Source organism: Dendropsophus ebraccatus, chromosome 13 (assembly GCF_027789765.1).
Source record: "Dendropsophus ebraccatus isolate aDenEbr1 chromosome 13, aDenEbr1.pat, whole genome shotgun sequence".
Taxonomy (NCBI): Eukaryota; Metazoa; Chordata; class Amphibia; order Anura; family Hylidae; genus Dendropsophus; species Dendropsophus ebraccatus.
The window spans coordinates 11,905,128-11,959,845 of record NC_091466.1 but is presented as its reverse complement, the minus strand read 5'-3'; the positions used below and the strand labels follow the sequence as shown (position 1 = coordinate 11,959,845).

At 46.7% G+C, this 54,718-nt stretch overlaps 3 protein-coding genes across 13 annotated transcripts in view; 2 read left to right on the top strand and 1 right to left on the bottom strand.

The window, feature by feature from the left end:
* Positions 1 to 16,095: 16,095 nt before the first annotated feature.
* On the top strand, positions 16,096 to 30,643 carry CIART (circadian associated repressor of transcription). 11 transcript variants are annotated; one of them, XM_069949250.1, is made up of 9 exons: positions 17,164 to 17,177; positions 17,329 to 17,348; positions 17,478 to 17,610; positions 19,351 to 19,456; positions 25,084 to 25,632; positions 25,936 to 26,011; positions 28,151 to 28,229; positions 29,380 to 29,518; positions 29,626 to 30,643. In XM_069949250.1, the coding sequence occupies exons 5-9, from the start codon at positions 25,099 to 25,101 to the stop codon at positions 30,154 to 30,156; spliced, it is 1,359 nt and encodes a 452-aa protein (XP_069805351.1). In that variant the 5' UTR covers positions 17,164 to 17,177; positions 17,329 to 17,348; positions 17,478 to 17,610; positions 19,351 to 19,456; positions 25,084 to 25,098; the 3' UTR covers positions 30,157 to 30,643. The 11 variants fall into 11 exon arrangements, with proteins under 11 accessions (XP_069805346.1, XP_069805354.1, XP_069805357.1 ...); XM_069949256.1 differs by lacking the exons at positions 17,164 to 17,177; positions 17,329 to 17,348 and adding an exon at positions 16,788 to 16,837; XM_069949249.1 differs by lacking the exons at positions 17,164 to 17,177; positions 17,329 to 17,348 and adding an exon at positions 16,912 to 16,927.
* A 4,236-nt stretch (positions 30,644 to 34,879) lies between these two features.
* On the bottom strand, positions 34,880 to 45,159 carry RAB25 (RAB25, member RAS oncogene family). Its single transcript, XM_069949469.1, has 5 exons — positions 44,953 to 45,159; positions 39,078 to 39,273; positions 37,462 to 37,658; positions 35,775 to 35,855; positions 34,880 to 35,606 (listed from the first exon to the last, which is right to left on the bottom strand). The coding sequence occupies exons 1-5, from the start codon at positions 44,990 to 44,992 to the stop codon at positions 35,470 to 35,472; spliced, it is 651 nt and encodes a 216-aa protein (XP_069805570.1). The 5' UTR covers positions 44,993 to 45,159; the 3' UTR covers positions 34,880 to 35,469.
* A 9,266-nt stretch (positions 45,160 to 54,425) lies between these two features.
* The window catches only part of LOC138770419 (olfactory receptor 5AP2-like), a 963-nt gene continuing 670 nt past the window's right edge, over positions 54,426 to 54,718 (top strand). The window contains exon 1 of the mRNA XM_069949522.1: positions 54,426 to 54,718. This exon is cut by the window's right edge and continues 670 nt beyond it. Coding sequence (XP_069805623.1) covers positions 54,426 to 54,718 — 293 coding nt within the window.

The window sequence follows — 54,718 nt, the reverse complement described above, 5'->3', positions numbered from 1 at the left end:
CCCAGTGGTTATATGGTTATAGGTCACATATGGGTTAATAATTGGGTGACGGAGCCGATCAGACTACTGACAATATTCCTGTATACTAGACCGAGGCCTGTCACTGGAGTCACAGATCCCTCACAAGGGGTGAGCCTGCTTGCTGATGGTTTCTGGGTAATGATACATGAGAAATAAATGAATATATACAGTATAAATGAAGTGAGCGTATACATCGTGAGGCCTCAGAAACACTGCGGCATGGGGTAACCCCAGCAGATGCCCCTCAGGGCCGGGTACAATGTATATTCAGTGAGAGAAGTGACGAGGCGACCACACTATACTATTCAGGTGATGAGTTTAAAAGAGCAAACTACATAGAGGTCAATGCCCTAAAATTAGATGAGACACAGCGCAGCCTGGTGACCAGAGCCGAGACTGCAGGGAGATACCAGAGGCTGCCCGTTATTATACCAAGAGCATGTATACAGGAGGGGACCGCACCCCAAGTGTCATTACCCTGTACCTCAAGTGTCACTATCCTGTACCCCAAGTGTCATTATCCTGTACCCCAAGTGTCCTGTACCCCAAGTGTCACTATCCTGTACCCCAAGTGTCACTATCCTGTACCCCAAGTGTCATTATCCTGTACCCCAAGTGTCACTATCCTGCACCCCAAGTGTCATTACCCTGTACCCCAAGTGTCACTATCCTGTACCCCAAGTGTCACTATCCTGTACCCCAAGTGTCCCTACCCTGTACCCCAAGTGTCATTACCCTGTACCCCAAGTGTCATTGTCCTGTACCCCAAGTGTCATTGTCCTGTACCCCAAGTGTCATTGTCCTGTACCCCAAGTGTCACTATCCTGTACCTCAAGTGTCATTATCCTGTACCCCAAGTGTCACTATCCTGTACCCCAAGTGTCATTATCCTGTACCTCAAGTGTCATCATCCTGTACCCCAAGTGTCATCATCCTGCACCCCAAGTGTCACTATCCTGTACCCCAAGTGTCACTATCCTGTACCCCAAGTGTCACTATCCTGCACCCCAAGTGTCACTATCCTGCACCCCAAGTGTCATTACCCTGTACCCCAAGTGTCACTATCCTGTACCCCAAGTGTCACTATCCTGTACCCCAAGTGTCATTATCCTGTACCCCAAGTGTCATTGTCCTGTACCCCAAGTGTCATTGTCCTGTACCCCAAGTGTCATTATACTGTACCCCAAGTGTCACTATCCTGTACCTCAAGTGTCATTATCCTGTACCCCAAGTGTCACTATCCTGTACCCCTAGTATCATTATCCTGTACCTCAAGTGTCATCATCCTGTACCCCAAGTGTCATCATCCTGCACCCCAAGTGTCCTGTACCCCAAGTGTCATCCTGTACCCCAAGTGTCATCCTGTACCCCAAGTGTCATCCTGTACCCCAAGTGTCATCCTGTACCCCAAGTGTCACTATCCTGTACCCCAAGTGTCATCCTGTACCCCAAGTGTCATCATCCTGCACCCCAAGTGTCACTATCCTGTACCCCAAGTGTCAGTGTCATCGCCCTGTAGGGACATACATACATATGCTGCTCCTCTTTCCTATATGCCGTTGGAGGTTTTGCTCCCATGAGAACAGACAGCAGTGTGGTTGATGTTTTATTGTTATGTCACATAACACGAACTTGTGTTTTACATTCATTCACATATGTCTACGGGCTCCTGCTCACCGCTATATCATAGTTCTGTATTGTATGGTACCATAACAGAGCTGTATACAGAGCCATGAGGTCATACACCACAGGATGCCAGGCACGTGAGTATTTTCCCTTAGAAGTGTGACAGATCCTGAGGTACAGAACACTACTGCAAAGCCACCTAGTGGCAGTAAGAGGTAATGCAGCAGTGCCACCTAGTGGTAGTAAGAGGTAATGCAGCAGTGCCACCTAGTGGCAGTAAGAGGTAATGCAGCAGTGCCACCTAGTGGTAGTAAGAGGTAATGCAGCAGTGCCACCTAGTGGTAGTAAGAGGTAATGCAGCAGTGCCACCTAGTGGCAGTAAGAGGTAATGCAGCAGTGCCACCTAGTGGCAGTAAGAGGTGATGCAGCAGTGCCACCTAGTGGTAGTAAGAGGTAATGCAGCAGTGCCACCTAGTGGCAGTAAGAAGTAATGCAGCAGTGCCACCTAGTGGCAGTAAGAAGTATGCAGCAGTGCCACCTAGTGACTGTAGTAATGTAAGTTCACTACTGATACAATCAACTCTTACGCCAGGTCCATTGACTTTTAATGCAATGTATATTTTGAATTAATCATGGCCAGTGACACAATCTAATATCTATCATATTTCCAGGCTGGCAGACTATAAAGCAGTATACAGAATATAAAAGCAAAGGTCAGCACAAAATAATAGTAATAATGAGTGGAAAAAATCTGCCCCATGCTGGGGTACATCATATGGCACGGCCGTCCATGGATTCTGATGTTAATGGACTCAGGAGGGCAGTGCAGGTGCTAAGGGTGAAGGTAACACCTGCACTGCCCTGTAGGAATCATTGATCACAGTCCTTACAGTTACCTTATCTACTCCCCGGAATACCACATAAAATGCCAGGGCGGTGGTATTTGGTAGTGCCCCTGGTGTTATAGTGGTGCAGATGTAACCGAATCACCAAAAGAAAGAAGAACAAAGTCAGTATGTGGAGAGTTCCTGAGGTGGTGAGGTTACTGGAGGGATGGTATATGAAGGTGGTGAGGGTACTGGAGGGATGGTATATGAAGGTGGTGAGGGTACTGGAGGGATGGTATATGAAGGTGGTGAGGGTACTGGAGGGGTGATATGTGAAGGTGGTGAGGGTACTGGAGGGATGGTATGTGAAGGTGGTGAGGGTACTGGAGGGATGGTATGTGAAGGTGGTGAGGGAACTGGAGGGATGGTATATGAAGGTGGTGAGGGTACTGGAGGGATGGTATGTGAAGGTGGTGAGGATACTGGAGGGATGGTATGTGAAGGTGGTGAGGGTACTGGAGGGATGGTATGTGAAGGTGGTGAGGATACTGGAGGGATGGTATGTGAAGGTGGTGAGGGTACTGGAGGGGTGATAAGTGAAGGTGGTGAGGGTACTGTAGGGATGGTATGTGAAGGTGGTGAGGGTACTGGAGGGATGGTATATGAAGGTGGTGAGGGTACTGGAGGGATGGTATATGAAGGTGGTGAGGGTACTGGAGGGGTGATATGTGAAGGTGGTGAGGGTACTGGAGGGATGGTATGTGAAGGTGGTGAGGGTACTGGAGGGATGGTATGTGAAGGTGGTGAGGGTACTGGAGGGGGATGGTATGTGAAGGTGGTGAGGATACTGGAGGGATGGTATGTGAAGGTGGTGAGGGTACTGGAGGGGGATGGTATGTGAAGGTGGTGAGGGTACTGGAGGGGGATGGTATATGAAGGTGGTGAGGGTACTGGAGGGATGGTATGTGAAGGTGGTGAGAGTACTGGAGGGATGGTATGTGAAGGTGGTGAGGGTACTGGAGGGATAGGATGTGAAGGTGGTGAGGGTACTGGAGGGATGGTATGTGAAGGTGGTGAGGGTACTGGAGGGATGGTATGTGAAGGTGGTGAGGGTACTGGAGGGATGGTATATGAAGGTGGTGAGGGTACTGGAGGGGTGATATGTGAAGGTGGTGAGGGTACTGGAGGGATGGTATGTGAAGGTGGTGAGGGTACTGGAGGGATGGTATGTGAAGGTGGTGAGGGTACTGTAGGGATATGTGAGGGTGGTGAGGGTACTGGAGGGATGGTATGTGAAGGTGGTGAGGGTACTGGAGGGGGATGGTATCTGAAGGTGGTGAGGGTACTGGAGGGATGGTATGTGAAGGTGGTGAGGGTACTGGAGGGGTGATATGTGAAGGTGGTGAGGGTACTGGAGGGATGGTATGTGAAGGTGGTGAGGGTACTGGAGGGATGGTATGTGAAGGTGGTGAGGGTACTGGAGGGATGGTATATGAAGGTGGTGAGGGTACTGGAGGGATGGTATGTGAAGGTGGTGAGGATACTGGAGGGGTGATAAGTGAAGGTGGTGAGGGTACTGGAGGGGGATGGTATGTGAAGGTGTTGAGGGTACTGGAGGGGTGATAAGTGAAGGTGGTGAGGGTACTGGAGGGGGATGGTATGTGAAGGTGGTGAGGGTACTGGAGGGGGATGGTATATGAAGGTGGTGAGGGTACTGGAGGGATGATATGTGAAGGTGGTGAGGGTACTGGAGGGATGGTATGTGCAGGTGGTGAGGGTACTGGAGGGATGGTATGTGAAGGTGGTGAGAGTACTGGAGGGATGGTATGTGAAGGTGGTGAGGGTACTGGAGGGATAGTATGTGAAGGTGGTGAGGGTACTGGAGGGATGGTATGTGAAGGTGGTGAGGGTACTGGAGGGATGGTATGTGAAGGTGGTGAGGGTACTGGAGGGGGATGGTATGTGAAGGTGGTGAGGGTACTGGAGGGGTGGTATGTGAAGGTGGTGAGGGTACTGGAGGGATGGTATGTGAAGGTGGTGAGGGTACTGGAGGGATATGTGAGGGTGGTGAGGGTACTGGAGGGATATGTGAAGGTGGTGAGGGTACTGGAGGGATGGTATGTGAAGGTGGTGAGGGTACTGGAGGGGTGGTATGTGAAGTTGGTGAGGATACTGGAGGGATGATATGTGAAGGTGGTGAGGGTACTGGAGGGATGGTATGTGAAAGTGGTGAGGGTACTGGAGGGATGGTATGTGAAGGTGGTGAGGGTACTGGAGGGATGGTATGTGAAGGTGGTGAGGGTACTGGAGGGGGATGGTATGTGAAGGTGGTGAGGGTACTGGAGGGATGATATGTGAAGGTGGTGAGGGTACTGGAGGGATGGTATCTGAAGGTGGTGAGGGTACTGGAGGGATGGTATGTGAAGGTGGTGAGGGTACTGGAGGGATATGTGAGGGTGGTGAGGGTACTGGAGGGATATGTGAAGGTGGTGAGGGTACTGGAGGGATGGTATGTGAAGGTGGTGAGGGTACTGGAGGGATGGTATGTGAAGGTGGTGAGGGTACTGGAGGGATGGTATGTGAAAGTGGTGAGGGTACTGGAGGGATGGTATGTGAAGGTGGTGAGGGTACTGGAGGGATGATATGTGAAGGTGGTGAGGGTACTGGAGGGGGATGGTATGTGAAGGTGGTGAGGGTACTGGAGGGATGATATGTGAAGGTGGTGAGGGTACTGGAGGGATGGTATCTGAAGGTGGTGAGGGTACTGGAGGGATGGTATGTGAAGGTGGTGAGGGTACTGGAGGGATGGTATGTGAAGGTGGTGAGGGTACTGGAGGGGGATGGTATGTGAAGGTGGTGAGGGTACTGGAGGGGGATGGTATGTGAAGGTGGTGAGGGTACTGGAGGGATGGTATGTGAAGGTGGTGAGGGTACTGGAGGGATGGTATGTGAAGGTGGTGAGGGTACTGGAGGGGGATGGTATGTGAAGGTGGTGAGGGTACTGGAGGGATGATATGTGAAGGTGGTGAGGGTACTGGAGGGATGGTATGTGAAGGTGGTGAGGGTACTGGAGGGATATGTGAGGGTGGTGAGGGTACTGGAGGGATATGTGAAGGTGGCGAGGGTACTGGAGGGATGGTATGTGAAGGTGGTGAGGGTACTGGAGGGATGGTATGTGAAGGTGGTGAGGGTACTGGAGGGGTGGTATGTGAAGGTGGTGAGGGTACTGAAGGGGGATGGTATGTGAAGGTGGTGAGGGTACTGGAGGGATGGTATGTGAAGGTGGTGAGGGTACTGGAGGGGTGATATGTGAAGGTGGTGAGGGTACTAGAGGGGGATGGTATGTGAAGGTGGTGAGGGTATTGGAGGGGTGATATGTGAAGGTGGTGAGGGTACTGGAGGGGTAATATGTGAAGGTGGTGAGGGTACTGGAGGGGTAATATGTGAAGGTGGTGAGGGTACTGTAGGGATGGTATGTGAAGGTGGTGAGGGTACTGGAGGGATATGTGAGGGTGGTGAGGGTACTGGAGGGATGGTATGTGAAGGTGGTGAGGGTACTGGAGGGATGGTATGTGAAGGTGGTGAGGGTACTGGAGGGGTGGTATGTGAAGGTGGTGAGGGTACTGGAGGGGGATGGTATGTGAAGGTGGTGAGGGTACTGGAGGGATGGTATGTGAAGGTGGTGAGGGTACTGGAGGGATGGTATGTGAAGGTGGTGAGGGTACTGGAGGGGTGGTATGTGAAGGTGGTGAGGGTACTGGAGGGGGATGGTATGTGAAGGTGGTGAGGGTACTGGAGGGGTAATATGTGAAGGTGGTGAGGGTACTGGAGGGGTAATATGTGAAGGTGGTGAGGGTACTGTAGGGATGGTATGTGAAGGTGGTGAGGGTACTGTAGGGGTGGTATGTGAAGGTGGTGAGGGTACTGGAGGGATGGTATGTGAGGGTGGTGAGGGTACTGGAGGGATGGTATGTGAAGGTGGTGAGGGTACTGGAGGGGGATGGTATGTGAAGGTGGTGAGGATACTGGAGGGGTGGTATGTGAAGGTGGTGAGGGTACTGGAGGGGGATGGTATGTGAAGGTGGTGAGGGTACTGGAGGGGTGGTATGTGAAGGTGGTGAGGGTACTGGAGGGATGGTATGTGCAGGTGGTGAGGGTACTGGAGGGGTGGTATGTGAAGGTGGTAAGGGTACTGGAGGGATGGTATGTGCAGGTGGTGAGGGTACTGGAGGGATATGTGAGGGTGGTGAGGGTACTGGAGGGGGATGGTATGTGAAGGTGGTGAGGGTACTGGAGGGGTGGTATGTGAAGGTGGTGAGGGTACTGGAGGGATGGTATGTGCAGGTGGTGAGGGTACTGGAGGGGTGATATGTGAAGGTGGTGAGGGTACTGAAGGGATGGTATGTGAAGGTGGTGAGGGTACTGGAGGGGTGGTATGTGCAGGTGGTGAGGGTACTGGAGGGGTGGTATGTGAAGGTGGTGAGGGTACTGGAGGGGTGGTATGTGAAGGTGGTGAGGGTACTGGAGGGATGGTATGTGAAGGTGGTGAGGGTACTGGAGGGATGGTATGTGAAGGTGGTGAGGGTACTGGAGGGATGGTATGTGAAGGTGGTGAGGGTACTGGAGGGGTGGTATGTGAAGGTGGTGAGGGTACTGGAGGGATGGTATGTGAAGTTGGTGAGGATACTGGAGGGATGGTATGTGAAGGTGGTGAGGGTACTGGAGGGATGGTATGTGCAGGTGGTGAGGGTACTGGAGGGGTGATATGTGAAGGTGGTGAGGGTACTGGAGGGATGGTATGTGCAGGTGGTGAGGGTACTGGAGGGATATGTAAAGGCGGTGAGGGTACTGGAGGGATATGATTTGCACTGGTTGCTCCTCATGTTAGAGGGTCCGACCATGCCTGGAGGTCCACCAAGGTTTGTAAAGCTAAGAGGAATAGACACTAAGATGGCACCAGGGTGGGAAGGAGACAAGATGGCGGGGGCAGTGTGATGGGCAATGTTCTGCTGGAGCCCTTGAGTCCTGGCATCCTCTGAATGTTACTGTGACACTGACCACCTACCTAACCCCCTTTCATGGCGGCGGGACCACCTAATAGCAGCGGGTAAAGCCCCGGGGCCCACACTGCAGGCGTACATCAGGAAAAAGAACAAGATGGCGGCCTCCAGATTCCCCAGATCTCAATGCGATGGATCATCTGTGGGATCAGCCGGAGGAACCGGTCCCATCTATGGCGGCTGCACCTTACACCACCACCAGGACCCATAATGGCCATGTACACGGTGCTTGTTGGTTTTAATGTTTTGCTGATCACCATGACAGATGTGCGGCCACTTATCTCATGGCGGCTCTGCCTTCCCCGGCCTCCATACAGCAGACCATTACGTCTTGCACCCCCCCCCCCCTTTTATCTCCCTCCGTGGACACACACGGACAAGGAATCTCCGTACGCCTTGTGCTTTATGTAACGTCCATGTAGCTTCTCACGGTCCTGAGCTATCGGCAGTCACATCAGCGCTGAGCTATCGGGTTCTGCGTGTGTGTGTACGAGCCATGGGACTATTACACACACTCTCACACACTATTACATAACCCGGCAGGGATCTGCATACCGCCCCGCCATTGGACGGGCCTCAGCCCTGGAGGGCGGGGTGAGGTGGCGCAGCGGCGGCTGGGATTGGGCGGAGGGGCAGGAGGGGGCGGCGGCTCCCTCTCATTCATCTCTTTCTCCTGTGTTTGGACATGTGTTTGCCGGAGGGATTATTTCCTTGGTTAGTCATTGCTCCTTCCAGAACCTACCATGTAATATACCAGGAGCTATGTTACACACACACATGAGGCGGTGGCGGCAGCGCTGTAATAGCCGCCCGATTATCCATCAGACATAACGCCATTAAAGGGGGTCTCAGTGCCCTTAAAGGAATTTTACTGTATGTCATGGCTTTTATGAGGGCATTTCCACCTTTAAGGCTTGGATACAAGACGGTGTATCAAAGTGTATCGTGCATGATGAGTCTGTGTATCAAAGCCTACTGTTTGATACTGAGCTAGTGTATCTAAGCCTATATGTTATACTAAGCTTATGCATCTAAGCCTTCTATGTGATACTGAGTTGGTGTATCTAAGCCTTTCTTGTTATATACATCTTAGCCTTCCATGTGATACTGAGCTGGTGTATCTAAGCCTATCGTGTTATATACATCTTAGCCTTCCATGTGATACTGAGCTGGTGTATCTAAGCCTATCGTGTTATATACATTTTAGCCTTCCATGTGATACTGAGCTGGTGTATCTAAGCCTATTGTGTTATATGCATCTTAGCCTTCAATTTGATACTGAGCTGTTGTATCCAAACCTATCATGTTATATACATACATCTTAGCCTTTCATGTGATACTGAGCTGGTGTATCTAAGCCTTTTGTGTTATATATATCTTAGCCTTCTATGTGATACTGAGCTGGTGTATCTAAGCCTTTTGTGTTATATATATCTTAGCCTTCTATGTGATACTGAGCTGGTGTATCTAAGCCTATTGTGTTATATACATCTTAGCCTTCCATGTGATACTGAGCTGGTGTATCTAAGCCTATTGTGTTATATGCATCTTAGCCTTCAATTTGATACTGAGCTGGTGTATCCAAACCTATCATGTTATATACATACATCTTAGCCTTTCATGTGATACTGAGCTGGTGTATCTAAGCCTTTTGTGTTATATACATCTTAGCCTTCCATGTGATACTGAGCTGGTGTATCTAAGCCTATCGTGTTATATACATCTTAGCCTTCCATGTGATACTGAGCTGGTGTATCTAAGCCTATCGTGTTATATACATCTTAGCCTTCCATGTGATACTGAGCTGGTGTATCTAAGCCTATCGTGTTATATACATTTTAGCCTTCCATGTGATACTGAGCTGGTGTATCTAAGCCTATTGTGTTATATAGATCTTAGCCTTCCATGTGATACTGAGCTGGTGTATCTAAGCCTATTGTGTTATATGCATCTTAGCCTTCAATTTGATACTGAGCTGTTGTATCCAAACCTATCATGTTATATACATACATCTTAGCCTTTCATGTGATACTGAGCTGTTGTATCTAAGCCTTTTGTGTTATATATATCTTAGCCTTCTATGTGATACTGAGCTGGTGTATCTAAGCCTTTTGTGTTATATATATCTTAGCCTTCTATGTGATACTGAGCTGGTGTATCTAAGCCTATTATGTTATACTGAGCCTATGCATCTCCAGCTGTTGTAAGACTGTCCAGGCATGATGGGAGTTGTAGTTTTGCCACAGCTGGTGGGCTGAAAACACTGGCGGGTCCCACCAATGATCACTTATCCAGGTGATAAATACAGGGGGTACCCCACCTTTAAGGCTCTGTTATGTGGGGAGTACAGGCTGAGATGGCCCTGTGTAATAGGGATAGTGCTGTTGAACGATGGGCTCCCATTACAGGGGTGAGGGGCAGCTGACAGCCAACGACAACAGTAAAGCATAGTTGCCAACAGTCCCAGTTTAACCGGGACTGTCCCGATTCTGAGGAGACAGCCCCGGCAAAACCATGTCCCGGGAAGCCCCCCCCCCCCGCTGCGAGAAGCCCCACCCCCATCCAGCACGAGTGATGCCACTCATGCAGAGCAGGGAGAGGAGTCCCTGGGGGACTAGAAGAACCATACTGGTGAGGTAAGTATAGCTTTTTTTTGTTTTAAATACAGATGAAGGGACAAGAGGATGCTGAAGGGGGTACAGGTATAAAGGGACAGGAGGAGGATGAAGGGGGAAGTAATATGATGATGGAGGGGCAGGAGGATGAAGGGGGAAGTAATATGATGATGGAGGGGCAGGAGGATGAAGGGGGAAGTAGTATGATGATGGAGGGGCAGGAGGATGAAGGGGTGGTATGATGATGGAGGGGCAGGAGGATGAGAGGGGTGGTATGATGATGATAGAAGGGCAGGAGGATGGAAGAAGTAGTAGTATGATGATGGAGGGGCAGGAGGATGAAGGGGGTAGTACTATTATGATATGGGGTGCAGCTGCATTATATGAGTCTCAGCCTGCTCTGAGTGGTGTGTGTAATATACTGGGGATCTGTAAATAGGGGGGGGGGGGGGGGAATCTACTGGGGACCTGACACTTGGGTGTGTAATATACTGGGGACCTGACACTGGGGTGTGTAATATACTAAGAACCTAATACTGGGGTGTGTAATATACTGGGGACCTGACACTGGGGTGTGTGTAATATACTAAGAACCTAATACTGGGGTGTGTAATATACTGGGGACCTAATACTGGGGTGTGTAATATACTGGGGACCTAATACTGGGGTGTGTAATATACTGGGGACCTAATACTGGGGCGTGTAATATACTGGGGATCTAATACTGGGGCGTGTAATGCTCCTTTTGTGTTGCTCTGACTGGAAATTCTAACCCACACCCATGAGGCCACGCCCCTTTTTAACGCTAAAGTGTCCCTGGAAAAAAATGTCAAATGTTGGCAACTATGGTAAAGTGCCCCATCATTCATAGCTTACACATCCCCTATGCAATGTACAGGAAATGCGATCAGCTGATCATCAGCTGATCGTACGATTAACAATGTCGGAGTAACGTTTTCTTTTCCATAACGATCAGCGTTTAGACGGTACGATATATATCATACGGAAATTCGTTTGCCGATCGTTTTGCGATTGCTTTAAGCCTATATCACACATTGGTTAAATCGGCGAATGATTGTTCACACGGAACGATCTGCGATTTTTTTGCGAACGATCAGCGACGATTTGAGAACTTGTTGAAAGATCGAAATGAACGATTTCTCGCTCGTCGTTTGATCGTTCGCTGCGTTTACACGTACGATTATCGTTCGAATTCGATGAAAATCGGTGAACGACTGTTTACACGAAACGATCTGCAATTTTTTTGCGAACGACGATTTTAGAACATGTTGTAAGATCAAAATAAACGATTTCTCGCTCGTCGCTTGATCGTTCGCTGTGTTTACACAAACGATTATCGTTCGAATTCGACCGTTAACGTGCAAATTCACACGATAATCGTTCCGTGTAAACGCAGCATAAGCCTTCTGTGTCATATTGTGACGCCTGGCAGGTGTATCTAAGCCTACAAAACAAGTCTGTGGAGTCTCGGTTGCGAGTCTCAAAACACGGGATAGCCAGATATCTCTATCCTGTTGCCACGGGGTGACTCCATGATGGGGAGAGCACCACACCACCCCGATAAATAGCCCCTTAAGTCCCACTCGGTTGCGAGTATTGGAACATAAATAGGGAAATACCAGGGTGGCCCCTTTCTGTCAACGTCCAACTCAAGGTGCGAGCACCTCGATCATGACAAGGGCTTGCCAAGGCAGGCATCCATCCACAGACAGCAGTTTCGGGGTATTTGCCCCTCGTCAGTGTGGAGCAGGATTCTGGCTGGTTGGGGCAATGACAAATCAACCAACAAAACACAGTAAAAAAAATTCCAATGAAGTACTTAATCAAGAGTCTCCACTGATGCCCCCAAAATCTAAGCCTACTGTGTCACACTGTGATGCCTGACAGGTGTAGCTAAGCCTACTGTATTATATTGTGATGCCTGGCAGGTGTATCTAAGGGTCCATTTACACAGAAAGATTATCTGACAGGTTATCTGCCAAAGATTTGAAGCCAAAGCCAGAAACAGACTATAAACAGAGATTAGGTCATAAAGGGAAACCTCAGATTCCTCCTCTTTTCAAATGCATTCCTGGCTTTGGCTTCAAATCTTTTTGGAGATAATCTTTTTGTGTAAATGGACCCTAAACCTACTGTGCCATACTGCAATTCCTGGCTGGTGTATCTAAGCCTACTGTGTTATGCTAAGCAGGTGTATCTAAGCTTATCATGTGTGATAATGTGCTCCTGAGCCTGTGTATCTAATCCTACTGTGTGATGCCTGTTTATCTAAACCTACAGAGTACAAACACCGTATATGCAGCAGATACGCAGCAAATACGCAGCAGATACGCAGCAGATCTGCAGCAGATTTGATGCTGTGTTCAGTTATTTAGAGCTAATCTGCTGCGTATCTGCTGCGTATCGCAGCAGTAAATACGCTGCGTATACAGTGTGAACCCCTGTACCCTTAGGGTAGCTTCACACGTACCGTATCGCTGCGTTTTTAACGCTGCGTTTTTGGTGCAATTTTTACATGCCAGTTTTTATTTTCACATGAAAATCATGTGAATATCAAAACGCGCATGTAAAAAACGCAGCGATAAAAACGCAGTGATACGGTACGTGTGAAGGCACCCTAATGCTGCGCTACAAAGTGTATCTAAACCTAATATGTTATACCAGTGTTGTTATTTGATGCTGTGATCTCAAGCTAGTGTATCTAATCATGTGTGATGTGCTGGTGTATCTAATCATATCATGTGTGCTGTGCTGGTGTATCTAATCATACCATGTGTGCTGTGCTGGTGTATCTAATCATACCATGTGATGTTGTGCTGGTGTATCTAATCATACCATGTGTGCTGTGCTGGTGTATCTAATCATACCATGTGTGATACTGTGCTGGTGTATCTAATCATACCATGTGTGATACTGTGCTGGTGTATCTAATCATACCATGTGTGCTGTGCTAATGTATCTAATCGTACCATGTGTGATACTGTGCTGGTGTATCTAATCATACCATGTGTGATACTGTGCTGGTGTATCTAATCATACCATGTGTGCTGTGCTGGTGTATCTAATCATACCATGTGTGATGCTGTGCTGGTGTATCTAATCATACCATGTGTGCTGTGCTGGTGTATCTAATCATACCATGTGTGATGCAGAGCTGGTGTATCTAATTATACCATGTGTGCTGTGCTGGTGTATCTAATCATACCATGTGTGCTGTGCTGGTGTATCTAATCATACCATGTGTGCTGTGCTGGTGTATCTAATCATACTATGTGTGCTGTGCTGGTGTATCTAATCATACCATGTGTGATGCTGTGCTGGTGTATCTAATCATACATGTGTGATGCAGAGCTGGTGTATCTAATCATACCATGTGTGATGTGCTGGTGTATCTAATCATACCATGTGTGATGCTGTGCTGGTGTATCTAATCATACATGTGTGATGCAGAGCTGGTGTATCTAATCATACCATGTGTGATGCAGAGCTGGTGTATCTAATTATACCATGTGTGATGCTGAGCTGGTGTATCTAATCATACCATGTGTGATGCAGAGCTGGTGTATCCAATCATACCATGTGTGCTGTGCTGGTGTATCTAATCATACCATGTGTGCTGTGCTGGTGTATCTAATCATACCATGTGTGCTGTGCTGGTGTATCTAATCATACCATGTGTGATGTTGTGCTGGTGTATCTAATTATACCATGTGTGATGCTGAGCTGGTGTATCTAATCATACCATGTGTGATGCAGAGCTGGTGTATCCAATCATACCATGTGTGCTGTGCTGGTGTATCTAATCATACCATGTGTGCTGTGCTGGTGTATCTAATCATACCATGTGTGCTGTGCTGGTGTATCTAATCATACCATGTGTGATGCTGTGCTGGTGTATCTAATCATACCATGTGTGCTGTGCTGGTGTATCTAATCATACCATGTGTGATGCTGTGCTGGTGTATCTAATCATACCATGTGTGATGCTGTGCTGGTGTATCTAATCATACCATGTGTGATGCAGAGCTGGTGTATCTAATCATACCATGTGTGATACTGTGCTGGTGTATCTAATCATACCATGTGTGATACTGTGCTGGTGTATCTAATCATACCATGTGTGATGCTGTGCTGGTGTATCTAATCATACCATGTGTGCTGTGCTGGTGTATCTAATCATACCATGTGTGATGCAGAGCTGGTGTATCTAATCATACCATGTGTGCTGTGCTGGTGTATCTAATCATATCATGTGTGCTGTGCTGGTGTATCTAATCATACCATGTGTGATGCAGAGCTGGTGTATCTAATTATACCATGTGTGCTGTGCTGGTGTATCTAATCATACCATGTGTGATACTGTGCTGGTGTATCTAATCATACCATGTGTGCTGTGCTGGTGTATCTAATCATACCATGTGTGCTGTGCTGGTGTATCTAATCATACCATGTGTGCTGTGCTGGTGTATCTAATCATACCATGTGTGCTGTGCTGGTGTATCTAATCATACCATGTGTGATGCAGAGCTGGTGTATCTAATCATACCATGTGTGCTGTGCTGGTATATCTAATCATACCATGTGTGCTGTGCTGGTGTATCTAATCATACCATGTGTGCTGTGCTGGTGTATCTAATCATACCATGTGTGATGCAGAGCTGGTGTATCTAATCATACCATGTGTGCTGTGCTGGTGTATCTAATCATACCATGTGTGATGCTGTGCTGGTGTATCTAATCATACCATGTGTGATGCCGAGCTGGTGTATCTAATCATACCATGTGTGATACTGTGCTGGTGTATCTAATCATACCATGTGTGCTGTGCTGGTGTATCTAATCATACCATGTGTGCTGTGCTGGTGTATCTAATCATACCATGTGTGCTGTGCTGGTGTATCTAATCATACCATGTGTGATACTGTGCTGGTGTATCTAATCATACCATGTGTGCTGTGCTGGTGTATCTAATCATACCATGTGTGATACTGTGCTGGTGTATCTAATCATACCATGTGTGATACTGTGCTGGTGTATCTAATCATACCATGTGTGATGCAGAGCTGGTGTATCTAATCATACCATGTGTGATACTGTGCTGGTGTATCTAATCATACCATGTGATGTAGAGCTGGTGTATCTAATCATATGTGTGATGCTGTTTGCAGAGCAGGTGTATCTAAGCCTCTCATGTGTGATACTGTCTGATAGCCTGTGTATCTAAGCCTGTCACGTGTGATACCGCCAGTGTATCTAAGGCTCTGTTCACACCTGACGGTACCGCCATGGACACCAGTGATGCCCTGACGGGCCCGATAATTGTCTGTCAGTGAAGCTTTGCTTGTCCGGGCATGCTGGGCGTTGTAGTCCTTCCCAGGGTGGTCTGCGCTGCTCTCATCCAGACTGTGCGATAATAATCCGGGACATTGATGACGCCTTCGATTATTGATCACTCACCATATTACATCACTCCCCCCCCCCCTCACTCCCAACATGGGCGGGTCCACTAACCCCCCTCCCTCAGCTCCCACATGGACGCCTCCACCCCTCCCCAACACAAACACACATTTCTATCAATGAGCGGCCCCTCACCTTTCGCATACACTGTAGCACGCTGTAAACCCCGCCACTACCAGTCACCACCCACTACTACCTTCTCCTCCAATCGCCTTTCAGGTCTCCTCCCATTTGCCCCGCCCATCACATTGCATCCAGGCAGCACAACTACTGCTCTCAAGTCCACATGTAGGGGCGGGGCGTCGTGCGCTAGGTTTTCGCCAATCACAACCGATCAACACCTCTCTTTACCCGCCTACTTTAACGCTAGCCAATCCGATGGCTTGGATAAGCGTGTTCCGGCAGAGAAGGGAGGGCGCGGCTGGCCAATGGGAGAGCAGACACGGGCGCACAGGGGGATACACGTGATGGCATGCACGTGTATGCATGTAAGTGTTCGCAACATAGAAGCCGGAGAGACAGTCTGGGATCTGCAGAGACATCCGGTGATCGGGAGAGACAGCTGCTGCCTGGGACAGGAGATATAGGCATTCCTGCTGGGAAAGAGATTCTTACTGGGAGGCTGCTGCAAGTGAGAGGAGACAGCCACTGCTTGCTGAGCCTGAGAGACAGCCACTGCTGCAACTGAGAGGAGACAGCCACTGCTGCAACTGAGAGGAGACAGCCATTGTATCCAGACCTCCCCTCAAACCGATTCAGATTCTCTGTACCATTGAAGCCTAGAGACAGCCACTGCTGCTGAGAGGCGGCTACTGACTACAGAAGGTGACTACTCCTGTATATTATCCTATATCTGATAGAGACAGCCACCGCTGCTGAGAGGCGGCTACTGACTGCAGAAGGTGACTACTCCTGTATATTATCCTATATCTGATAGAGACAGCCACCGCTGCTGAGAGGCGGCTACTGACTACAGAAGGTGACTACTCCTGTATATTATCCTATATCTAATAGAGACAGCCACTGCTGCTGAGAGGCGGCTACTGACTACAGAAGGTGACTACTCCTGTATATTATCCTATATCTAATAGAGACAGCCACTGCTGCTGAGAGGCGACTACTGACTGCAGAAGGTGACTACTCCTGTATATTATCCTATATCTGATAGAGACAGCCACCGCTGCTGAGAGGCGGCTACTGACTGCAGAAGGTGACTACTCCTGTATATTATCCTATATCTAATAGACTGCAGCTATACAGACAGCCACCGCTGCTGAGAGGCGACTACTGACTGCAGAAGGTGACTACTCCTGTATATTATCCTATATCTAATAGACTGCAGCTATACAGACAGCCACTGCTGCTGAGAGGTGACTACTGACTACAGAAGGTGACTACTCCTGTATATTATCCTATATCTAATAGACTGCAGCTATACAGACAGCCACTGCTGCTGAGAGGTGACTACTGACTACAGAAGGTGACTACTCCTGTATATTATCCTATATCTAATAGACTGCAGCTATACAGACAGCCACTGCTGCTGAGAGGTGACTACTGACTGCAGAAGGCGACTACTCCTGTATATTATCCTATATCTGATAGAGACAGCCACTGCTGCTGAGAGGTGACTACTGACTGCAGAAGGTGACTACTCCTGTATATTATCCTATATCTAATAGAGACAGCCACTGCTGAGAGGCGGCTACTGACTGCAGAAGGTGACTACTCCTGTATATTATCCTATACCTAATAGAGACAGCCACTGCTGCTGACATAGAAACAAATCTATTCCTAAAGAGACACCCCGCATACCCCGTCTTATATCGAGGGTCACCCTCCCTCCGCAGAGACAGAGAGGGGACCCTTGAGACAGCCAGAGCCTAGAAGGAGACCGCCATACCCGAGACACCACCCAGATCACTGCCAGACAGAACAAAGAGCGCAGCAGCAGACAGGCGGCCGCAGAGCCAGACGAGGGAGGTGAGTGTGCCCGGACCACGCACAGCAGTCAATCGCCCCTTTAATATTCACGAGACCGCTCCCCCATATCCCCCTGCCATCTCTCTATTGTCTCGCTATCACGGCCTTGTTTTAGTGCGGCCTGGGGTCATCCGATTATTATGTGAGCGATCGTCTTCGACCACCCGGTGATCCGTCAAGGTGGTCGGTGGGGCCACAGCGTAAAAATGTTCCCCGGTCTCCATGACGATGTGGCTTCTGTCATGGTGGCACAGCGGTCAGTCACATGTCTGTGCTAATATTTGCTGGCATCGGAACGTCCCTGCTCCCACCGAGGGTTAATGTTTGCTCGCTGTCCGTTGTGTCCATAATTCACTGATGATGGATCCAGTAGTTGAAGGGTTAATATGAAATTTGTGTGTGTGTGTATAATATATATATATATATATATATATATATATATATATATCTCCTGTATAAAGGGGCACCCTAGTGGGCTCCCAGCTAATGTAACTGTTCCTGAAAACCATCAATAAGCAGCTGCTGTTGATTGATCTTATTATAATATTGTTATGATCCTAGGGTGGTCTTGAGATGTTGCTATTTAGGGGGGTTGTGCAGCGCTAAGACCTGTCGGTGCCCTTTGGGTGTGTTCACACATTGCAGTAATGGCGCAGATCCTTACCCTGATCCGGCCGACGGGAAAAGAAGGGTGACAACCAAGACCTGAACTCCCATAGAGTTGTCACCCAGGACTATCTACTAGAACTAGAGTTGTCACCCAGCTTTCCTAGAGGCCTGGATAAACCATTCCACCTACGGTAGATCAGTGGTTCATCCCAAAGTTGTAGATAGATGTGCTATTCAGGAGTTGGGGAAAGATAGGTGACAACCAGGACTGTCTAATAGAGTTGTCACCCAGCTTTCCTAGAGGCCTGGATAACCAGTCCACCTAGATCAGTAATGTATGGGGGATATGTAGGCAAATGTGCTATTAAAACATAGGTGACAACCAGGACTGTCTACTAGAACTTCATAGAGTTGTCACCCAGCTTACCCCCCACTTATAGGTAGATGTACCATTCAGGAGTCAGGGAAAGATTGGTAACAGCTCCCATAGAGTTATCACCCAGCTTTACTTGAAGGGCCCCTGATGTTGACCCCACCCCCTAGTAATAGTCTAACCTGCAGCTCTTCACCTGCTGCAAAACTACAACTCCCAGCATTATCATACTGGAAATTGGAGTTGTATACATGTTAGAGATCACTCTGGTATCAGATGAAAAATCTTCAGCTGCTGCAGAACTTCTTTGTACATGTGTGTGGATGAGCCCCCCCTTTGCCATTTTTTTCTTCCATCTCCCACACCCCTTCACAAAGAGGTTCTGCAGCAGCTGGAGTTAGAGCAGACATTTAGTGACTGTCTCATCTACATACATAGCTAGCAGAGACGATCCCTCATAGACTGCCACTCCAATGAAGAGACCTCCTCATTGTTCTGATGAGACATGCAGTAACTAAGAAAAGAGACCCTCCTGGTACTTTCTTGGGGTTCTCTTTAAAGACATAGAGGGATATTTGAGACAGTCAGTGACTGGGAGGAGACCAGTGCCTGGTGTGTTATCACAAAGAGGTTCTGCAGCAGCTAAAAGTTGCGTTTTAAGGCACAAAGCTTTATGGTCCTAAATTTTAAAGTCACAAAATGATATAATCCCCCTAATCCTAGTCTAAATAATCTGTGGGTGTATACGGCATTTACAGGCGCCTCCTGACAGTAGGATCTTCTGGTGAGATCACCCCGGAGCAGCTTGCGGCCATCCCCACTGGCATCTTGTTTGAAGGGTCCTGGCGGTGGCACCTCCTCAAGGTAAGATCAGTGGGGTCTATGGGACGCCCACCTCTCTGCTGCAGTCATCACAGTCATTTCTCTAGGGTTAATATGCATTGTCCGTGTGTGTGTGTGTATATATATATATATATATATATATATATATATATATATATATATATATATATATATATCTCCTGTATAAAGGGGCACCCAGCTAGTGTAACTGGACCTGGAAACCATTACCAGCAGCTGCTGTTGATGGATCTTATTATATTGTGATCCTAGGGTGGTCTTAAGATGTTTATTTTGGGGGGTTCTGCAACGCTGAGACGCGGCAGTGCCCTTTGGGTGTATTCACACATTGCAGTATCGGCACAGATCCTTACCCTGATCCGGACGTTGGGCAGGGGATGGTAGGGTGTTAGGTGGCCCATAATACCTGCATCACAATCTCGAAATTCTTTGTGGGTATTTGTTTCTGGGAAAGAAGGATAACAACCAAGACCTGAACAGCCATAGAGTTGTCACCCAGCTTTCCTAGAGACCTGTATAACCAGTGATGTATCCTCCCCCTCCCCATGTGTAGGCAGATGTGCTATTCAGGAGTCGGGAAAGATAGTTGACAACCAAGATGGTCTACTACAAGTCACATAGTTGTCACCCAGCTTTCAAAGAGGCCTGGATAACCAGTCCACCTAGATCAGTAATGTATCCCCCCATATGTAGGCAGATGTGCCATTCAGGAGTCAGGGAAAGATAGGTGACAACCAAGATGTTCTACTACAGCTCCCATAGAGTTGTCACCCAGCTTTCCCAGAGGTCTGGATAACCAGTCCACCTTGCTCAGTGATGTATTCCCCCAATATGTAGGCAGATGTGCCATTCAGGAGTCTGGGAAAGATAGGTGATAACCAGGACTGTCTACTAGAACTTCATAGAGTTGTCACACAGCTTTCCTAGAGGTCAGATAACCAATCCCGCCTACAGTAGATCAGTCGTTCATCTCAAAGTTGTAGGCAGATGTGCCATTCAGGAGTCTGATACTAGTTGTCACAAAATGAGATATAATCCCCTAATCCTAGTCTAAATAATCTGGGTGTATACGGCATTTACAGGCGTCTCCTGACAGCTCATGACCCTGGCGGTGGCACCTCTGAAAGGTAAGATCAATGGGATCTATGGGACGCCCACCTCTCTGCTGGAATCATCACATTTGTTCTCTGGAGAGTCGTCCATAATGATTTCACCAGACAGACGACCATACCTGCCAGTGATTTCACCACACACCGGCAGGCGTCCATACCTGCCAGTGATTTCACCACACACCGGCAGGTCGCCATACCTCCAGGAGATTTCACCAGATAGGTGGACGTCTGTACCTCCCGATGATTTCATCACACAGGTGGCCATCCATACCTCCTGGAGATTTGATGAAATCACTGTGGATGACCCCTGTGTGGTGAAATCACTGTGGATGACCCCTGTGTGGTGAAATCACTGTGGATGACCCCTGTGTGGTGAAATCACTGTGGATGACCACACGGGGGGCATCCATAGTGATTTCACCACACGGGGGGCATCCATAGTGATTTCACCACACGGGGGGCATCCATAGTGATTTCACCACACAGGAGCATTCATAGCTCCCAGTGATTTCACTTTGGCCTTTCTGGTATGGTTCAGGACTGACACAGTCCCTCCTCCGGACCCTTACGATTATCTCTGTCCTGTGATGAACATTGTGTAGCAACACCTGCAGACACAGGACACTACATGAGTCCATGCCGCGTCGTCCGCCCTCTTGTTTTCTCACTTATACTTGCACGTGAATGGCCACTGGTCCTGCATTTCTCCCTACGTCAGCCTCAGCGCGTGTAGCGAGAGGCCGGGCGGCCGCCTCTAAGAGGATTTAGGATCAGCCTCTGAATGGCAGTGGTGATTCCTACATTTGTTATAGTGAGCTGTCTGGCAAACACGAGGCGGCTGATCCACTGCCGTAGTACACAGACACCTCTGCCCGCTCCATTTGCCACCTTGTTTTACCACACCGCATTTTAGATGAGTGAGGAATAGACAGGCTGCCATTTTACCTCAGCTGAGGTGTTGCCCTTAGCAACCAGTCAACTTCCAGACTTCATTTCAGGCCTGACCCTTCAAGCAGCATTGATTGGTTGCTATGGGCAACACCTCCATTAGGTTGTGCGAGATGGTAATGGAGATAAAGCAGTGGAGTGTCAGACTTTTTCGGAGGCAGCCATTATATTTTTATGTTATTAGCACCATATCAAGATATATATATATATTATACCTTTTTATTAGGGTTGGAAGGACGTAAGAAGTGTATGATGGCTTTTAGGAGTTCAAAGATGGTTGACATAGGGCCCTTTATTAGGGCTCCGGTTGCCATGGAAACTCATTGGTTTGCGGTTAGGGAGCACCCACCCTAGTAAACCACCTAGGTGCTGTAGTCACTATTCACCGAAGCCTCTACAGGGTTAACGGGCTGGGGTTGGCGTTGTCACTGATCTCGTCCACCATTTGACTCTTGGGCGCCTGCTCCACCCAGCACGGGGAAGGCCCACAACACTTTGTAAACACACGGCTCTGCCGGTGCCTTAATTGCAGCCGTAAAAAGGCGTATTGGCAGGTGTTAAAGGGTTAATTAGCCGCTTTTTCTGCATTGTCCTACATAGATTGGTTCCCTGGCATCCTATGAAATGACACTCTGGAGAAGTGGGAGGGAAGCAAAAAAACGTGCAGGAAGCACATGTAAACCTGGAAAGAACATACTGTACACACGCCTCACCGGTGAGAGCCAAACCCAAGACATCAGTGCCGCCATACAACAGTGCAAACCACTGAGTCACCAAGATGACAGACACTTCGGCAGTGATCGGCAAAGCAGAATGTGCCCTGACCACATGTCCCGGGAAATGGAGGGAAAATTTCACTAGCTTGTAATCCACTGTTAAGCTATGCACCTTAAAGGGGAACTTAAATTATTAGCATCCTCTGTCAGACTAAAGAGGGGCGCAAACTTTCCAAGAAGCTTGACCTGTGGGGGACAGTGTCCGATTTCCATGCTGTGGTGGTGATCTGGCTTGTGGGATATGGGTTTTGGCTACTATCAATGTTTGATTGCAAGGGTTACAACAATCACAAGTAATCCTAGTCAGAGGTCGGGGTTCAATATGACAGTAACACCTGTCTCACAGGCTGTGAGGCCTGGGGAATAGGGCTCATAAGGCATCATAAGGGTTGCTACCACTGAGACCCCAAAACTATGTATGGTAGTGGTGTTTATCATCCGCTGACATAATGGAGGTGGAGTTCCCCTTTAACTTCTTCTTAAAAGTGTCGGTGTGACCACAGTGGCATAATGTAGGCTTGCATCATCGGGCAGTGAATGGCCGCCCTAAACGCTCTGTTGACACCTAGTTAGTTATGAAGATATGTCCTGATTCTTTTGTGCTGTAAACATTGTAATTTGTTGACCGAGTCAGTGGCGGCGTGCGGGAGGGGGGGGGGGGGGGGGTCGTCCGCATTGTGCCCTGATTAGGCTTTCAGTGTTGAATGCCCTTTGAAATTAGCTATTGACATGTAGCCGCCCGGAGTGAGCAACTTCCGTCCTGATTGGAGTCATTTATGATCCCTTTTGTCGCATTGCTATTGAAGATGTCGTTGTGGATTTAAAGGGGAGGTCCGCCTCTCACTGTTACAAATAAACAAGAGAAAAACATGTTTGTCTCTTTCAAAACAGTGCCACATCTGTCTATAGGTTGTGTTTGGTATTGCAGCTAAGCTGGAGCACCACATGCAACCTTTGGGCAGGCTCATCAACCAGAATACATGCATGTTCGGCATATACACGCTCGGCTGGGCTGAGCGTGTATGTATTCCGAACGCCACCTCCGGACAGCTCTATTAAAACCAGAAGCAGCCACGCCAAGCTGACAGCACCGCATACATACTATGGTGGTTTATGCATGTAATCTGCTCATCCACTGACTTCTATGACACCTTCAGCTTCTAAGACCATCACTGGGGCAGTTGCCTAAATAAAGATGGACAATTCCTTTAAGGTAGTTTTTACCTTATTTGTAGACTGGTGGTGGGCGACCACTCCTGGAATCACCCAGATTTAAAGGGTGGTGAAGATGACTTAATATGTTGGGTTAAATTATACCTCTACATCAATACAGGTCACTACAGACATATATTTGCCCTGGGGGCGGAGCCACGACAACATTACTTGCATTTTTTAAGGTGGTTGTCACCATAGATAATAAGTGTTACTGTAGCGCTGGGTGTGTTTCTATTATAAATAGGACATACCGCAGCCTTGGGGGGGGGGGGGGGGGTGTCATTGGTTTGAAGTGGAGTTCCTCTTTATGAACCTGCCATTGCCCCCCCTGGGTACACGCATCCACCACTGTTGTATGTATGTATGTTTATGGCGCAGTCAGCTTGGCGTGGCCGCCTCTGTTTGTCTTGGCTCACACTCAGGGCACAGCATGTGCCTGCTGATAATATATCTGCTTTCCTCTGTGCACATGTTGGTGCAGACCGAGCCAGACTGGTTACAAAACCTGGGCAGGTGTCCCGTGCTCGTCGGAGTAGGATTCCCAGCGTGGAGTGTAGTATAGAGCGTACCCCTCCTCCTCCTTCCCCGCATGCCGTCATACAACAGCTCCACACTGCCCCCTCCTGGTGGGATTCTAACACTCCGACAAGTATTCCACCACTCTCACTTTTAGCGCCGGTAATGTGATTGCTGTTGCATAACGCCGACACGTGTCGGAGCGCCGTACATTGCAGATCTGTGGTGTCAGGATGGATGACAACCGCAGTGACACATGTGGACCGATGCCCTTTAGTTCACGGGTTGCATTATGAATCAGAAGATTACGTAAACATTAGAGATTACGTAAAACGAGCGCTTTAGTAAGAAGAGAAGTTATAGACTTAAAGGGGAGCTCTACGTTGGCTGACCGTTCTTAACTGATGGTCAGAATCGGAACAGCCATTGTTCTCTATGTACGCTTCCCCCCTTCAATAACTTGATCGCCGATTACATGACCCTCCTTCATTTTATGGATGTCTGGTGCCAGCCTCTCTATAAAACCCACGGTACATGTTGACTTATGGCGTGTGTGGTACAACCTGTACGTTTTTGTTTTTTTTCATTGGTCGCGAGGTGTGACTGTAAAACTTTTGTCACTGACTTTATTCGGACGTTGACTTGACAGCATCGGGCATGACATGGCAGGTGCCAACATGTACCCGTAGCTAAAGACTTTGCTTGGGGATTGCATCATGTGACATCTGTGCCAAGTAAAATCAGACCAAGACAGTAGCCATTTGTCCGTCGCAGCGACGAGAGTGGCACCAGGTAAGTCCTGTGCCCGCTGTAGCAATATAGGTGGCACTCTCGTTGTAATTTTTTAGTCAGAGATATATAAACTGTTGATTTGTTTGAGGGTCCATGTTTCTGGGCAGTAATGGACTTACCATAATCCATTGGAGGGAGCAAGCCCCGCACCCATGGCTGTACCTCACCCAGTGACAGGCGTGCCAACACCTGCGCAGATAAACATCAGGTTGTGTCGAAATTTCCTGGTCTAGATAGAGTGCTGAAAGTGTTTTCATTGTGTCCCCTGCAGGCAGTTGATTCATACATGGAGGATACAGAGTCCTCCGACTTCTTGTCTTCTTGCGATTCCCTTTGCTCTGCAAGCAATTCCACCACCACCACCGACCAAGAAGGACGCAAGTATGTGGACTTCGACGTCTTCCTCACTGACCCCATGGAGGAAAGCAGCAACAAGACTGAGGAGGATTTTGAGAACTCCAGCATGATTCCCAACTCGCGGCTGACCAGCGCGGACCACCCGGTCCTGATACGTCTGGAGAACGAGTATCAGGCCCGGAGAACCTTCTGGAACCGACATGCAGGACAACATCTCTTGTACCCGGGAGAGGTTGATGGAAGGACCATGTGTACTGATCAGAACAATCTGACTAATGGGGGGTCCGCCCTGACACCTGACAAGACCCTGAAGCATTTTGTGTTACAAGGCAAGGAAAAGTTGGAAGCCCCCCATGGGCTCAAAAGACATAGGAATCCCGAGACGGAGCTGACCTCAAGTTGGTGGAAAGAGCGGGAGTCGAGCTTACAAGTGACCGAAGGAGATCGCATCTTTGCCCAAAAGGTAATTTACTTTCTCTATCTGACAAAACAATATAGAAGGTGTAATCTACCCATAATGCATTAGGTCATGATCCGTAAGTAACATCATGGTGGGAATTCTGGGAAGGCAACGAATGTTACCATAAGGAATAGGGTGCGAGACAATGACACCTCGGCTACCAGACATCTACTAACTTAGTCTGTGTATGAGGAACCTGGCTCACTAGCTGTATGGCTGCCACCCAGCTTTCCTGGGGTCCTGTAGGCTGCAGAAAAGTATATATCAATCTGAAACTCAACTTTTTTATTTATTCCCTTTTTTCAGTGCCGTGAACTTCAGGGTTTTATAAAACCGCTGACTGATCTGCTGAATGGACTGAAGAGGGGGAGATATGACCGAGGTGAGTAACACTAAAATGTTATGTTATACCGACCTATAGTAGTTATATTCTTGTATATAGGAGCAGTATTATAGTAGTTATATTCTTGTATATAGGAGCAGTATTATAGTAGTTATATTCTTGTATATAGCAGCAGTATTATAGTAGTTATATTCCTGTATATAGAAGGCAGTATTGTAGTAGTTATATTCTTGTATATAGGAGCAGTATTATAGTAGTTATATTCCTGTATATAGGAGCAGTATTATAGTAGTATATTCCTGTATATAGGAGCAGTATTATAGTAGTTATATTCTTGTATATAGGAGCAGTATTATAGTAGGTATATTCTTGTATATAGGAGCAGTATTATAGTAGTTATATCCCTGTATATAGGAGGCAGTATTATAGTAGTTATATTCTTGTATATAGGAGCAGTATTATAGTAGTTATATTCTTGTATATAGGAGCAGTATTATAGTAGTTATATCCCTGTATATAGGAGGCAGTATTATAGTAGTTATATTCTTGTATATAGGAGCAGTATTATAGTAGTTATATTCCTGTATATAGGAGGCAGTATTGTAGTAGTTATATTCTTGTATATAGGAGTAGTATTATAGTAGTTATATTCCTATATATAGGAGCAGTATTATAGTAGTTATATTCCTGTATATAGGGGGCAGTATTATAGTAGTTATATTCTTGTATATATGAGCAGTATTATAGTAGTTATATTCCTGTATATAGAGAGCAGTATTATAGTAGTTATATTCTTGTATATAGGAGCAGTATTATAGTAGTTATAGTCTTTATTGTATCACCTATTGTCATATTGGCTGTGACAGGTCCCATAGATGACTGTTGATTTAGTTGACAGGTACAGAGTATAGGTTTGAGCACCCGGTGTGTATATATATATCTACACATATACTGCATTGCAGGATTAGGAAGGTGTTGAGTGGCGGCCGGTTTGCGGCTGATAATTCTGCAGTACTTTGCATTGTAAGTAGGTTACATAAGAGGAGGCGGCAGCGTTCCTGCACATGGCTTTGCCGGCTGCGTCCTATCATGTTACTCAGCTGCAGCATCGCTCCCTGTACTGAGGCTTTGTTACAGTTACTGTTCTCAGATGCGTAGATGCAATTGTAGCAAACCCTCAGCTGTAAATTATATTGTCAGTGAGGCTTTAGTGAAGACACGGCTCTAGTAGTGTCAGCCAGTGTGTATTATTCCTCGCATGTATAGTGTATGGAGGCAGCCGGGGACACCCAGCCGTGCGGTGATTCACCTCATTGAGGCCCGGTATAGGAGCCATCGATCGGAGTGCTGCTCCGGGGGGTGCTGGGGGTATTTCTGTATAAAGCAATGACTCAGCTGAGAGAGGATCAAAGCCAGAAGAGAGAAAGAGAACAGCAGGCGGATGTACAAAGGAACAGGCGTGCGTGGTTATTTAGAGAGCTCCGCGGGACCCCGAGTGGAGGCATGAAGCTATAGGATATGAATATGTATGGCCTGACACAAGTGTGCAGGGCTTCAGGGGATCCAGAGAGGTCAGTCACAGCAGCACAGAGCATTTCAGCAGGAGGAGATCATGGTAATGTCCAGGCTGTAGTTGACAGGTAGTGTCATGATGGAGGAGCAGGGGTCTTAAGCATTGTTCCCGCTCGTGTTTACGTGTGACCCTCAGTAATGGAAGTCACATGTCTTAGAGGACGCATCTCGTCTTCATCAGAATTCATTACTGCTATAATAGCCAGAACACCCCCAGGGACTCCGCTCTGATATCTGACCCATTTCTTCTTACACGGATCTTGGTAAATGGTCTCGGTTTGCGGTGGATAAAGGTCGCAGTGTTCGCTCTGTACAATCCCAGGGAGAACGGCCAAGCCAAGGCCGTAATGAGAGAGAATAGCTAAACCAGGCCGGATAGTGGTGTTAAAGGAGCCCTCCTCTGGGCAGAGCTGTTACACTGTACAGCCTGAGGGGGGCGCTCTCCTGATCATCCCTGCATCCCGGTGACATGCAGGGCAGGATGTGTCCACCTCCAGTTGCAGCCAGAGCTGCACCCGTAATTCTGCCATGCGTTGTTACTATATGTGTGTTCGGACGTGAGGCTCGACACATCAGCTCAGTAATCCCTACTCTTTATATTCCCAGGACTTAGCAGTTTCCAGCAGAGCGTTGCTATGGATCGGATACAGAGGATCGTTGGCGTTCTTCAGAAGCCAGAGATGGGGTGAGTAGGCTATGTGACGTGAACTTCTCCATAGAGATTTATATATGTGTACATACACACACTATATAGACAGACGTATCGGGCCCTGAACATTACACGTCTCCTCTGCTCCAGTGGTGGCAACTGAACTCCACTCCATCTGACATGAAAGGCTTGTATACATGGACACCCATACCATGAAGTATGGTTCATGTAGTTATGGAGTCAGCAGAGCACTGGTGTCCCTCAGCACTCGGTGACCTCGCTCTGTAACCTTACATGGTCTCCATTTTATGGCTGTGGTTCCTAAACACTTCCACCTCCTCATGGCTCCTTACTGTATACTCAGCATCACCTCTACCCCAATTATATACTCTCCATCACCTCCTCACTACTCCCCACCGTATACTCTCCATCACCTCCTCACTACTCCCCACCGTATACTCTCCATCACCTCCTCACTACTCCCCACCGTATACTCTCCATCACCCCCTCACTACTCTCCACCGTATACTCTCCATCACCTCCTCACTACTCCCCACCGTATACTCTCCATCACCCCCTCACTACTCCCCACCGTATACTCTCCATCACCCCCTCACTACTCCCCACCGTATACTCTCCATCACCTCCTCACTACTCCCCACCGTATACTCTCCATCACCTCCTCACTACTCCCCACTGTATACTCTCCCATCACCTCCTCACTACTCCCCACCGTATACTCTCCATCACCTCCTCACTACTCCCCACCGTATACTCTCCATCACCTCCTCACTACTCCCCACCGTATACTCTCCATCACCTCCTCACTACTCTCCATCACCTCCTCACTACTCCCCACCGTATACTCTCCATCACCTCCTCACTACTCTCCATCACCTCCTCACTACTCCCCACCGTATTCTCTCCATCACCTCCTCACTACTCCCCATCACCTCCTCACTACTCCCCACCATATACTCTCCATCACCTCCTCACTACTCCCCACCGTATACTCTCAATCACCTCCTCACTACTCCCCACCGTATACTCTCCACCAGCTCCTCCCCACTCCCCACCGTATACTCCCCATCACCTCCACCATATACTCACCGTCACCTTCTCACTGCTCATCACTGTATAGTCACCACCACTCCCCATTGTAACGTCCATGTTGTCTCTTTTGCAGAGAGCGGTACCTGGGTACTCTTCTACAGGTGGAGATGATGTTGAAGGTTTGGTTCCCAGAGGTCACCAGCTCCCTGTCCTCTTTTTCATCCTCATCCTCAGACTTTGATATGGAAGAACCCAAGTATAAAATGGCCAAGGTAACGCCCATTATTATCACTCGCTGCTCTTCCTCCTCTTTATCCATTCTTTTCATATGTTTTATCCTGTATTGAGAACTAACGTTATTTTTTTCCCTTCCATGCAGCAACCGGTAGTTACATCTACAGAGAAGAGTAGTTGTAACGCAGGACCAACGTCAAGCAGCCAGTCGGTGACCGATCCCCCTGACCATCCGTCCCAGGCCCCCCTGCACTCTGATTGTGCCTGTTGCAAAGAAAGGGCTCAGGTTTTGGCCCAGTTGCCCAATATGAACATGACGTGGATGCACACGGCCCCCATCTGTAATCCACCCCTCAGCCAAGTCGACCTGCATCATCTCAACAAAGCCCTAGGCCAGGACTTGTTCGGACCCAATGCACCCAGTTGTGGCGTCATCTTCTTTGTGCAGAACAATCAGCCGTCTTCTTATCCTAGTCCGGCAACCAAGGCGGAGAAGCCGACTGCACCTCTTACCCGCAGCCAAGGGAACCCTGGGGAACCGCCAGTCCGCAGCCAAAGCGCTCCGGCTATCAGCCGACCTCGTGCCACCCAAAGTCTGGAGGCCTCCAAGCCCCATTCGCATTCCCTCCACCTACTACCGACCTGCAACCATGGACCTGCAGGAGACAATACCTAAACCCGTCCTGGCGGGGTCTATAAGAACCTGTGTGATCCAGACCACCCGTCTGACCAGTGACCCCCACACTTCGGGACGGAGGGGGAACATTAAGAGTTGGATATGTCGTGTTTCTCTTTTTTTTTTTTTTTTTTTTTATTTTCGAGGCACTTACTCCATCGAGCTATAACCCGGGGCGATACGGTGGAGAGCTGGAGTCCAAAGACAGGCGGGAAAACAAGATGGCTTATTTCAGACAAATAGCAATATTTCAGAACCCTTATGGGGGTCCGGAACTTTCATGGCGTACTGAAGCCCTTTTCTTCAGAAGAGACTGCGCCTCCTTAATTGAAAGACCAAGGCTGGTGGGGGGAGGTCCTACATCTGCTGCGAGGAATGGGACATTGGATTCGGGCTGTATGTCAAAGCTGCGCCCCCTCCCTGGGGCAATGACATGGACCTGGAACATACATATAAAAAAACGAGGGGCGTCATATGCAGCTTATATTGACCCGCTTTTTTGTCTTCACTGGTTTTTACACGTGGGGGGGTCTTAGCCTCGCTTGTGTAGTCACCATATATGTGACCAAATATGTCTGCACTTAATTCTCATCTAATGGGAAGTCTGGCCCTTTAAGGCCTTGAAAATCTGATTACTACTGCAGCCTGAGATATGGGGGAGGGAGGATGGACATGAAGCCGTAGGTACACCCCTCCCCCCACTTCTGCTGTCAGCACAGTGCCAATTTGGGGTTGTCAGCCCTCTCTGACAACCCTGTTCTGATCACTGCCTAGTAACCAATCACTTTCAAGGTTGTCCGCCCTAGCAGCCAGGTGTCAGCTCAGTCATTTATCATCTTTCTAGGATCTGTGAAACTCCTGAAGTTTTGCCGCAGTTACCGAGTAGCCAGCGTTATTGCACAACTATTTTTTTTTTTTTTTGGGTCGCGTTCGCTTTTTAAGCGGTAATCGGGGCAAAGTACCTCTATGCACTAAGAAGGGTCTATGCAGTTTTACAGCTATACACGTAGGAGGCGGACGGAGATAGAAGCCTGGTGTTGGCTCCTATTGACCAGATATAGGAATCTGAAAGGGTCGCAGCAGCGCAGAGTATTAACAGGAGAGGAGGGTGCAGGTTTAAACCTGTCTACTTCTGCGGTGGCGGCAGGATACGAGGAAGCGAACGAAGGTGACAGAGATGGTGGAACGAGCAAGGTTCCACAGCAGCACAGAGTATGTCAGGAGAGGAGCGTGCTAGTCTGCCACCTGTCCGTTTCTGCAGTCACGCTGCCAAGGACAGGCCTGTGGGATAGAGGAGGAGGAGAATGATGGAAAGAGCAGGGTTCCACAGCAGCACAGAGTATGTCAGGAGCAGAGCGTTGAGTGACAGGAGATCACTTTTTATTTTTTGTTTTGTTTGCACATTATTTTGTAAAATTAAAATAAATTTTCTATGTAAATGAATTTGCTGTTGCCGCGTCTTATTATGTGATCGGCCCGGCGCACACGATGGTGGGTAACGCGCGTCTATTCCGTGTCCGTTCAGGGAGTCTGCGCTGAAGGAGGAGTGAGTTACCTGTCATGTTTTCCATACAGAAGATGCGTCGGACCGCCAGGGCGCGCACTAGCCCCATTGTGTGACCATAATCCCGTGCCGGCATGCATCGGAGTTCTCTGGCACGCCGTATGAATGTCCTATACACGAAGGGGAGTCTCTGCTGGCTACCTGCACTGACACATTGTACCAGACTATCAGCTCAGGAGATTGGGCTTTGTACTTGTAAACATGAGTTGCAGTCACTGACAGCAAGCACAGATCTAGAAATGTCCGTATACGGATGGCACTCTCTCAGTCGTGTGTTTTGGATCCAGCCTTGGGAGTAGAGGACTGTTTTTGCGCTGTCACTGTCGCTCCTCACGTTTGCTAGACGGGCGCTCTGTGCTACGTGTTTAGTAAAGGTTACATGCCCATAAACAGGGCGGCCGGTGCCAAGTTTCTGCAGAGCAGCTTGGCACGGCTTGTGGAACAGCCCGCCACTCCACGTGTTGGAAGTCAGAACATACGGTAATGAGTGCGGGTGGAGCGAGGCGTGGCCACCGTGCCTCGCGGCTCTACCTACCTGTCCCATGTGAGCCGCTGTTAACCCCGAGGCTCCCGGATCCAGCACAGTCACAACAATGGCCGCTCACGAGAAGCGTGAACAGGGGGTCCTCTGCCAGGAATAGTCACACCAATGTTTGTAGACTAAATACATCCTAATTCCCATAATCGTGGGATACAATAGCGGGAAGCCCGGGGGTATTAAGAGTCTATGACTTCTTTACCCTGATGGACGGCCCAATGCCTGTTAATCCAGAACGTGTAAGGTCCCATTAAAGGTTTTATCCAGGGATTCAAAAACAGCGCCACCCCTTTCCTCAGGCTGTGTGTGGTATTGCAGTTCAGCTCCATTCACTTTAGCTGCAATACCGCAAACAAACTGAGGACAAGAGTGGCGCTGTTTCTGGACACTTATTCTGCTGCAGACCTTCACGTATGGGCCTTGTTGTTGCTGCGTATCTTACATCATTTTCCTGGCTTTGTGTAGGACAGGACTACTATGAATCCCAGGGTCTAGTCAGCTTATCCTAGCCGCAGGCTGACATATCAGCTAGGCCAGCTGGGCTGGGGTTGTAGCCAGTATAAATATTGGGACCCTCAACCTATTAGCCTATGGTTGGAACCATGACCATTGTGGCCTCCAATTTGCTGGTCTGTGACTATGCTAGCCCCCCCCCCCCGACTTGCTGTGGTTGTAGCCACTATGAATGTTGGTGCCTCCAACCTGCTGGACCATGGTGGAACCTATGATCATTGTGACCCCTTGACTTACTGGGCCGTGGTTGTCGCTGTGATAAGTGTTGGTCCTCCGATCCACTGGCAATGATTTGACCTGTGGCTGTCGTTGCCCCCTGACCTGCTGGGCTCTGGTTGCGGCCACTTTGAATGTTTGAACCCCCCGACCTAAAGGCCCATGGTTGGAGCTATGACTTGTAAGGCTCCGTGGTTTGCTGGGCTGTGGTTGTAGCCACTATGAACACTGGGGTCCCCTGACCTACTGGTTCATAGTTGTGACTTTAACCATTGCATGTCGGGCGTCCACTCTCCTGGCCCATGGTTGAAGCTAAGACCGTTGTGGCCCCCAACTTACTTGACCATAAATGTTGGGATCCCATTGTTCGAACTATGACGGCTATTGTCAGCTAGGTCTATTGTAGCCCCCGGACCTACTGGGCTGTGGTTATGACCTCTAAGGTTTTAATCAGGTGACTACAAGTCCCAGTTGGTCTACAGGTCTAATGCTCCCAACATGAAAGATCCCTAATTTAGGCTCCTACACAATGCAATGCCTAAAGTTACGGTAGTTGTCAGCCCCCCATCCGGCAAGTGGCAGAGATTTGTAATTTACTTCTATTTAAAAATCTCCAGTCTTCCAATACTTATCAGCTGCTGTATGTCCTGCAGGTAGTGGTGTATTCTCTCCAGTCTGACACAGTGCTCTCTGCTGCCATCTCTGTCCAGGGCAGTAGCAAATCCCTATAGAAAACCCTCTCCTGCTCTCCAGATTGGAAAGAATAGACCCCTTCCTGTAGGACATACAGCAGCTGGTAAGTACTGGAAGACTTGAGATTTTTTAATAGAAGTAAATTACAAATCTCTAGCACCAGTTGATTTAAAATACTAAAAAAAGGTGTACTACCCCTTTAAGTTCAAACCCTCCTTATTCCCCAAACCAAGCCCCCAGCTGTTCCTTTCCCATGCATGATGTATATACTGTATGTGAACGGTGCTTCCCCCTTCTCTCCTGTGCTTAACGGAGATGAAGATATATGATGGGTTTGTGGGGACGGTCGCTGCCAGGAGGGTTTTACTTTAATTAAAACCTCATTACAATAATCTTTTTATGGGAACTATAGACTTATATAATAAAACACAATAAAGAGCTGTTGACTGCCCCCTGGTGGCCAATCCTCTCAAATCACATTTATGATCTATGATTTACTGCACAGGGAAAGTTCTGCCCCAGTTCTGTGCGCCATATACAGGATCTCTGCCTGTCAGTGAATATATATATATATATACACCATTCCTTTTCACAGCTGAGGTTTTGCTACAATGGAACTGCAAAGTTTATTAGAAAGCTGCAAAACGTTTCCTGCAAGAATAATTTAGGAAAATATGTAAACACCTTGCAACTAAATCTTAAAGGAGTTATCACGGTTTACGCCTCGCCAAGTGGCATCCTGTGTGTGAACCCAGCCCTTATCTGGGGCGTACGCCACCTATGTAGAGGTGTGGCCGTGCGCTGGAGATACGGGGTGTGGGCCTGTTTGTCACATGACATAGATTTATGTCCCGTGCAGAAGACGGATGCTTCTGTCCGACCTTATCCTGTAAGGGACTTATACAATGCAGCAAATCCTTGTCTGGTTTCCATGAAGAAAATCATTACTAAGTTACAGGTGATGTGGAATTTGAAAAAAAAATAAATATATAGATATATATATATATATATATATATACACATATACAGTGTGTGTAAGCTATATATAATTTATATTTTTTTGCAAGGCTGCAATACCAACATCACACCTGCAGGTGTCACTGTTTGCATGCACTGTCTAAAGGAATTTGTTCTCTGCATATAAACCAAAGGCAATAGTGACATCTACAGGTAATAAAATGAAATGACACCAAATGTGCTAAATGTACAATTTTTCCTATATTATTGATCACCCAAAAACAAATGGTAAGGGAAAGTGTCCTTTTATACAGTGGTGCAAGCAATCAGTAACCTTTATATTTATAAAAAAAAAATCCAATTTTTATCAAATTTGTAACTAGATTCGATGCGATGCGTTTTGAGGATTAGTGAAGAAGGGTTATGTATACTCAGTGGTGAAAGCTCTAATGGTTACAGTCACACCTGGGGCCCTTGAGGTCCCTTTGCTATATAAGAGGGGAACAGTACCATATCTATGGCCCATAGATAAAGTATTGGGGTCTTTACACCTCTGTCTCCAATTGCATAGACTATAACCTTCAGCACAAAGTTCTCGGAGGAACAAAATCATCAAGATTCATAAAATTCATAAGTGCAAATTTGTTGTGAGCACCAAATCTGAAGAGAGTCCATGGGGCCACGGCTGAAGAACCCTCCATATGTCAGATGGCTCCTATCCAGGCATTGAAATACATCATGAGTTCTTCTCCATAGAAGACCCTTAGTAATCTTTCTGGAAGTCCTTGGATGTCTCTTGAGCTTCTTGCATTCGGTGATGGATCGGCCAGACCTAGATGTTTCGGCAACAAGCCTTCTTGGCTTCGGGGTCTTGCGCTTGAGACTGGGTAGTGGCAGCGTCATTGGATAAGACCACGGTGTTCTCTCTGGGTGCAGCTCCTTTGCTCCTCAGAACCTTCTGGTAGATGTCTAGAAGATAGGGTCAGATAGGTTGTGGGTCATACATGACGGCCACATGTCCTCAGATCTCCTCGTTTTTCATCACGTCTTAGATGTTATTTACAGACGTGGTCGATGTCGCCCCCTATAAACCCCTAAACCCCATAGGTAGCCTTCACAACGGGCCGATACACTCACCTCTGAGAATGGTTTCGAAAGCCAGTTCTACGTTGGTGGAATCGAGCGCTGATGTTTCGATGAATAACAAGCCGTTGCTATCTGTTGGGAAGAAGAACCAAAGATGGAATGAGAAGATGGCGGGAGGGACGACTGCTGTGTACAAGGCTGCTGGGCCCAACAGAGGACCATAAGGCCCCATACTCATACATGATGGGAGGGACGACTGCTGTGTACAAGGCTGCTGGGCCCAACAGAGGACCATAAGGCCCCATACTCATACATGATGGGAGGGACGACTGCTGTGTACAAGGCTGCTGGGCCCAACAGAGGACCATAAGGCCCCATACTCATACATGATGGGAGGGACGACTGCTGTGTACAAGGCTGCTGGGCCCAACAGAGGACCATAAGGCCCCATACTCATACATGATGGGAGGGACGACTGCTGTGTACAAGGCTGCTGGGCCCAACAGAGGACCTTAAGGCCCCATACTCATACATGATGGGAGGGACGACTGCTGTGTACAAGGCTGCTGGGCCAACAGAGGACCATAAGGCCCCATACTCATACATGATGGGAGGGACGACTGCTGTGTACAAGGCTGCTGGGCCCAACAGAGGACCATAAGGCCCCATACTCATACATGATGGGAGGGACGACTGCTGTGTACAAGGCTGCTGGGCCCAACAGAGGACCATAAGGCCCCATACTCATACATGATGGGAGGGACGACTGCTGTGTACAAGGCTGCTGGGCCCAACAGAGGACCATAAGGCCCCATACTCATACATGATGGGAGGGACGACTGCTGTGTACAAGGCTGCTGGGCCCAACAGAAGATCACAGGGCCCCATACTCCATACTCATACATGATGAGAGATGGCAGGAGGGAGGCCTGGTATATGGTGCTGCTAGGCCCAACAGGATCATAGGGCCCTATACTCTATACTCATACATGATGGGAGATGGAGGGAGGGAATCATTACCGAGAGTTCGGGTTCCTACGAACACGAACCAAACTCTGTTCGGACCATCCCTATATAATATGTCTCTGTGACATGTTAAAGTTTTTTTTTCTATTGACAAAGACACATTAAAGGGGAGACCCTTGGGAAAATTGTTTTCAAATCCATCCAGTGTCAGAAAGTTAGATAGATTTGTAATTTACTTCTATTTAAAAAATCTCCAATCTTTCAGTACTTATCAGCTGCTGGATGTCCTGCAGGAAATGGTGTATTGTTTGCAGTCTTACACAGTGCTCTCTGCTGCCACCTCTGTCCATGTCAGGAAGTGTCCAAAGCTGGAGAGGTTTTCTATGGCGATTTGCTGCTGCTCTGGACAGTTCCTGACATGGACAGAGGTGGCAGCAGAGAGCACTGTGTCACACCATTTCCTGCAGGACATACAACAGCTGATAAGTACTGGAAGACTGGGGATTTTAAAATAGAAGTAAATTACAAATCTATATAACTTTCTGGTCAAATCATCTGACCCATTTACATTAATAGCTTACCAATAATAGAAGAAGTTAGTTGAGGGGGGATAAGGACTATATGCCTGATTATGTTGTCTCCCGCCATCTGCCCCCCAGGGGAGAGTCAGGTGACCCCATACGCATTGGATGATCAGCCGATCAGCAGGTTCAGGCAGCATTAACCTGGTGTGTGGGGCCCCCCTCATGTTTGGCCGCCCCCCTTCTTTTACCTGCATACATCTTGGCTTCTTCGGTTGGCACCTCCCGGGCCTCGTCCTTCAGGTCGGACTTGTTTCCAACCAGCATAACCACGATACTGGCGTCCGCATGGTCATACAGCTCCTTCAGCCAGCGGTCCACGCTTTCATAGGACTGATGCTTGGTGATGTCATAAACCAACAGGGCCCCAACAGCCCCCCTGTAATAACTGGAGATAGAGGAAATCAATGCAAGAGTCATGCTGTCCCAACCTAAAAGGGGTGGGGTTATAAAAGTTTGCATCAAAAGGGGTGTATCTATCAGGAGGTGTTCCCTGTGGGAAAGGGGAGTAACTTACAAATGTACCAAAAACTCTTTAAAATTACTTAAAATCTTGAGTAATCTTATTTACGCTTTGCTTTACTGTTTTTGTCCTGATTTTGAGAGATTTTATGCCATTTTCTTTATTTACATATACATTTTATTGGTTGCCTCTGGAGACAGACAGCAGTAATGTCCACACTGTAGTCAGACATGTGACCCAACAGTTCTATGTAACTGTCACCTGATCTGCTACAATGCAGACACAAGTCTGTGGACCAGAAGTCCATTGTAAGTCTAGAAGCATCTCATAGACCAGGGTAGGGAATCTTGGCCCTCCAGCTGTTGCAAAACTACAACTCCCATCATGCCTGGACAGCCAAAGCTTAAGCTTTGGCTGTCGATGCATGATGGGAGTTGTAGTTTTGCAACAGCTGGAGGGCCAAGGTTCCCTACCCCTGTCATGGACTTACATAGTGAATGATACTTCTGGTTGACAGTCGGCGCTGTGTAGATGGCCACTGCAGCAGATACCTTGTAAACAGAGGGAGCAGGGCAACCATTTACCCTCCCAGACTTATGCTGGGAGGGTAAATCACATGGTCTTTGGACTAAATCTTTAAAAGAGTGGTTCACTAAAAAGTTTTTTCTTTCTTTTAAATAAACTGGTCCCAGAGATTTGTAATTTACTTCTATTAAAAAAATATTGAGTCTTCCAGTTCTTATCAGCTGCTGTATGCCCTGCAGGAAGTGGTGTATTCATTCCAGTCTGACACACTGCTCCCTGCTGACACCTCTGTCCTTGTCAGGAACTGTCCAAAGCAGTAGCACATGCCCATAGAAAACTTCTCCTCGTCTGGAAAGTATACCACTTCCTGCAGGACATACAGCAGCTGATAAGTACTGGAAGGCTTCAGAGTTTTTTTTATTTAATAGAAGTAAATTTCAAATTTCTGGCATCAGTTGATTTGAAAGAATTTTTTCTTTTTCTTTTTTTTTGTGAACAACCCCTTTAAGAAGCCTTAGAACATGACAAGGGGTTTAAAAAGCCAAGCCAGAAATTCCTGAGGAGAAGTGACCTATCTGTAGACAGCTGTTTCAGGGTTGTTGTCCATGGTCAGCAGCCATCTTCTTCTGTACTGGTCAGGGCAACAACCCTAAAACAGCTACAGATGGGAGGAGTTTGGGCCTTGCTTATTACATCCCCAGTCATGTCCTAAGGCTTCTTCTGGGAGTCAGACACAGCCTTGGTGTTGGGGAGCCGCTCTGCTTATCCTACTTTACAGCGATATCTCCTCCCCCCCAAGAATTTATAGGTTTTACTTACGCCGATGTGATGGCCCTATATCGCTCCAGTCCTGCTGTGTCCCAGATCTGAGCTTTTACCAAGTGGCCGTCCACGGTCAGCGTCCGGGTAGAGAACTCTACGCCTATGGTGGTGCGGCTGTCGTGGTTAAACTCATTCCTGGTAAATCTGGACAGTAGGTTGGTTTTACCGACACCCGATTCTCCAATCAAAACCACTGTGGGAAATAGGGAGAAAAAGTGAGGAATTCTGGAGGAAATTCTGGATGAGGCCTGCAGGGGGCAGAACTGAGGTAAGAGATATATATATACTACAGCAATAGTATATTGGGGGTGACATTCTGAGCCAGTATCACACATGATAGGCTAAGATACAGTGCCTCAGAAGGCAGCATCACGCATAATAAGCTTAGATACACCAGTTCACAGGCAGTATCACACATGATAGACTTAGATACAGTGCATCAGAAGGCAGCATCACACATAATAAGCTTAGATACACCAGTTCACAGGCAGTATCACACATGATAGGCTTAGATACACTAGTTCACAGGCAGTATCACACATGATAGGCTAAAATACAGTGCCTCAGCAGGCAGCATCACACATAATAAGCTTAGACACACTAGTTCACAGGCAGTATCACACATGATAGGCTTAGATACAGTGCCTCAGCAGGCAGCATCACACATAATAAGCTTAGACACACCAGTTCACAGGCAGTATCAGACATGATAGGCTTAGATACAGTGCATCAGAAGGCAGCATCACACATAATAAGCTTAGATACACCAGTTCACAGGCAGTATCACACATGATAGGCTTAGATACAGTGCCTCAGCAGGCAGCATCACACATAATAAGCTTAGACACACTAGTTCACAGGCAGTATCACACATGATAGGCTTAGATACAGTGCCTCAGCAGGCAGCATCACACATAATAAGCTTAGACACACCAGTTCACAGGCAGTATCACACATGATAGGCTTAGATACAGTGCCTCAGCAGGCAGCATCATGCATAATAAGCTTAGATACACTAGTTCACAGGCAGTATCACACATGATAGACTTAGATACAGTGCCTCAGCAGGAAGCATCACGCCTTATAAGCTTAGACACACCAGTTCACAGGCAGTATCACACATGATAAGCTTAGATACAGTGCCTCAGCAGGCAGCATCACGCCTTATAAGCTTAGACACATCAGTTCACAGGCAGTATCACACATGATAAGCTTAGATACAGTGCCTCAGCAGGCAGCATCACGCCTTATAAGCTTAGACACACCAGTTCACAGGCAGTATCACACCAGTATATACACCAGTACAGTGCACAGGCAGATTCAAATGTGATAGGCTTAGATGCAATAGCTCAGCAGGCAGTATCACACACAGTATGCTTAGATACACTGGCACAGCAAATAGTATCACTCATAATAAGCCGAAATAAAGTAGTTTAGCAGACACTATCACACTGGATAGGCTTAGATACATCAGCTTAGCAGATGGTATCACACACAATAGGCTTAAATACACAAGCTCAGCACACAGTATCACACTTGAAAGGCTTAGATACACAAGCACAGCAGATAGTATCACACATGATAGGCTTAGATACACTAGCTCAGCAGCACAGTATCATACACAATAGGCTTAGATACTAAACCACCTCAGCACACAGTATCACACTTGGCTTAGATACACCAGCACAGTGGATAGTATCTCACAGGCTTAGACCAGGGGTATTGCTAGCTCTGCACATTCAGGATATACGCCCTGCGTCTTAGGGGAGGGAGAAGACAAAATATGTTCCCAGGGGCCCATGAACTTTTTGCACCCTAGCAACGCTCCTGGCTTAGATACACCTGTCTAGCAGCACAGTGTCAAACATTATAGTGATAGTTCTCACACATCATAGGCTTAGATACACCTGCCCAGCAGCAGTGTCACGCATTATATGCTTAGATACACTGGTTCAGTAGCACAGTGTCACACATCATAGGCTTAGATACACCTGCTCAGTAGCACAGTGTCACACATCATAGGCTTAGATACACCTGCTCAGTAGCACAGTGTCACACATCATAGGCTTAGATACACCTGCTCAGTAGCACAGTGTCACACATCATAGGCTTAGATACACCTGCTCAGTAGCACAGTGTCACACATCATAGGCTTAGATACACCTGTCTAGCAGCACAGTGTCAAACATTATAGTGATAGTTCTCACACGTCCTAGGCTTAGATACACCAGCTCAGCAGCACAGTGTCACACATTATATGCTTAGATACACTGGTTCAGCAGCACAGTGTCACACATCATAGGCTTAGATACACTAGTTCAGCAGCACAGTGTCACACATCATAGGCTTAGATACACTGGCTCAGCAGCACAGTGTCACACATCATAGGCTTAGATACACTAGTTCAGCAGCACATTGTCACACATCATAGGCTTAGATACACTGGTTCAGTAGTAGTGTGACACATCATAGGCTTAGATACACCTGCTATGTTATATATCAGAACAATGGCCGAGCTTATCTGGTGAGCACACTATGAAGTTTGTATAGTGAAGCAGTCGGGGTGTGACTAGGCCTGATACTCGCCATGTTTGATCCCCTGGTTACCCTCCCACACGCCGGTGACACCTTTGTTAGGACTTGTCAGGTGATACACACCCGCACATCCATAAAGGCTGCTCCCTCCAAATGGGCTTCAGGAAGCCATAACGCCCAGCTACTCATACTCAGTATCCACCACGAGAGGCTTAGATACACCTCCATGACAGTATAGTGTCACACATGATAGGCTTAGATACAGCCCTCAGCAGATAGTATCACACATTTTAGCATAAGATACAGCATCTCAGCACACAGTATCACATATGATAGGCTTAGATACACCAGCTCAGCAGACAGTATCACATAAGATAGGCTTAGATACACCAGCTCAGCAGACAGTATCACACATGGTAAAGCATGGAACAGAGTTTTGGATAATTTAACAATTCAGCGTGTGTGTCATAGAACTACAAGTCTCAGCAATATATGTGAGAGATTACACCCTCTATATAATGACTGTAGACTGGTGTGTCAGTCCTCACTGTATCTCCAGCATTATATTCATGCACCAGGAAGCACAGGATGACATGCATGGAATTGTGGGAGCGTACGGAAAGTGCTGGATCCCTGAGTGTGATACGGTGGAGAGGACGTCACCGGACACAGACCTTATCTCCAGCTTTATTATCAGGACACATTTTATGGCTCGGGGTTGAGTTTGTAGGTAAATATTCTGTGTGATAAGTATCGGGATTGTAACTCATTGCGGGAGGTTTAGACTAGAGGAGCTATAGAGAAGGCCTGGATACAGGATATACTATAGGCCTCTGGATTCCCAGCAGCCATAGGGCCCCACAATATGGGAACAGAAAGCTAGCACAAGCTTTGGATGTGTAATTGCCATAGAGGGACTATAAATAATGCCGCCATACAGTGGCTAAATATTACCACCCTGCTACAGTGTCTACGTAATATCACTATATACAGCACATAGCACCATATAATGACCAATAATATTGCCATACATATACTATACATAATGCTGCTATACAATGCCGCACAGTGCCAAAATATAACCACCCTACAGTGTCTAAGTAATATCACTATACAGAAACCATGGCACCACATAATGACCAGTAATAGTGCCATACATATACTATAAATAATGCTGCTATACAATGCTGCACAGTGCCAAAATATAACCACCCTACAGTGTCTAAGTAATATCACTATACAGAAACCATGACACCACATAATGACCAGTAATAGTGCCATACATATACTATAAATAATGCTGCCATACAATGCCGCACAGTGCCAAAATATAACCACCCTACAGTGTCTAAGTAATATTACTATACAGAAACCATGACACCACATAATGACCAGTAATAGTGCCATACATATACTATAAATAATGCTGCCATACAATGCCACACAGTGTCTAAGTAATATCACTATATACAGCCCATAGCACCATATAATGACAAAATAATAGTGCCCAATAGTCAAATAATTCTGTCATAGGGTTTAAATAATACCACCACATAGTACTTCTATATTGTCATTTCACAGTGCCTAATGATACCTATATATAGCCTGCAGCAATATATAACGGTCACATAATCGTGCTATACAGAGCTTAAATATTACTGTCATACAGTGCCAGGCAATAAAAACAACATGATAATAATGTCATACAGGGCTCAAGTAATACTGCCATGCACTGGCCAAAAAGAGGGACATTCAGATGGTAATACCATAGTGTCCGGCAGGAATAATACCAACATACAGGACCCACGACAGCACATATTAGTCATAAAGTAGTGCCATACAGTTCCTTAAATATACTACCATATAGTTCCATACAGTTCCTAAATTATGCTACCATATAGTGCCATACAGTTCCTAATTTATACTACCATATAGCGCCATACAGTTCCTAAATTATACTACCATATAGTGCCATACAGTTCCTAAATTATACTACCATATAGTGCCATACAGTTCCTAAATTATACTACCATATAGCGCCATACAGTTCCTAAATTATACTACCATATAGCGCCATACAGTTCTTAAATTATAGTACCATATAGTGCCATACAGTTCTTAAATTATACTACCATATAATTCCATACAGTTCCTAAATTATACTACCATATAGGGCCGTACAGTTCTTAAATTATACTACCATATAATTCCATACAGTTCCTAATTTATACTACCATATAGGGCCGTACACTTCCTAAATTATACTACCATATAGTGCCATACAGTTCCTAAATTATACTACCATATAGCGCCATACAGTTCTTAAATTATACTACCATATAGTGCCATACAGTTCCTAAATTATACTACCATATAGCGCCATACAGTTCTTAAATTATAGTACCATATAGTGCCATACAGTTCCTAAATTATACTACCATATAGTGCCATACAGTTCTTAAATTATAGTACCATATAGTGCCATACAGTTCTTAAATTATACTACCATATAATTCCATACAGTTCCTAAATTATACTACCATATAGGGCCGTACACTTCCTAAATTATACTACCATACAGTGCCATACACTTTCTAATAATACCGCTACACAGCGATTGCAATAATGCCATTTAGTGCACACAGAAGACTGCCATATAACACAGATCTTAAATAAAGTCGCCATTCGGTGTTCTGTATGCACCTTCTGCACATCCACATGGTGCTCATATACACTGGAAGGTGGAGCGGCACCTCTGATCCCTGGTGCCCTCTTTCATGCCATGGCTCAGTCAGTACACCCCTCACCCAGATACATACCCTGCCATTCACCTCTGCACGCCAGGGCCCCATAGCTGTTCCTGAATTACCCGCCTGGCACCTCTACGCCATCCATCAGCCCCGCAGGCCGGATCCTCATCAAAACTTTGTTTAACATCATATTCCTGAGGGCGACACTGAGGGGCGAGGAGGGCGCTCTGCACCATCAGGAACTTTACTGAGATCATCCGCTCCCGGGAAAGCTGGGTGAGAACATATACGGCCTCCTGCAGCGCCCTCAGACTCCTGCCTTATATGCATCGATGTATATTCAGTATAGACACCGGCCACAATCAGGAGTCCGGGAAAGCTGGGACTGCAATGGTGGCACGTATCCGTGATGGCGGACAATGCAGCACCCAGCTTTCCCGGGTAGAGATATAACTAAGGGTCTTGTTCTCTTAAAGGGGAAACACTCTGCAATTATCAAGCACAAGGCGAGATTTGTGGACTTTGCCCGGGCGGCGGGGACCCGGGGGTGGCAGCAGGTGTGTTACGTGCAGGGACGGGCCGCTCACCTTTGAAGACAAAGTTATATTCGTCGTCTTCGGATTTCATGGCTGATGGTGGGCATGGACTGCCTGCGTCTTCCTCCTGGTCCCAGCTGTGCACCCCGCCAGGTCCTAGTACCCCGAGTCCCTGGCTGATGTGCAGGTGACAGAGGGGATTCCGGGCATAGCTGCAGCACTTCCGGCAGGCAGGTGGAGCGCGCTGACTCAGTGGGCGTTCTGTTGTCTCACTAGGTCTCACCTTTCAGGACGAACAGGTAATGCAGATCCTACCGGGACTGTAATTACTATGAAGCAATAGCCCAACCTGGTATTAACCGCATCCCTGCTGGAACAGACGTGGCGGGGGAGGTAGCGCAGTGTGAGATCAAACATCATAGGCTAATGGAGGTTTTACACGGAGTATAATTCGCCCAATCGCACGATTAACGATTTTGAATGAACAATTTTTTTTTTATAACGATCGGCGTTTAGACGGAACGATACATCGTACGGAATATTCGTTTTGCGATCGCTTAAGCCTATCTCACACATAGGGGAAATCGTTGAAAGACTGTTTACACTGAACGATCTGCGAATTTTTTGCGAACGATCAACGATGATTTGAGAACTTGTTGAAAGATCAAAATGAACGATTTTTCGCTCGTCGCTTGATCGTTCGCTGCGTTTACACGTACGATTATCGTTCGAATTCGACCGCTATCGTGCAAATTCGAACGATACAGCGTTCCGTGTAAAACCACCATTAGGGTCCTATTACACTGAGCGATTTTCAACTATTAAAACGATAAACGATTGCAAACGAGATTGTTTATTGTTAACCTCAAATCGTTCACCATATTACACAAAACGATAATCGTTAGTTACGATCGTTACTACGATTGTTATTGCGATCGTTATGGTGGTTTTACACGGAACGATGTATCATTCGAATTTGCACGATAACGGTCGAATTGGAACGATAATTGTACGTGTAAACGCAGCGAACGATCAAGCGACGAGCGAAAAATCGTTCATTTTGATCTTTCAACAAGTTCTCAAATCGCCGTTGATCGTTCGCAAAAAATTCGCAGATCGTTTAGTGTAAACATTCTTTCAACGATTTCCCTTATGTGTGAGATAGGCTTAAGCGATCGCAAAACATATATTCCGTAAGATGTATCGTTCCGTCTAAACGCCGATCGTTATAAAAAAAAAATTGTTCATTCAAAATCGTTAATCGTGCGATTGGGCGAATTATCGATCCGTGTAAAACCACCATTACTACGATCGTTACTATGATCGTTTATTCCTTCTGATCCCAGAAAAACAATGAATAATGTGCAATTACACTGAACGATTAGTGAAAAAATGCAGAACTTGAGCGAACGAACGTGGAATTACAGCGAACGATTAACGATAATTTTAGGTTCAGATCTATATCAACGATCAACAACATACGAACGACTTTTCGATCGTTGCCTGCAGTTACACAGAACAATTATCGTTTAAATTCGAACGATTTAACGATTTTTTGCACGATAATCGTCCCGTGTAATAGGGCCCTTAGATACATTGGCACGCACTTATGCTGCGTTTACACGGAACGATTATCGTGTGAATTTGCACGATAACGATCAAATTCGAACGATAATCGTACGTGTAAATGCAGCAAACGATCAAGCGACGAGCGAGAAACCGTTCATTTTGATTTTACAACATGTTCTAAAATCGTCGTTCTTCGCAAATTGTTCCGTGAAAACAGTCGTTCACCGATTTTTCCTATGTGTTTAAGCGATCGCAAAACAAATTTTCCGTACGATATATTGTTCCGTCTTAACACTGATCGTTATAAAAAAAAAATCGTTACTTAGAAATCGTTAATCGTACGATCGGGCGAATTATCGTTCCGTGTAAAGGCAGCATTAGATACCGCAATCAAGCAGACAACAGTAACAAAGACATAGCACACCATGCCCAGTGCCTAGAGGTATATACTAATACCTGGTGATGTCATAGTATATATATATATACACATAGGTGCACACTGTCACCTCACCGGGCAACCACAGTACATCCTTATAATCAATGGTAACCAATAGCGACTCCAAATAGATGACGCAGCAACAAAACTTTTTTCGAGCTTTCCCCCCCAGGGTCTTGACCCACTGACCCACTGTCTTTTCAATAAACCTAATGACCCTTAAAGGAGGTCAATGGGGAGAGCACATAGGAGCCATATACCACAGGTGTATTCTCTACTTTTTTGTGTCTACACCCTATACCTGAGCTCCTCAAACCTTCTCCACTCGGGTCTCACCAGCTAACCCATGATAATGCTGGGGTCACCAGGAACATTGCTCCACCTGTAGTAAACCAAAACCACAGTGCAGCAAAAACCAGTGCTCCACCTGTAGTGGATCACTGACACAGTGCATCAATAAATAATGCTCCACCTGTAGTAAACTAACACCACAACTCTGCTACTGAATAGAATCCACTATACACGGGACAGTATTCCCCCATACAGTGATCATATTAAGTAGGAACTAGCTGTACACAGGCTTTGCATATAAGTGATTAAAGTGCAGTTACATCCAGTGACTCAAGCGTGAAATCTTCTAAGAGTGAATAACAAGTGATGTCTTCTCCGGTCTGAGTCACTCACTTTTCCTTTTCTTCTCCATCCAGCTTAGGCCATCATGAAGACTTCTCCCAGTCACAAGTCCACGCAGAATCTGCCAGAAAAACATTTTAGGATCTCCACTCCAGCATCTCTATACAAACTTCCTATCTGTAATGCCTCCTCTGTGCCCTCATTATAGATGTAAGGCCCATCTCTGTGTCCCCATATAGTATTGGGCTACCTTTGTGTCCCCATATAGTATTAGCCATTTTTATGAAGCCCCAATATAGTATTAGAATCCCTCTGTGGAACCATATAGTATAATACTCCCTCTATGCCCTATATAGTATTAGGCCTCCTCTGTGCAGCCCCCATATAGTATTAGAATCCCTCTGTGGAACCATATAGTATGATGCCCCCTGTATGCCCTATATAGTATAAGGCCTCCTCTATGCAGCCCCCATATAGTATAAGAATCCTTCTGTGGAACCATATATGATGACCCCTCTATGCCCTATATAGTATTAGGCCTCCTCCGTGCAGCCCCCATATAGTATTAGAATCCTTCTGTGGAACCATATAGTATGTTGCCCCCGCTATGCCCTATATAGTATAAGGCCTCCTCTATGCAGCCCCCATATAGTATTAGAATTCCTCTTTGGAACCATATATGATGACCCCCCTATGCCCTATAAAGAATTAGGCCTCCATTGTGCAGCCCCCATATAGTATTAGGCCTCTTCTGTGCCCCCATATAGTAATGGCCACATATAGTTGAAAGCTATGCTCCCCCAGGAAAGCAGGGTGTGCTACAAGGCCATCAGGGCCCACCTGAGAATCCTCCGATCCTCCAGTGGATCAGCCTGGTTATGGCCCCTGCCTCCCCAAGGTTATGTAATGGACCATTTACCTGGGTGCGGAGGCTGGTGATACTGGTTTTGCTCTTCCCTGTGTCCTCTGTCCGGTTTGGTTGGTGCAGCCAGAACTTAGTTTTATCACTTTTGGTGGTTGCTCTTGTCTTTCCTGTGTGATGGCTTCTCCACCATTGTGTTGTCCATCTGGTTCCTGTCTGTGTGTGATTTGTATGAATCTGCTTACATGGACTATTACTCCTATGGATGCTAATAATCCTGCACACTCATCCGGCAGCTACTACTGCTCTTATTATAGTCATCCTGGTGAGTAGCTGGTCCCCTGTTATGTAAGTACTACTACACCCATCTATCTTCCTGGTGAGTAGCTGGTCCCCTGTTATGTAAGTACTACTACACCTATCTATCTTCCTGGTAAGTAGCTGGTCCCTGTTATGTAAGTACTACTTCACCTATCTATCTTCCTGGTGAGTAGCTGGTCGCCTGTTATGTAAGTACTACTACACCTATCAATCTTCCTGGTAAGTAGCTGGTCCCTGTTATGTAAGTACTACTACACCCATCTATCTTCCTGGTAAGTAGCTGGTCGCCTGTTATGTAAGTACTACTAAACCTATCTATCTTCCTGCTGAGTATCTGGTCCCTGTTATGTAAGTACTACTACACCTATCTATCTTCCTGGTGAGTAGCTGGTCGCCTGTTATGTAAGTACTACTACACCTATCTCTCTTCCTGGTGAGTAGCTGGTCGCCTGTTATGTAAGTACTACTACACCCATCTATCTTCCTGGCGAGTAGTTACTGATCATAAATAACTGATATTTAATTCTTGTACAGTTACTGCTTGGTCTCCCTATCCCATCCTTCCTTAATTCCTGGGGGCATCGGAGACAAAGTTAGAAACCTATAAACAGTGACTGCCTGGCTTAGCGACCCATTAGTATAGTTACCCCTCTCTCCTGCCACAGTTATATCAGGCGCTGAAACGCATTGATAGCTGGTAAACGGCGGAGGGGGTGGGTAGTAAAAAAAAAAAAAAAGGTGCACAAACCAGTGGAGCGGGGCGCGGTGTGGATGGTGTGTGCACATCTATATAAAAGAAATGGACATTACACAGGACACCCACACCTTTCAGGGGATGTGCTCACCTTACAGGAGTAGTAACTTATTCATGGCGGAGCAGCCTTCCAGGGGAGGTCATGGACATCAATCCTTCCCTCACACATTAGAGGAGACCTGGATGTTCAGTGTCAGCAGATAAATTTAACGCGTTTCAAGGCTTTGTCGGCTGCAGCCCAGGATGTGAGAACATGTGACGTCACTGGGGGGGGGGGGGGGACAATATGGAGTACTGGAAAAGCCTCCGTATGTGGTGTGTGCCTGTCCAGGATGTCCCTGACATGTCTGCACTGGGGCACGGATATTTTCACTGGTGTTCACCATTGGTCTTGGCAGAGACAGATGTATTGTGGAGCGGCTTCACTATTACCCTCACAGCTGAACTCCATGAGTGTTTGGGAGTTTGAGCTGTTTTTGGCGCTAATCCAGGGCTCCACACCAGTGCTTTTATACCTATTTCCACGTCTCCTGCCGCCGGCAGCGTCCTGGCAGCCTTGCTTTATGCTTTTTGTTCTTTAAATTTTATAATATTTCCTGCTACACTCACATCCTATATATTATGCACTTCTTACAGACTCTATATGTCAGACTACCTAGTGAAAAAGGGAGAATTGCTCTTAAAGGGGTAGTTCAGCATCATTTGGTGCCAGAGATTTGTAATTTACTTCTATTAAAAAAATCTCCAGTCATCCAGTACTTATCAGCTGCTGTATGTCCTGCATGAAGTGGTGGATTCTTTCCAATCTGACATGGCGCTCTCTGCTGCCCCCTCTGTCCAGAAGGAGATGTTTTCTATGGGGATTTGCTGCTGCTCTGGACAGTTCCTAACATGGACAGAGGTGGCAGCAGAGAGCACTGTGTCAGACTGGAGAGAATACACCACTTCCTGCAGGACTTACAGCAGCTGATAAGTACTGGAAGACTGGAGATTTTAAAATAGAAGAATATAGCGACATGACAACTGTATGAATAAAGTAGCTGGGATACGGGCTACTGTAATCCCTGTAATGTCAGGTTCCCTGCACTAGAGGGCGCCTGTGTTGTGCTTCATTTTCCAAAGAGTGTAATAACATGGCAGTATAGTACCCCAGAATGGTACCACTAAAATATTACAACCAGTCCTCCAAAAAAACAAGCCCTGATGCAGCTACATTGGTAGACAAATTAAAAGTTATGACTCCTGGAACGCAGGGACATAAACCAGAACAGGTAGAGAGGATGTGGAGTAGCAGAGCTGATAGCAGCTCATGTGAATAATGTATTGTTTGTTTTGTTTTGTGATACTTAGATATTATAAGTGGCGTTTTTGTTTTTAAAAAGTTATGGTTTTAAATTTTGCATGGCTGCAATACCTACATTCTACCTGCAGATGTCACTGTTGGGATTAATTATGTAGCAAGCTTGATTAGGTCTCTCCATACTGCCCAATGACAGCAGTGACACCTACAGGCCATAAAACAAATAGCATTAAAGTAATGGCTTCCTGATTATCTGTCCCTGCTCCAATCAGGGACACGGATCCTTTACGGACCAAATAAGCACATCTTAATTTGTGATATAAGAAATTCACACACACCTTCTAAATGCGGTCTCGTCTCCAGTGTGAGATAAACATGGACTCTCACTACATAACACTTATATGTTTTACATGTTTCATAACTTCAAGTAAATAAAATGTGTTCAATTTACTTAAATGTGAAAAATTGTGGATAGTTAGGCCTGGCCTAAAGCCCAGTGGGTCCTAGATTGGCAATAGAACACATGCCCCAATGACTAGAAGATTCTCCTTCTTCTCTATCTTCACAGGGACTAGAACATAGACAGGGGCTCCTAAGGACAACTATAAAGTAGGGGAAGCTAGGCTGCCTAACAGAGCTCCTCACACTATCCTAGCTTATACTATAGTCACAGGATTCCCTCTCTCTGAGAGGAGCGAACATAAGTGAAGGACCTCCAACCTTCTAGGTTTATTCCAGTATACGCCTACAGTTTAATACATGTGTATAGCTCCTGCTCATACTGTAGTGTCCCAGAACCCAATGTGCCATTTTTTCAGGGCAAGTATGTCAGTCAGCGCTGGGGTATATGCTGTTGGATTCTTCTATACTTCTCGTTGGGAGATGTAATATTACTTTTTGTCCACAAGATGTCACTAAATGGTATTTTCCTCCTATAAGAGCCAGCATACACTAAAGGTCTCAGGGGTTAATGTGAGGCCGATTCCAGAAGGTTCCAACCTATGAGGTATCAAGTTAGCTCAGGCTGTTCTCCCCCAGTTTCTCTAATAAAAAAAAAAAACCTCCAGTTAAGTTCCTGGTTAGTTAAGTTCCCACAAAAAGGGTGAGCTACCACTAAATACAGGATCCCCAGCTTGTCTACGGCAAGGACGATTGTTCTTAAATCTATAAAGTCCTTTATAGTGTCAGCAGACCCCCCCACCCCCCCTCCCGCATCAGCAGACCCCAGATCAGCGAACCGCCCCCCTCCCTCCCTCCCCAAAGGACCCCATAGCTCACCTGAACCGCACGGAGAGGAGGTCCTGCAGCCGCACCACAAGTGACAGCAGCCCCGTCCTATGTGCCGTGGACGGGGCTGCTGGCACTTGAGATATAGTTATTCTTACAATGTAATTTCTCCATATAGTGCGCCCCCTTCTGGACACTTCGTAAGAATTACACCTGATTCCTGGCGTCATGGTATTTGAGAGGAATTGAAGCCTGCCAGATCTACTAAATTGAGGGAAATAGCACTATATCTGCATTTCCCATAATTAGTGAATATTAGGAATTTGTCTAACTTTCCTTACGTAATAATATATTAAAAAATACATTTTGCCCGGAGTTGTCCTTTAAGTTTCCTCACTAGCTGTCGGTATTTTCTATATGTATTATTACTAATGCACTGCTGGAGGGAGTTATAGATTAATGTCTTTTGTACCACGTGATATATGCTGACCACTGGGAGGTGCCCTTTCATACTATCCCTTTTCTACTATCCTATCCTCTTTCTGGCTAATGCCAGTTGAGTCTAGCTACCAGAGTGAGTAGATGCATCAAAAGCCAACGACTTATTCTAAAAACACTACCACTTTCACTATGCAGCACTAAGCACCAACAAGGGAGGTTAGCCACCAAGGAACACGTCTAAACAGTGCAGGGGAATATCCTGAAGAGAGAGGAAGTGATCTCAGTAGGACAAAGCTACCAGTAAAGTAAAGGTCTATGTATCCTACTGCGCAGTGCAGGTAAGTGGGACACCTCGGACACCTAGCTACACCCAAAAAAAACACGGCTGGGGCTCGTGCTACCCACCTAGGACGAATTCTACGATACCAGAGGTCAGAAGGCAGTAAGACACAGTGTAAATGTGAGTATAAGTATCACTTCACTAAAGATATCTACTAGGGTTTCCGGCAGAGTACAAGGCTACCTTGGGATGGGGCTCCTCTGGCAAACTCCTCTCCTCTACTCTCTACAAGCACTAATACAACAGCTTCTTCAACTTCTCTCAAACACCTACCTCAAGCACTCAGTTCAGCACTAGAGTCTGTATCAAGATTATTCTCTGTGTACTGTGTACTGTACAACTGCAAAGCCTTACAGTAAAGCTGTTATATTTTTATACTACTGGGACTCTGTCATCTTCTGTCTGCACCTGCACCTATACACACACCGCATACTTTGGATCATTGTTTGCGGTACCAACAATCCGACAATCCGGGTGGGTCAGTTACCACTCCAGGCTGCCGTGACAAGAGCCCAAGGGACCCACAACAACCTGGAAGGTTACTGACCATTTGGGGACACAAACCGGCCATATATAAAACAGGTACTAACATCACACCTGTGTGCTGGCTAGTACTAGCGTCACAACAATAACATCACTAACCGTACACCACAGAATTGGCGTCACACATCCGATGACTAATAAACCACACCGTTTGGTCAGTCGGGAGGGGAGACAGCTCTGGCAGCAGCTTAATTCCCTGGAAACAAAACTTTCAGTCAGTTGAAGTCCAACATGCCCGATCTTTCTCTTTCCAAACTTCATCTGCTGGAAAAATGTCGGGAAGCTGCTCAAAAAAACATGGAGTTATCTGAGTTTGGGGTCTTTAAAGCAAATGTTGCAGGTTTTTTTTACCTTTTACCTTTTTTATGGGGATGCCGGAGGTACGGTCCTTCTTAAAAAAAAAACGCCAACTTGGTTCCCACGCTCTTCGCTGGTCTTTTCCTGAGCAGCGGCCCTCCCCTCAGTTAGGATCAATGGAGCCACGTCACAGAGGGGAGGGGATATGACCACACAGGAGGGTGGGCCTCCGGATACCAGGAACCAGGTAGTGTTGTGTTTTTTAAAAAAAGGACTGTGCCACCGGCATCCCCACACCGATTAACGTAAAAAAAAAAACAGCAATGTACCTTATGATACCAGCTAAAACTTTTTGCCTTTGACACCCACCTTTTCTGTATAGCTGGAGTTCACACGTTACTTTTCTCTTTCCAAATATTTTCTTTTTTCTTAACTTAGAAAATAATTACACCATCAAGAAACTACGTAAATCCTTGGAGTTCTTAATTAAGACGGGAATTGTAAGTTGCCAAGATCTTGTTATCAGGTCTCGAATACTGTAGGGAATGCCAGAGAGGAGACTACATAACCTTCATGACCGAGCCCTCCTACCTCTAGTAGAAATCCAGCCAGGTGTTATAAGACAGGAAGCATCCGCTGGTTATTAGTTATATCCTATATATTCTCGCTCTTCAAAGTATCTCCTCTATCTGACCAACAAGAAGCCAATCAGTAAAAAAAAAAAATTGTGGTTTTTCACTGTTCAGTCATGGTCACCTGTGTATTAGTTTGGTAAGTTCTCATCCTTTCTCCGACCAGACAATGGTCATGTATGTTGTGGACAATGAGAACCAAACATCGGTGAAAGTTTTCATCCTTCTCGGCCTATCCAATGTTTTTGCACTCCGTATTGTCTACTCTCTTCTTTTTCTAGTCCTTTATATAATCACATTATGCATGAATTTTCTCCTGGTTGTTGTGGTCAGAAGTGATCATAAACTCCGGACCCCCATGTACTTCTTCCTCAGTAATCTCTCCGTCATTGACATCTGCTTTTCGTCATCCGTGGTGCCCAAAATACTGGCAAATACCCTTTCGAAGGACAGAAGCCTTTC

What these genes read in the sequence shown, in the direction of transcription:
- CIART (XM_069949245.1), top strand. Translation starts at nt 25,099, where the DNA reads ATGGAGGATACAGAGTCCTCCGACTTCTTGTCTTCTTGCGATTCCCTT. An exon ending in ATCGCATCTTTGCCCAAAAG is followed by an intron (nt 25,633 to 25,935) that starts GTAATTTACTTT and finishes CCCTTTTTTCAG; the next exon opens with TGCCGTGAACTTCAGGGTTT. An exon ending in CCAAGTATAAAATGGCCAAG is followed by an intron (nt 29,519 to 29,625) that starts GTAACGCCCATT and finishes CCTTCCATGCAG; the next exon opens with CAACCGGTAGTTACATCTAC.
- RAB25 (XM_069949469.1), bottom strand. Translation starts at nt 44,992, where the DNA reads ATGAAATCCGAAGACGACGAATATAACTTTGTCTTCAAAG. An exon ending in ATATAACTTTGTCTTCAAAG is followed by an intron (nt 39,274 to 44,952) that starts GTGAGCGGCCCG and finishes TATTTCCCACAG; the next exon opens with TGGTTTTGATTGGAGAATCG. An exon ending in TTTCGAAACCATTCTCAGAG is followed by an intron (nt 35,607 to 35,774) that starts GTGAGTGTATCG and finishes CCTATCTTCTAG; the next exon opens with ACATCTACCAGAAGGTTCTG.